The 72,089-nt window shown below is 42.8% G+C and overlaps 1 protein-coding gene across 1 annotated transcript; it reads left to right on the top strand.

The window, feature by feature from the left end:
• The first annotated feature begins 42,666 nt into the window (after positions 1–42,666).
• PPDPFL (pancreatic progenitor cell differentiation and proliferation factor like) lies at positions 42,667–60,156 on the top strand. The gene is made up of 5 exons (XM_040354178.1): positions 42,667–42,872; positions 43,180–43,293; positions 45,152–45,232; positions 53,561–53,660; positions 59,771–60,156. The coding sequence occupies exons 2-5, from the start codon at positions 43,239–43,241 to the stop codon at positions 59,772–59,774; spliced, it is 240 nt and encodes a 79-aa protein (XP_040210112.1). The 5' UTR covers positions 42,667–42,872; positions 43,180–43,238; the 3' UTR covers positions 59,775–60,156.
• Positions 60,157–72,089: the final 11,933 nt, after the last annotated feature.

Below are 72,089 nucleotides of genomic sequence, written 5' to 3'. Positions count from 1 at the left end.
ACACTGAGGGCTCAATGATGTAGGGGGGGTAAATGAGGGTAGGGGATTAAGTGAGGGCAGGGTGGGGGAAAGTAGGAGGGTAAATGAGGGTATGGTGGTAAGTGAGGGCAGGGTGGGGGGGACGTTGGAGGGTAAACAAAGGCAGGGTGGGGGAAAGTAGGAGGGTAAATGAGGGTAGGGTCAGGGAAAGTAGGAGGGTAATTTAAGGCATTCAAATGTGCATGTAGGGTGCACACATGTATGTAAACAGCAGTTTCAACACAAATGTTGAAAGAATTGGCATGAGAACAATAATGATGGAGCCATAGTTAAAGTGTTACTAAACCCACAATAGTAAAATCAGTCTGTTATCAGCAGTAAAGCATGCTTGTTATACTTACTGTGGGACCTAAGGGGTTAATTTGATCCAGTCTTCTTTGGTCCTCCCCTCCTTCAACAGTCCCCAATCCATCTTCTGATAAGACAGAGCTCTGCACATGCTCAGTTTGATGTGTATTGCTAGAGAGTTGTTTTTTTCTTGGGAGGGTGCATGTGATCAGCACAGGGCCAATCAGCACTGTCCAGACAGAGGTTCAAGGGTCCTGCAGCCTCATAGGACAGTCGCGGTAGAATGAAAACTCCTCCTACAAGCTTTACCCAGACACTAACAGAAGTAACAAGACTGCTATATACGGCTGATGATGAATCAGTATTTAGCAGTTAATATTTACCTTAAATAATTGCATTCCCATGTTCTGTGTACTGTGGGAGACCAGATATTGTGAATGCAGGGATTCTCGGTTAAACAGTACATAAAAAGCCTGCAAATGCTTTTAAAGCATCACCTATAAACAATTGTTGGTGCTGTCGTTTTTCACCTTTTTAAGGCTTGGCGGAAAAAATTGGTATTATATTGTGTTGGGAGCACTGTAAGAACTAATGCATAGTTATTTTCTTTAAAATAGTGGGCAGCCATATTTTTGATTTGGAACAGTTAGGGAGAGCCGACAGCTCAGGGAGAGATAATATACAATATTTTAACCACTTCAATACAGGGCTTTTATACCCACCTCCATACCGGGCCTATTCTGGCACGTCTCTCCTACATGTACAAATCATCATTCTTTTGCTAGAAAATTACTCAGAACCCCCTAACATTATATATGTTTTTTTTAGCAGACACCCTGGGGAATAAAGTGGCGGTCATTGCAACTTTTTATCTTGCACAGTATTTGCGCAATCACTTTTCAAACGCCTTTTTTTGGAAAAAAAATGGTTTCATGAATTAAAAGATAACAAAAAGTAAAGTTAGCCCAATTGTTTTGTAAAATATGAAAGATGATGTTACGCCGAGTAAATAGATACCTGTCATGCTTTAAAATTACTCACACTCATGGAATGGCGTCAAACTTTGTTACTTAAAAATCTCCATAGGCGATGCTTTGAAACATTTTACAGGTTACCAGTTTAGAGTTACAGAGGAGGTCTAGTGCTAGAATTGTTGCTCTCGCTCTAACGCACACGGTGATACCTCACATGTGTGGTTTGAACGACGTTTACATATGTGGGCTGAACTTACGTGTGCGTTCACTTCTGCGTGCGAGATACCGGGGACAGGGGCGTTTTAATTTTTTTTTTTACTTATTTTTTAGACTTTTTTTAATTTTTTTTTGATCGCTTTTATTTCTATTACAAGGAATGTAAACATCCCTTGTAATAGGAATAATGTGTGACAGGTCCTCTTTATGGAGAGATGTGGGGTCAATAAGACCCCACGTCTCCACTCCAGGCTAGAAAGCATAAGATCGTGAAAAAAAAAATCACAGATCTAATGCTTAGTAGCCGCAATTGTGGCTTTGTTTACTTACGGGTACCCGGGCATGACGTCATCACATCGCGCCCGGGCCTCCGAAGGTCATAGAGATGACTGGTGACCATCTGGTCACCAGTCATCTCTATGCTTCCTCTCTGGCGCACGGCGATCCTTTCTCCGGGCCCCCGATAACACGGGGGAGCCCGGAGAAGCACCAGATGGCACCTCCTGCCGCCTATAAGAACTGCCGCTATGATCGTTCTTATGGTGCGCAGGATCGCCGCCGGAACAAAATGATATCCGAATGATGCCTCTAGCTTCAGGCATCATTTAGATATCACCGCACAAAGTACAGGACGTCATATGACGTCTACCCAGGATAGGAGATCCCCTTTGTGGACGTTATTTGACGGTGTGCGGTATTGAAGTGGTTAAACATAAAACTGGGGGGGGGGGATGCTGAAACCTGTGTTGCCTATTATTATATTATCTCCCACATGTGTTGCCAGTCATCCTGCTCTTAAAGTAGTTATAAAGCTTAGTTTTTTTTTATAAAAATAACAAATATGCCTATACTTACCTTCTCTGTGCAATGGTTTTGCACAGAGCAACCCTGATCCTCTTCTATTGGGGTCCCCGCCAGCGTACCAGGCCCCCCCCTCTTCATCAGGTGCCCCCAGGGAGATCTGTGCATGCTCGCTCCTGAGCTCCGCTGCTGCGTCCATTGACACAGAGAACAGGACTCGACCCTGCTCCCATGTCACCAGATTTAATTGACAGCAGTGGGAGCCAATCACTGCTATCAGTCTGTCCAATGAGGAGAGAGACAGCAGCGGGATCCACACTGCACTTGTGCACATTACTGGAGGGATGGGCTCAGTTAAGGAAAGGGGGATCTGGGGGGGAGCTGCAGCACAGAAGGTTTTTTTACCTTAATGCATATAGTGCATTAAGGTGAAAAACCTTAAAGTGGTTGTAAAGCCTAAACATGTTTTACCTTAATGCATTCCAGCTACAGATACTGAAGCTGCTGACTTTTAAAATAAGGACACTTACCTGTCCAGCGCGCCCGCGATGTCAGCACCCGAAGCTATATTCAAACGATGAGGGGTCTTTATACACTGATAGAATAGCGTCATTACATGATGCACAGTCCTCCAACATGAATTTAAATTGTTATTCTGCTTACAAAAGAAAATTACTAGGTACAATACATCTGTATTTTTATTCTCATCTTCTAGGCTGGAAAGAAGGACAATGAAAATAACCTTCTTTGTGGAAAGCCAGAGATTTTTATCAGTTTTCTTGGAGTGTCCTTGTGTGATTGCTTGTACTGCATTAATACAAGCAAAATGTGTGAAGCATACTAGCTGTGGCTGTGTCTGTGATAAAATAAGACAGGGATAGTCACAGAGATGAAGAATTACCAACTTAGTCCTATAAATCTTCCATATGGTATTAGTCGGCATGAGCACCAGCCATGTCCTATTGTTAATGTTAACTATAAGAGATTAAATGAATATCCTCATTACATCAGAAATAGTGCTGATGCCCATTTAAAATCTGGCTCAATAACAGGACCTTGTTAAACAGTGCCATTCAGAGATTTCACAGGTTGTTATACATCTGGGGCCATGTTTTTAAAGATTGCCAAAATAATTGTGTTTTGTTTCATTGTACTTTGCCTTACATTACTTCATTTGACTTATTTTATTTTTTTATCCAGCTTATTAAAGTTTACAATAGAAAGCTGTAATACTGAGGTGGAGCGAAAAAATTGTGACAAAGTGATGAAAATAAAAGGGGAATTTGTCTTAGAAAAAATGTAATAACACCACCTTGAGAAACATCAAATGAGTTTGGTTCAGTGCCAACAACCCATTGCCAAGTTTCCAAAGTAATTCTGGAGCATAATGGGTCAGTACTTGTGAGTATTGATAGGAAGGAGTTAGCTAAGGCCTCGTACACACGCCTGAGGAACTCGTCGTAAAAGAAACATCGTTTTCCTCGACGAGTTCCTTGTCATGCTTGTCGAGAATCTTGTCAAGCTTTCTTTGCATACACACTGTCAAGACAAAATATCATCGTTCTCAAACGCGGTGACGTTCAACAAGTAAGACGGCACTATAAAGGGGAAGTTTGATTCCACTGGCACAACCCTTGGGGCTGCTTTTACTAATCTCATGTAACTGCGTGTTAAGTAAAAGTTTGGTGAGAGACGATTTGCGCTTTTCAGTCTGTTACAGCGTGACGAATGTGCTATCTCCATTACAAACGCTACTTTTACCGAAGGTGCGCTCCCGTCTCATACTTTATTCTGAGCATGCGCGGGTTTCTAAGCATACACACGAACATGTTTCTCGTCGTAAACCAGCCCGATGAGAAACACGACGAGGAAATTGAGACTCCCGACGAGAAAAAAGACTCAACGAAAAACATACACACGACCGTTTTCCTTGGCAAAAAAGCTCTGCCACCAAGTTTCTTGATGGATTCTGTCGAGGAAATCGGTCGTGTGTACGAGGCCTCAGTCGTACGGCTAAGGCTAGAGCTAGGACTAGGAGTCAAAGTAAACCTGTACTTTCCCCAGACAAATATATATTTTTATGCAGGCAGTAGGGCTGGTCTAGAGTAACCAACTGCTTCTATATCACAGATAAATACACATGTTGGCCAGCACACCATGGATCTTGGATTGCAGTCCAAAACTTTTATTGCAGAAAGATCAAATCGCAACAGGGTAGGTGATGTGGTCTTTCTGCAATAAAAGTTTTGGACTGCAATTCAAGATCCATGGTGTGCTTGCGAACATGCGTTTTTATCTGTGATATATCCAGTGTCCAGCTGGTGATCCCTGCAGCACCCCCAAATGAGCCTCTAATCCAGGAACGTGTGCGATGAGAATATGAACAAATCTGCTTTTATATTATCGCTTTGTCATGCTTTTCTTCTGCATTAGGGGAAAAGAAATGTGCTTGGGTTCAGTTCACTGACAGTTCATCAAATCCTATGTAAAGTCTGAAAAACGAAAAAAGGGCATTGGGGCAGGTTCTGGATATTACATTTTGGCCATTTGTAATGGCTAAACGGCAAGGGCTTGGGGAGCTGGGCACTGCTATGAGGGATATATGCCAATGCAAAAAAAAACATATAGTGGCAACAGTGTCCTCCAATAAGACTTCATAGGCAACATTGGAAAAACACCATTCTATTAAAAGATATGATTGCAGATGCCTATAATGTGTATGTAGTGTATGAATTTAATGAGCTGTGTCAGTAGCACTGTATTCAGGCATCAAATATTTTGGATGTGTAATTGTTTTTTATCCTTTAAAATATTGCTTGTTATAAATACAGCAGAAGCACCCCAATCCGATTCATTACAAGTTTAAAAAAAAAAAATGTCTGGTATTTTTAGCTGTGATATTTGATTTTTTTTTTCTAACCAACTGGGATAGGCCTAAATTGAACGGTTGAAAATAGAAGCAACAAGGAATCTAAAAATTAGAAATAAAGCTAAAGCCCTCATATATGTGCAACTTGGCCAGTGGAATTAAATTTTCTTGGTTTAGCGTTTGTGCTTTATTTATTTATTTATTTTTGCATGTAGCGCTCACCCCTGAAGGAGCCGCTGATTGATTTGGGATCGGCGTATTAAGTTACCAAGTTCTTCTGTCTAGGGGTGATACGTGTGAGTGTGGATGAAAGAACAAGTATCCAGCCGGTAGCGTGAGTTTCAAATGCTTTATTCCCCGGCCAACAAGGCCAACATCAACAGTACACACAGTAGAGAAAGAGGTTGATGAGTAGGAAGAACTTGTAGCATCAGGCCTTGGATATCAGAAGCATAGAGAGCAAGCCTGCTCTCGGCACAAATAATTCAAACGTCGCCACCCTCGCCAGGGTGGGTAAGTACCCTATTGGACAGGCAGTTAACTCGGACCTGGCAGCCAAAGGGTCACTCGCAATAATGAGATCACTGGGAGGAAACAATGCCTCTGCCACAGGCGTAGTACATTTTCTTAGTATAATCGGAGTATAAGGATAGCAAATCTTCCCAGTAAGTCTCACTCTGTAGGATCACCTACTGACAGCAAATATAAGGTACCTGTCATGTAGCGTGGTGATCGGATCCCCGATGGTTCGTCGAGGCCTCGCAGGCAACCTCTGCACTCAGGTTCTCACAAGCCAATTCCCCACCGTTCAGCCTCCAGCTTAGGATCTGGAACCCAGCAAGCCGCTGGGGTCCCTTTCTTCATCAAAAGAAGGCTCCGCAAGGTGCACAGCCTCAACCGGGCATGTCATGAGGATGGGGCCCGTGGATGCGCGCACCCTGAAGGCTGTCCCTTCTTGTGACTGTACTTTTTGGATTTGCATGTCCAGCTTTTATTAATAAAGACTACTTTTTCCCTGGAGTGCGGCTGTCCATTCATCTCCATTTTTTGTGTCTGCCTTGTGCATTGCCAGCACCTTGGACTCCTGAGTGGCTCCTCTAATTGTCTGCAGAGATCCACCTGGAGCGGTGATCCCTCTTTCCTGCACGCACCCTGAAGGTGGATGCCGCACCTGGAACTCGGGCCCCGCAGACTACCCGAGCAAAATGGCCGGTGCCCCAGATATACCCCCCACCAGCATGCCCAAAGAGGTAAACTTCTCTGATTGGCTGCTGGGGAAGGATGGTTCCGTCAGAACCCCTATAGCGCCAACTGTCGCCCAGGGGTGGCAGCGCACCCCTGGACACACAGACTGACCCAAGAGGCAGTTCTGAACAGCACAAACTAACAATTAGTGAATGGGAGCAACTGAAATCTCCCATTCCCCACTAACTTTAGCGTAACGCCCCACTAATTTAAAGGGGGGGGGGGGTCGCTACATGCAGTATTACAATGCAATGTCAAAAAAAAGTTTAATAAAAAAAAATCAAACAGAGTGCATAAAAGCAGATCAAAACTACAACCCCAATTCTCCAGAGCCCCCTCCCACCCTTTTATCAGCAATTATTTACAAAAAGTAAAAAAATAGACTTGAGGTATGTGTTTGGTAGATATTAGCTTGCATCAAGACAGTACATGAGCAGTAGAACAGGCAACAAATAGAAAGAGGCAATATAGGATTTACCCTGCAGCAAACAATACCAATTTTGTAGCTGAGGTCCAGCTGTGGAAACCTTTCCAATGCCAGAGCACCTAAACAGGACAAAAACTTGGAGGTGCAATGCAAAATTTACCCAAAAGTAAACATTACAAATTTTGCATCTGAGGCAGAGTGGCAATAGTTGGTAAAGATGGCAGACCAGAAGAAGTAGCAAAGGGTGGTAATTGTGGAAAGCCAGGACAGGTGGCAGAAGCAGCTGGTAATAGTGACAGGCCAGGAATCAGTGTAGCGGGAGGGCAGGGGGCAGAAGGCACTCTCAGACAACACATTTGCTGCAGGCAGGCAGGAAGCTTTGTGTATACTGTGCAAGCTCCCCTTTGGTACAGCCTGAGCACCCAATAGTCCATGGGGAGGGGGTTCACACTTCTAAAAGTGTCCGCATCAGCCATGCAATCATGTGGTTGAGACACTGTCAGTGCTGCCTGCAGCCAGGGCTCTTCTTCCTGCTGCTAAGCCTTCAGTGTCTGGTCTATAACATCAGGTATGGTGTGCTCTAGGAGGAATACAATAGGGATTGTGAAAATAATCCCTGTCTTGTCTTCCCTCACCATCCTGGTCATCTCCTCAAAAGATGTGCTTGACATGTCCTGAATGATGAACTATTGATGCACTGAAAAAAAGCACCTTTTCTCATACTATAATTACACAAATACTCATTGATGGCCTAAAAAAAGCAACAGAAAAGGAAAAGTACCTCTAAATGTAGACTTTTATAGAAAGTTTTATTAAAACACACAATTGGCCACCTACATTGTGGAATATAATAAAAGGCTCATGATGGTAAAGACCAGGACTGGCTTGCACGTTGATGCCACAGGAGATCCTTATGCCAACTGTCAGAGGGAGGATACTGGCTGGAAACTATCCACCTACTGAGAAGAGGCCTTGAATGCTCCTGGACCACAGCGTTGGCGTGACGATGTCACCGGAACAAGCAATGTGTTTCTGAGCATGCTCAATGCCGCTGTTGGGCATGCCCACTCCTTTCTCAAGCTTGAAAAAGAAGCAAGCGCGCCCGACAACCACATTGCGCATGCTGGGAAACACGTTGCTTGTTTCGGTGACGTCATCACACCAATGCTGCGGTCCAGGTGCATTCCTTTTTCAAAGCCAGGCTGCATGCTCAGATAAAGGTCTGGTAGGGATTATTGGTGGGTACCACATTCTTTTTTTCCCCTTGATGTTTGCATAGGGTTCCCCCTTAAAATTCATATCAGACCCAAACGGTCCTCAGGCCCCCCTCATGTAAAAGGGGACCCCATGCATTTTTTTTTCTGTATAGGGTTCCCCTTTACATCCATACCAGACACTCTTTAATAATAAGGGTCAAGTTTGTATGTATCTTTAAGGGGGGCCTCACATCTGTTTTTGTGTGTGGAGATCCCCCATTAACATCTGTATTAGATCGTTATCTAGATTAAGGATCTGGGATAGAAGAGAATCCCTGACCATTTGTTTACAAACAGAAGAAAAGCAGCCAAAGCTGTAATTTGCACTATAAATGGCATTTTACCCATTAGACCCTGCCCATCCAGTGACACAAGTTATTTCCCAAATGTGGGCATTGCCATGTTTGGGTAATGACATCACAGCAATTACTGGCCCCTTTGCCTACATTAAGCTTTTTGTCGCAGAACCCCCCAGATGATAGCTGAATTTGGCTGGGGATAGAACCCTGTGCGTTTGTTAAAACTTTATTGAATTTCCCTAATTATTTAAAGGGTCACTAAAGGAAAAAAACATTTTGACTAAAATTAATGTCTGCAAGGTAGACAGACAGAATAGTGTAATGATTCTGTTAAAAAACGAATAAATACCTATTAAATTCCTTCATCTATATCACCTCCGACATTCTAGTTTCTGTTCTCTCATTCACTTCCTGGTTTGCATCGTTTGTTCATGTAGTAGGAACTACATTTCCCAGTATGAATTGCGGGAAACACCCAGTAATTCACACCTCCTTGAAGTTTCTAACATGTAGAGAGCGTCCTGCCACACAGATGTAGTTCCCAGGAGGGGGCAAGCACGTTACTGACCACCGCAGTAAAGCCTCCCGTCACGGTGGTCAGTAAAATCAGACAAGCAGGAAGTGAACAGAACAGAGAAGAAATAGAGCAACTTCTGAGCAAAAACGAACAATGAGGAAGTGAAAAGAGGAATGTCTGCAGGTAAAGGATGCTTATTATGAAAAAAAAAATTTCCTTTACAATCCCTTTAAGTTTTTGGCTTTGGTACATGTCCACCATTCCAGTACCTGGCTTTCTATGCCTTGTTGTGGACAACAGAATGCTTATAAGCCCTTAAAAGGACTGGAATTAAAAGTAAATAACCTCAATACCCCCATAGACTTCAATAAGGTTCATCGTAAAGTTTGCAAACGTCGAGAAAGATTTGTAAAACTGTATGAACCAAAAACCGCCTATAATCTTCAAATATGTTTTTCACAATTGTTTTACATTGCCATAAAGGTTGTACTGCTTTGCACCAAGGAATGGATGTTACTGTCATTGGGAATAGTTCAAAAACAACAGCCTTGGACATTTCACAAAACCATCTGCTGCTGTGTTCAAGATCAACCTTAGTCCCTTTTCTTACTGTTACATTGTCCAGGTGTTATGATTAATTAACACATGTTCACAGCCAGCAGCAAATGAATGATTGTTCCCACATTACTGCATGTGACTTTCATATGAAAAACTATAGATCAAACCTTGAGTCTTCTGTATTCAAGGCAATATATAGGACACTCGGTAAATAGGCCATGACCATTTGGAATGATAAATTACAAAGTGTTGATGGGCTTTACACATTGAACTGCTGCAACTCAGAATCTAAAATGCAAAACCAAGTGTGCCTAACCTAATGTTATGTAAAGTTTAATGAATACTGTGTCATATCAGTCCTTTACCCACCAGTCATGAATAATGCATTACAGCAGCTAGCTGCAGTTGAGCTATAATGATGCCATACTATTAAGTAATTATGTCTTTAATAAACTTTAACACACTAACAAACTGTATATTGCATTTATAGTTTATGTTGATTAATCCAAAATGCACTGAAAGCCTTGTTATTGCAGCAAGTGTTGCTGATATAATATTTTTCGGATGCAACTGCTAATTACTGTTACTTGTAGGTCCTGCACAGCATCTACATGCACAGGTCAGTTAAAGTGAAGTTCCACCCAAAAGTGAAACTTCCACTTTAAGCATTCCCCGCCCCCTGACATGCCACATTTGGTATGTCATTTTTTTGGGAGGGGGAGTGTGTACCCTCTTTTTAGTGGGACTTCCTGTCCCACTTCCTCCTTACTTTTTTTGGTCGCCTAGGCAACTCCTCCTCTAGCCCTAGGCGGCGCCTCCCTGCTAGCGATCTTCTGGGACACAACTTCGGTCCCAGAAGATCGGCTGGCCAATAGGAGCGCACAGCGCCACTTGTGCATGCGCAGTGTGCTAAGGTGACCAGATTTTTAAAATGAAATCCGGGGACATATATATTTTTTTTTTACTAGTAATGGCGGCAATCAGCCCGTCACCGCCTCCACCCAGCCTGTCAAGTCTCAGGCCGCGTACACACGGCCGAGTTTCTCAGCAAAAACCAGCAAGAAGCTTGCTGGGTTTTTTTTTTGAAGAGGAAACCGGTCGTGTGTTTACTTTTCGACGAGGAAACATGTTCTCTATTTCCTTGACGGCAATGGGAAAATTTGGCTCGCCGAGATCCTCGGCGGCTTCACAAGGAACTCGACGAGCAAAACGATGTGTTTTGCCCGTCGAGTTTCTCGGCCGTGTGTACGCGGCCTTACACTCTGGGCCCCGGCTACTACTGGGTGGGGAGTGGAGGAAGATCACTCCACCAGTGAAGGCAAGGAGATAAAAAAGACAGCTGGCTGGGACTTGAGCCAAGGCAGAAGAACATGCAAGGGGAGCTAAATGGGCACCCGAAACTGAAGAAATATTCCCTCCACTCCGACCAGCACATGATCATCAGAAAGTGGCACTGATAATGGAAAAAATACACCCCCCCTAATTTAGTAGGAGCAGCGGAGTGGGGGAGGGGGTGTAATTCTGATTTTTTTTTTATTTTATTCTGCACTGACTGTCTTTGAAATTGTGTCAGCCCCTGTTCAAATCCAATCTGGGGACAAAACTGGGGACACACTTGGTCCGGGGAAAGTGTCCTCAATCTGGGGACTGTCCCCTGAAACCGGGGATGTCTGGTCACCCTACAGTGTGTGCCCTGCCGTGAAGCCATAAGCTGTCACGGTCGGGTGCCTACAGTTGCGATGACGGCGCAGAGGAGAGGAAGGGGTGAGGAGCAAGCCTCTGGGCGGCCGCATCACTGGACTGTGGGGCAGGTAAGTGTTGGTTTATTAAAAGCCACCAGCTATGCTTTTTGTTGCTGCTGACTTTTAATAAACTAAAATACGTCTGCTTTAATGTGTTAAAGGTGTGAGTTTGGCAATTCAACGACAGAGCCACTTTCACATTAACTGGACTAGTTGGGCTATACAGGACATTTCCCAATTGTCTCAGCCTTGGGTATAGTTACAGCATCACTCTAATGCCCCGTACACACAATCTGAATTTCCGTCGGAAACTCCGACGGATTTTTCTGATGGAATTCCGTTCAAGCTGTCTTGCATACACACTGGCACACCAAATTCCGACCTTCCAAAACACGGTAACGTACAACACTACGACAAGCCGAGAAAAATTAAGTTCAATGGTTCCGAGCATGCGTCGACTTGATTCTGAGTACGCATGTTTACAGAATTTCCGATATAATTTTTTTTCATGTTCTCTTTCTAAGTCCGTCGAAATTTCCGATGGAAAAACTCAGATGGGGCACACACACGGTCGGAATATCCGATTAAAAAATTCCATCTGACTTTTTCCATCGGAAATTCCAATTGTGTGTACAAGGCATAAGGCTCATTTACACTTGCTTCAGCTTCAACAAGGATTTGTTAAAGCTTTGGTAAAGCTCTCTTAACGCTAGTCAAAGCTCCTGTCACTAAATAAAATGGTTAGCTTACAGTCCTGTCTACACCTGCTTTTGCTTTGCTTTGCTTTCAAAAATTATACCCCATGTAGCTTCAGTGGTGCTTAAAAGCGTCTTCAAAGCCTTCATAGAAGTCTATGGAAAAGCTTGCTTGAAGCCCCACTGAAGCCCCACTGAAGCCCCACGAAGCCCCAACAAAGCCTCATTGAAGCTCCACCGAAGCCTCACCGAAGCACCAAGCAAAAGCAGGTGTAAATAGGACTGTAAGCTAACCATTTTATTTAGTGACAGGAGCTCTGACTGGCATTCAGAGAGCTTTAACAAAGCATGTCCGAAGCCATGTTTTGAAGCAAGTGTAAACTAGCCCTTAAACTCTGCAGATTTCAACATAGATGAACACATTTTAAAATGTTCAGTATTTAATTCTGAGGACAAGAACACATTTCATTACATGGCATATATGCATGAATAGGCAATAAAGCAATAACTACTACACAGCTATACAACAAAAACATAGCAAATCTGTATTGTAACCAACCAATAGTGTTCTATGAATCTCTATATATTATACATAGATGGTACTTGCAGTGCACAGTCTCATAATAATAAGTGAAGACCTTTTAATACATTTGTCACATGTTGCCACAGCAACTTATTATCTTAAGTTTTTCAGAACGTAGATATACTTTTGCAACAGCTGACAACGTCTTGAATTATTGATTGAATAGTTCCAGTCTTTCATATGTTGATTGTTATTTCTTACTAGAATAAATACTTCAGCATGGTTTGTACTTTTTGAGAAGAGTACAAATAGTGCTAAGGGCAGGATTTTTGGACTACAAGGGCCAGATTCACAGAAGAAGTACGCCGGAGTATCTACTGATACTTTCAAATTTGCCGCGTCATATCTTTAGTTTGAATCCTCAAACCAAGATACGACGGCTTCTGGCTTCGATCCGACAGGCGTACGGCTTCGTACGCCTTCGGATTGTAGGTGCAATACTTCGGCGCCCGCTGGGTGGAGTTCGCGTTGTTTTCCGCGTCGGGTATGCTAATTAGCTTTTTCCGGCGATCCACGAAGGTACGCGCGGCCGTCGCATTCTCTTACGTCGTCACTAGTCGGCTTTTCTCGGCGTATAGTTAAAGCTGCTATTTTGTGGCGTATAGATAGACCTGCCATGTTAAAGTATGGCCGTTGTTCCCGCGTCTAATTTTTTTTTTTTTTTTTTGCGTAAGTCGTCCGTGAATAGGAAAGGACGTAACTCACGTCTACGTTCAAAAAATGACGTCGGTGCGACGTCATTTTGCGCATAAAGCACGGTGGGAAATTTTAAAACGGAGCATGCGCAGTACGTTCGGAGCGGGAACGCGCCTAATTTAAATGATCCACACCCCCTACCCGGATCATTTGAATTAGGCGGGCTTGCGCCGGAGAGATTTACGCTTCGCCGCCGCAACTTTACAGGCAAGTGCTTTGTGAATCAAGCATTTGCCCGTAAAACTTGCGGCAGTGTAACGTAAATGCGATACATTACGCCGCCGCAAATGTACCTGAATCTGGCCCCAAGAGTTTATGTTTTATGTATAGGTGCTAAAAGTATAACTGTGACTGGGATTTTTATTTGGTACATTTGAAAAGATATTACATTTGGAAAGTTCAATAAAGCTGCGTCCTTGTCCTGTCTTCACATTAAGCAGCCTCCACATCTTTTGGCGGAGGGCAAGGTATTGGTTTATTAACCACCTCCCGCCCATGCTGTAGCAGGAATATAGCAACAGCACGTTCTTTAATTAGCAGGAGGGCGTCCATGTACATCCTTCCGAGAATGCAGGGCGTGCGCGGCATGCTCTGTGATCAGCGAGTCAATGAGATCCCAGCCCCTTACCAAGTGATCAGCTGTCAGCCAATGACAGCTGATCATTTGATGTAAACAGAAGATCGTAATCGACTTTTTATTTCTCACACTGACATCGTGAGGAGAAAAAAAACAAGCGTAGCGGCTTCTGCCAGAGGGACATCGGTCCCGATCACGGAGAGCCACTGCTGCTATGCAGTGCCCACCAGTGCCATCTGCCAGTGTCCACCAGTGCCACCTACCAGAACATATATATGCTGCCTACCTGTGCCCACAAGTACCACCTATCAATGCCCACCAGTGCTACCTATCAGTGCCCATCAGTGCTGCCAATCAGTGCCCATCTGTGCCTCATCATCAGTGCCACCTATCAGTCCAGGTTATCAGTGTCACCTACCAGTGCACATCAGTGCCACATGTCAATGCCCTTCAATACAGCCTATCAGTGCCCATTAGTGCCACCCATCAGTGCAAACCATCAGTGCCACCTCTCAGTGTCACATATCAGTGCCACCTATCATTGCCCACCAGTGGCGCCTCATCAGTGCCCACCAGTGCCACCTATCCGTACCCATCAGTGCTGCCTTAACAGTGCCCATCAGTGCAGCCTATCAGTGCCCATCAGTGCAGCCTATCAGTGCCCATCAGTGCCGCCTCATCACAGCACATCAATGAAGGAGAAAAATTACCTGTTTGCAAAATGTTATAACAAACTATGGGCCAGATTCACAGCCGAGATACGACGGAGTATCTCAGATACTCCGTCGTATCTCTCAGAGTATCTATGCGACTGATTCATAGAATCAGTTACGCATAGATATCCCTAAGATCCGACAGGTGTAATTGTTTTACACTGTCGGATCTTAGGATGCAATACCGCGGCCGCCGCTACGCTACGTCGCTGCGCTACGTCGCTGCTAGTCTAGTTTCCCGTCGCAAAGTTAGTCGTCGTTTTGGGTGCCTTAACTTTACACAGCACACGTATGTGCTGTATAAAGTATGGCCGTCGTTCCTGCGTCAAAATTTAAAAATTCACGTCGTTTGCGTAAGACGTCCGGGAATACGGAAGTACGCTACGCACGTCGCCGTTCGAAAAAATGATGTCACTTCGAGCAAAGCACAGCGGGAATTTCGAAACGGAGCATGCGCAGTAGGTCCGGCGCGGGAGGGCGCCTAATTTAAATGGCACACGCCCATTTAAATTACGCGGGCTTACGCCGGAGGCCGCCGGCGTAGGTTTTCATTGCAAGTGCTCTGTGAAAACTTGCGGCGGTGTAACGTATCTACGATACGTTACGCCACCGCACTTCTACCTGTGTTTCGGAAATTAACTGTTTGCCATTTTAGTTATTGGCAGTGCTTGCCCTGGCTTGGCGTCTAGCCCCATACTTTCCTCCACCCTCCTTTCTAACATTACCTATGCTGACAAGTCACATAACCTCATACCGCACACACGATTGGGTCACTTTTAGAATATGTAAACATCAATACATTAGCTCTGTCTAATGAAGTCCTATGTTTAATATGTAAATAGAAAATACTAAAATGTAAAAAATCCTTCCTTTATGTTAAAAATATATAGAAGCGCTTAAAAAATATGTGTGTGTATAAAACACACACATATATATGAAGAAGGCGTTTCAGGATAACAATTTCCTACCAGTTGTGCTTATTACTTGGGTGCCAGCTGCTATTTATAGGCCAATCAAATATAAAATAAACTAAAATGAAATGGGAAAAAAAATAAAATGGGAATGAAATTAAAATAAAATGAAATTAAAAAATGAAATTAAAAAATAAAAGTAAAAAAATGAAAGTAAATAATTACTACTTAAAGAAAGCTCTATTTGTGTGAAAAAAATTATACAAATTAATTACATTTGGGTGCACTGTTACAAACATTCACACACTTTCAAAGTGTGACAGCGCTGAAAGCTGAAAATTGGCCTGGGCAGAAAGGGGGTTTAAGTGCCCTGTAAGCAAGTGGTTAATTGGTCATAAATGAGCCTATGCTTCACAGCAGTCATGTAGGTGCCAATGATGTAAAGATCATTTGGGCCCTGACATATCCATGCTTTACATTGTACGCAGCAGAAAAGCCAGAACAAATGCCAAAAAAGTAGGGATTCAGAAGGCCTCTACACAGCTCCTTATTCCCCGTTCACACGATTGGATTTTCCGTCGGAAAAACTTTGGATGTTTTTTTCAACGGAATTCTGCTCAAGCTTGGCTTGCATACACACGGTCACACAAAAGTTCTCTGAACTTTCGTCCATCAAGAACGAGGTGAGGTAAAACACTACGCCAAGCTGAGAAAATTAAGTTCAATGCTTCTGAGCATGCGTCAAATTGTTTCCGAGCATGCGTCTGAATTTTTGCGCGTCAAAATTGCTACAGACGATCGGATTTTCCGTCAGGATTTTTTTCTGGCGTGGTGTGAAAGGGCCCTACAGCAAAATGACTGGCTACATCCTTGTCTGGGCAGTAACTCTCTATGTGGAGGCCTATATGTTTATATACAGATTTGGAAAAAATTGGTTTTCTTATTGCTGTGCTGTGGACCAGTTGTTTTAGAAAAGACTCACAGCAAATTCAGTGGGATTCAAAAAGGTTGAGTTGAAATTCTAAATTCTGAAGAGGGTTGGATTTATCTTTAAGCTAAGGTGACCAGATTTGTATAATGAAATCCGGGGACATATATATATATATATATTTTTTTTTCGATTGGCAAATGGTAAACAATTTTATAAGCATATTTTCCTTAAATTATATATGCAGTGTATGTGGTATGTGTTTATCAAATAATTGTAATATCTGTACGTTATTTCTCACATATCCTTCATAAATAAAGATTTAAAAGATACTGCTTAGAATTTTTGGAGATATGACTAACACATGGTATGAAGATAGGACAGAGTGCAGAGTTCAGGAGTGCTTTACATAGGGCTCAGCTGTGCCCATCTATGCATCCTCACCAGTGCCCAGCAATGCAGCCTCACCTGTGCCTAGCAATGCAGCCTCACCAGTAACCAGGAATGCAGCATCACCTGTGCCCAGCAATGCAGGATTACCTGTGCCCAGCAATGCAGGATCACCTGTGCCCATCAATGCAGCCTCACCTGTGCCCAGCAATGCAGCCTAACCTGTGCCCAGCAATGCAGCCTCACCTGTTCCAAGCAAAGTAGTCTCACCTATGCCAAGCAATGCAGCCTCACCTGTGCCCAGCAATGCAGCCCCACCTGTGCCCAGCAATGCAGCCCCACCTGTGCCCAGCATTGCAGCCTCACCATTGTCCAGCAATGCAGCCCCACCTGTGCCCAGCAATGCAGCCCCACCTGTGCCCAGCAATGCAGCCCCACCTGTGCCAAGCAATGCAGCCTCACGTGTGCAGGGTCAGAGAGGAAAAGAGAGGCAGAACACAGCTGGATCATCACACAAATCCTAGGTGGGTGCTGAGGCAGAGAGGGGGCGGTGTACCCCAGGTGCCACTCACTGGGGGATTGTGTCAGGCCAGGCATCTCACACTGTGTGAACTTTAATTTGGTTCGCCAGGCCCCCGCTGTCACAAAAGTCCCACCTCCTGGATGGCTCCTACCTATGATAGATAACACACATGTCCATTGGACACATACTGTACACGTAAATAGATTGAACTGGATGGACCTGTGTCTTATTACAGATTTATAAACAATGTAACTATGCTCGTATGGTAGGCTCATGGCTATATAAAGTTGCTGGGGAAAGCTGTAATATTGACAACCCTCTTGTATAAATAAGCCTGTGGCTCTGTGGCTCTGTATATACGTATACTGAAGCGCTGAAAGTCATTCCTTTATGATAGAAGCCACCAGACAAAGGCTTTCATTATAAATAAATGGTATGAATGTTACAATGTAGTTTTTCATTTATGTTCAAATCAATGGTCATGTGCACATAATAGGCTCTATTTACAAAGCTAAAACACCAGGATAGGGATCTTTATTTTCAAAGCCTTAACAGTTATTTTTTTTTTTTTTTACAAAATTCTTTTATTGATTTTTTTCCAAAACAGTACAATAAATACGACATAAAATCAACATACAAACTAACAACATATATGGTCTCAATGAGTACCCCTTACACTAAAAAGAAGGGAAAAGAGAAGACATCTTCTGCCAATACTACTCCTGGATTTCTCCCTACCATTTTGCCCCCAGGTCTAATTTTCCCTTTATATTCTCTATAGGAGACATCGGGGGACAGGGCTAAAATAAAAAGAGGGTTGTGAAAAGTGAAAAAACTGAAAAAATTATTCTGGGGGGAGTTAATTCCCCTTATCGTGGGGATTGCGAATACCGCACGAGATCCCGCTGGGTGCCGCTGCGGATGCCGACCTCGGCCCTGCCACGGATGAGATGCTGCGCATGTGAGGACTCCAGGGATCTGGAGGAATCCAGCTAGGCCAAGTCGAGTGGATAACGGTCAGCTCTCTCTGCACCCATAAAACGGACGAATTCCTTCTTCCCTGTGCTCGTTGTGGACTGTCAGGATTAAGAGGGGAGGTGAGTGAGAAGCTGAGAGTGTGGAGTGTGGAGGTGGTAAGGGGAATAAGATTGCTGTCCGATCATTGCACTATTGAACTGTTACCTTGCTGTTACCCTGCTAAAGGAAATATGCTGGCTACAATCATATAGAAATAGTATAGAAATGCATATATAAGAGCTCTCAAGTGTACATAAGCCCCAGGGAGTGCTGGAAAAAGCCTGGTATGTCTGTTTGAGCTGAAGTGGCTATAGGACTGTTAAATCTCTGTGGCAATGAAGGTTCTAAACTGTATGAGATAAACAGCAGCATCTGAAGAGATATAATGTTGCAGAGGAAGGTTGTTTATTTGACTTAAGTGTTTCTATGAGATACTGATCCGAGTCTCTTGAGTCTCTTGAGGTTTCAGCTCCAGCTGATAAAGGAAAGGACTGCTATAGAGTCGGTATAAGCCTGTGAGGGGGTGGACATTCCATCAATACATTTTCTAAAAACCCTATATTCAGGTGCTGGTTAAAGGGCAAGATGGTGCAGAAGGCCCCAAAAAACACGCAGGGAGGGGGCTCAGGCCGCAGCACAATGAGGTCATATCTCGTGTCTAAAGGATTGGATCGGACACTGGATAATCCCAAAGGAGACATTGAAGGTGGTATATCTGGGACACCTATAAAAAGTAAAGGACAGACTGAGTGGGAGGTCTCAGGGAAAAAGAAGGAGAAAAATAAGGATCAATCTCCGGTAGTAAAAGGCCAGAATAAAGTCCCAAAGACCCCTGAGAGTCAACAACAACCCAGTCTATTCTCTGATACCTCCCCTGAGGACACTCAAGCCCCACCAACTAAGCAGGAGATGATGGATATGACAGAAATGATATTACGTTTAGAAAGAACCATCAAGGGGGAAATGGGAGCAACAAGAAGAGATATACAGAGTGTACTACAGAGAGTGGAAGGGATAGAGGAACAACTGGAGGAGTACAAAAATGCGATAACGGAATTGAGAGACAGAGCTGATATGGATTGGACAGAAATAAGAAATGTCCGCTATAAATTAGAGGACCAAGAGAAAAGATTTGCGCATAAGAGGCCTCTCAGAAGAAGTCAAAGACATAGAACTGGGGGAGGTGCTGCGAGGGATATTCAATACAGCTCGAAAAAGGGAGGCGACAGCTCCTATGCATTTCGAACGAGTCCACAGAATACAAAAATCATACAATACACATAGGGATCTACCAAGGGACATTATAGTAAGATTCCTAGAATATAACCAAAAATAACTGGTATCTCAAAGTACAAGGAACTCTGCCGCTATGGAATACAAGGGGGTTAAATTACTCTTGTTTTCGGATCTGTCCCAAGAGACATTAGCACGGAAAAGGGCACTGAAGCCATTAACCAGTCATCTCCAGACAAAGGACATTCCGTATAGATGGGGTTTCCCAGCCTGTCTGTCGGTTAAGAGCCAGGGGGTCTCAGTGGTTATCCGCTTCCCTGAAGATGTAAAGGAATTCTGTAATAGGCTGAATATTCAACCTATGCAAATAGACAACTGGGAAAAGAGACCTCCGGCCTGGAGAAGATGGAGGGAACAGGATTGGAACAGGGCATAGACTATTAAGCCTAATTCTGTTGTGGGGTGCTCTCTCTGGGGTATTGGGGCGTGGGGAGGGAGGGGTGGGAAGATAGAGGACAAGGGTGGCTGGTTCCTAGGTTTCCAGGTATCCGTGGGTATTGTCCCCCGCTTCTTTCCTTAACAGTTATTTTAAATGAAAGGTTTTTATACTGCCCAACATCATTTAGGGCCCAGTCACAGGTCCTGTTTCATTTTTTGCAGCACCTATTGTGTGATGTGGTGGTCTGTAATGCAAGTGTCTTCTGGATCTGTTGCAGTGCCCAGTTGTTTATACCTATAACCTTCCAAGATGTAAATGTATCCAGTGCTACTCTAGCATCTCCATTAAACAAATAGGGTACATAAGAGAAGCACTTGAGTGACAATTAAAAACCAGCCCTCGGTAAGTTATAGCGTCTAAAAAAATAGGGGATAGTTTTATGGCATTTTTATTAATACATTTTTTACTAGTAATGGCAGCGATCAGTGATTTTTATCATGACTGCAACATTATGGCAGACACATCGGACACTTTTGACAATATTTTGGGACCATTGTCATTTTTACAGCAAACAGTGCTATAAAAATGCACTGATTACTGTGAAAATCACACTGCCAGTGAAGGGGTTAACCTGTAGGGGGCGCTAAAGGGGTTAAGTGTTCCCTAATGTGTGTCTCTTACTGTAGGGGGCGTGGCTGGGCATGTGACGTTCACAGATCGTCGTTCCCTATGACAGGGAACAGACGATCAGTGACAGGCTCACTAGGAAGCACAGGGAGGAGTTTGTTTACACTTACCTCTCCTCGTTCTTCAGCTCTGTGACCTCTGCGGCGATCAGGTCCGTGGGTCCCACGGGTGCAGTCATGGAGCACAGGACCAGGATTCGAGCGTGCCACCGGCAGGGCGCTCGCGACCCACAGCTGGGCTTCTTAAAGGGGACGTACCTGTACGTCCATATGCCCAGCTGTGCCATTCTGCTGACGTATTTAGTCATGCGTCGGTCCTTAAGCGGTTAAAATAAAAGATACACAGTGTGCTATTTCACCTCTAATAGAGAAACTGGCAGTGACAACATTTATATTTTTATATTTCAATAATAGGGGGGCCCAGAGACAGACAGAGAGGCGCTGACAAGGAGGAAGGAGGGGGTGAGGGGGAAGAGAGGAGAGAAGAGAGCAGGCAGCCTATCACGATGTAAGGAACTTTGACCATAGTGATCAGGGCGAAGCTACCCTGGTTATCGTGGTCTGTTTAGAAAGGACATACAAGTGATAGGTTTCGTTTTTTTTTTTTTTTTTACAGTTCAGAGGGGGGAAGATTACATGGCACAAGCACTGTGCTGTGTAATCTGCTTTAAGGGACCAGAATCAACATATTTTTTTGGGGGGTTAACAAACGCTTTAAGCAAGACCTCTTCCTTTTCTCATGAACTCTTTTTCTATAAAGCACTGACCCCCTGCCTAGTACAATGTGTCCACATGCCTGTGTTTATGCTCTATACCAGCCGTGAGTAAATGGCTGCCCACGGTCCAAGCACGGACTCAGCAACGATCTTGTACGGACCCCAAGGCCGCTAGTGTTATGCCGAATATCACCTGTCATTGTTTTTCTGGGCCTCCAGTTTTACCAGCAACCAGTGACATTGCGTGTGTGCACCCTGCCTCCTACTCCTGACCACGGCTATCGCTCCCGGCCTAGCCGCGTGTTGGGGTGTGACATCACATGCGCGCCCTTCCTCCTGCTGCTCGTGGCTCCCTGCTCCCAGCTCTCACTCCTTGTGAGGTATATCTTGCAGCTTTGACCCCCTGCAGCTTGCCAATTGTGCTGACTCCTGCCCTCAAGGTATGTGGGACATATATATTCCAAAGGTGTTTGCTGATGGGAATATATTTGTTTTTAATGTGCACACTGATGGGCATATTTTGTTAAGGGGCACACTGATGGGCATATTTTGTTGTGCTCATTAGGTTGTCCCTTAACATAAAATCTGCATATCAGCATGCTACTTATTTTATGTTAAGAGTCATGCTGATGGACACATTTTATGTTAAGGGGCACTCTGATGGGCATATTTTATGTTAAGGGTCATGCTGATGGACATATTTTATTTTAAGAGCAACACTCATGGGCACATTTTATTTTAAGGGGCACGCAGATGGGTGTACATTTTGTTGTGCCCATCAGAGTTTCCCTTGACATAAAATGTGCACATTAGCGTGACCCTTATTTTATCTTAAGGGGCACGCTGATGGGCACATTTTATGTTAAGGGCCACTCTGATGGGCACTATTTTTGTTGTGCCCATCAGCCTGCCCCATAACATAAAATATGCCCATCAGAGTGCCCCTTAACATTAAGTATGCCTATCAGAGTGCCCCTTAACTTAAAATATGCCCATCAGCATGACCCTTATTTTATGTTAAGGTTCACTCTGATGGGCACATTTTATGTTAAAGGGGCATGCTGATGGACACAGATGTTAGGCCTTGTACACACGACCGGATCTGTCCGTTGGGATTTATCCGCGGATCAGTTCCAGCAGACAAATCCGGTCGTGTGTACGGCCTAGCGGACATTTTTTGGCGGAGATTTCTCCAGCCGACGGTTTTCAAGCGGATAAAAATTTCTTAGCATGCTAAGAAATCTATCCGCTGGAAACCCGATCCGGTCGTCTGTACAGACTCACCGGATAAGTCCAACCGATCCCCATCCCTCGCATGCGTCGAAGTGATTCGACGCATGCGTGGAAGTATTTACCTTCCAGGGTCGCGCATGTTGCCGCGTATGTTTTCCGCGGGGATTTTGATCTGATGGTGTGTACAGCCCATCAAATCAAATCGGGAGCAGAAATGTCCGCTGGAAACGGTCCGGCGGACCGTTTGGACCGTTTCCAACGGATATCCTCTCGTCTGTACGAGGCCTAAGGGGGCACTCTGATGGGGACACCTTATAAAAGGGGATACTCTGATGGTGGCAACTGGTTTATGGGGGTAGTCTGATGGGACACCCAATGTAATGAATTACTCTTGTAGGGGCACCTGATGTAAGGGGGAACACTATTGGAGACATTTGCATACACAGAGTATTACCAGAATATGTGGAGGAAACAGTAGGAAAAGCAATAGAGAGTGCGGCTTGCGCCCAAAAAAAGGAAAGAAGACGCGTACTATACAATCTTTCATGGCACAGACTTGTGGTTCAGACCTCGGCCGGAATTTTTTTTTAGTTACCGGACCTTCTTGAATTTTAATTCACTACCCTTGTTCTATACACTTGCACTTAAAGGCAAAGATAAGAGAACTAAAAAATAATGGGAGGGGGGGGGCATATACTATACATATCTTCTGTGACATTATTAGCTATGATATATTTGTCTTGATACAATATCCTATTTTACATTTGTGTTTACAAAGCGCATTACAGCTCAGTTTATGTAGTGAGAAAACCCTCAACTGTAGTATAATAACGGGCTAGACTAAATTGTAGAATGTGTATAATCTCCAACTGTTTTTCAAGTCTCAAGTCTATCTTAATATAATGACATTATTTTTATTTCAGACAGCTGGAATGGTCTAAATTGCCTGACATTTATCACTGGGAAAGCGATCTACTTTTACAATGCTTTGCACAATATATTTTTTTTTTTTTCTGGAGTGTTTTGCTGTTCTCCACTCATTTGTGACAGGCAGAATGATTTATATTACAACCGATGGTTAGCTGATTAAGGTCAGCCTATGAATTAGATGCAGTGATTTTCAACTATCAGTAACAACAGAGACATGCTTTTAGCATCGTGTCCTCATCATCGTCTTCATTTTTCATTTTTAACTAATGTGTAGCATAATCTTTGTTTTTAACAGATGCAACTTCCAGTGGGAGGCTGGACAATGAGACTACATACACATTTATAATCACCCAGACCAAAGCAGCATGTAATACAATCAACAAATATATGCAACCACTCTTACGTTTTTCTTATATAAGAATTGTCTTTGTTATCCCACAGCCACTGATCAAATTCAAATGTTTACTCTACAACACTCTATTTTCAGAGCTAGCTGAAAGAAAACGTGCCCTAAATTTGCACGTTAGGGAACCATATGTGACAGGTGGTATCAAAAAGTTTTGAGACTAGTTTTATAACACACCAACAGATGGCAGCACAAGATGCACACACAGTCAGAGGGAGCACTGACCTTCATAAGTCAGTGTGCCAAAAGACATTGGGGTAGATCCACAAAGTGAGTACGCCGGCGTATCTACTGATACGCCGGCATACTTTCAAATTTCCCACGTCGTATCTTTGTTTTGAATCCTCAAAACAAGATACAATGGCATCTGGGTTAGATCTGACAGGCATACGTCTTCGTACGCCTTTGGATCTAAGATGCAATTCTTCGGCGTCCGCTGGGTGGCGTTCACTTCGTTTTCCGTGTCGAGTATGCAAATTAGCTATTTCCGACGATCCATGAACTACGAGCGGCCGTCGCATTATTTTACGTCGTCTCTAGTCGGCTTTTTTCGGTGTATAGTTAAACCTGCTATTTGGTGGCGTACGCAATGTTAAGTATGGCCGTCGTTCCCGCGTATAATTTAAAAAAAAATTTTTTGTTTGCATAAGTCGTCCGTGAATCCTTGCGACGTCATTTAGCGCAATGCACGGCGGGAAATTTAGGGACGGCGCATGCGCAGTTCGTTTGGCGTGGGGACGCGCTTCATTTAAATGAAACACGCCCCCTTCCCGCCCAATTTGAATTCCGCGCCCTTACGCCGCGAGAGATATGCCGACGTAACTTACGGCGCAAAATCTTTATGGATTCGAACCAAACTGCAGTAAAGTACGGCGGCGTAGCGTATCTCAGATACGGTGCGCCAGGGCAGATCTTTGTGGATCTGCCCCATTGTTCTGTGCACATTGGGAGCTGTGCAACTGGTGCTATTCTCACCACGTGTGTTACCGTGTGGTGAGAACAAAGAGCAAATATGAATTCTGGGTGAAACTAGGCAAATCTGCTACAGAGAAGTTTGATGTGATTTAGCAAGCTTATGGCGATGCTGCAATTAGTAGAGTTGAGAGAGCGGTTTGGGCCAAGCCCCGCCGAACACCCTGCAATGCACTGCACATTGCACAGTGCATTCTAAGCCCTGATTGGGCAAAGCTTTGTCCAATCAGGGCACAGTGAATAGCTAGTTGTTAAGAAGTGGGGCTGGGAAGCCGGCAGCGGAGTCCATAACAAATGATGAGTCATCAGCTTTTAATGAGCTTTCCCGCTGACAGCTGAATAAAAAAAAACACATTGCTGGCAATTAGAAAGGGGAAAATGTGGCCTGGGGTCCCCCCCATCCTATACCAGCCCCTTTAAGTCTGGTATGGCTTTAAAGTGGAACCCCATGCCAAAAAAAGAAAAATTATGTGGGGTCCCCCCAAAAGGAAATGCCCCCCCCCTCCTGAACCATACCAGGCCACATGCCCTCAACATGGGGGGGTGGGTGATCTGCCCCCACCCCAAAGCACTTTGGTGCCCACATTGACAGGGATAAGGGCCTCATCCCCACAACCATGGGCAGTTGGGGGTCTACGGGCAGGGGGTCCCCAGATCCTGGTCCCCCCATGTGAATAAGTATGGGGCAGACTAAAGGGATTATAGGAATTATATTTAAAGGAATTTACCATTTTTATTGTTGCACTTTAAGCATCATTAAAATGACTGCTTCTGTAAAAATGATCTTTTAAAAAAATGTTTGCTTAGATACATGTCCCCTAGGGCAGTACATGGAGCCCATACCCTTTTTATGGCCAATAACTTGCATATAAGCCTTCACCTTTAATTTTTCACGCTTGGGTCCCATTGATTTGTAGGGTTTGCCGTTTGGGTCAGAACTTTTCTCTGTTCAGGAATTCTGGTGCAAACCGAACAAGGGAGTGTTTGGCCCATCCCTATAAATTAGTCATTCAAATTTTGGAATGACACGTGCGCTTCAAGAGCACTAGAACATCACTGGAAGATAGCACGAGATCAGGAAGACGTTCAAGAAGCTCAACCCCCGAAAATGTCGAACCATTCGGCAATTTGTGTATTTGTGCCTGCAACATTGCTGCCATTATCGGTGTGTCATACGGAACAGAATTTGACATTTGCTCATTATTCTAACTTGCTGTCCATGATGAAATAGCTGAAGTGGCAATGCACGTGATCAGAATAGCACCAGTTGCACAGCTCCCGATGTACACAGAACAATGGGCCAGATTCACAAAAGGGATACGACGGCGTTTCTCCTGATACGCCGTCGTATCACTGTTTCTATCTATGCGACTGATTCATAGAATCAGTTACGCATAGATACATATCCCTAAGATCCGACAGGTGTAATAGTTTTACACTGTCGGATCTTAGGATGCAGTACCGCGGCCGCCGCTGGGGGGAGTTTGCGTCGTAAACCAGCGTCGGGTATGCAAATTAGGAGTTACGGCGATCCACAAAGCTTTTTCCCGTCGTTACGTCGCCGCGAGTGTTAGTTTGCCGTCGCAAAGATAGGGCACCTTTTACAAAGTGGAAAATTACTCCACCATGTAAAAGTATACCCGTCTTTCCCGCGTCGCTTTTGAATTTTTTTAAAAATGTTTCTTTTTCCCGGCGCAAGTCTTTTTTTCACGTTGCGATTCACAAAACGTCGGCACGTCGTAATTTCGCGCAAAGCACGTCGGAAAAATTTGCGTCGGGAGCATGCGCAGTACATCCGGCGCGGGAGCGCGCCTAATTTAAATGGTACCCGCCCCATTTGAATTGGCCCGCCTTGCGCCGGACGGATTTACGATACACCGCCGCAAATTTCCAGGTAAGTGCTTTGTGGATCGGGGACTTAGACAGAAAATTTGCGGCGGTGTAACGTAAATCGGTTACGTTACGCTGCGCCCGGGCTATGTGAATCTGGCCCAATGTTTTTTGGCACACTGACTTATGAAGGTTGGTGCTCCCTGTGACTTTTTTCCGCAGCCTTGTGCTGCTATCTGTTTTTGTGTTACAGAACTAGTCTCAAACCATTTTGATACCACCTATTTATTATTGGTACCCCATGTCCCAGTGATGTGATTTACCTAGTCTTGCCATGCAGCACTATTTTACCCAACTCTCTGCTGATAGTTGTGTCTCTGCTTCCTCTACCATGTATATCTGCAACTCCTGTGATGTCAGCCGTGTGACAGAGGGAGGCAGAACAATAACTCTTTGCTGATGATGCCACGTACTTCATTGATATGCTATAAATACTCTCTTTGTCTCTAATAGTTCTATTGCATGTACATTTCTGAAGTGTACTCTTAAAACCTGTTTTTTGTCTGTAAGACAATATTGGACAGTACTTAACACAGTTGACAGATAAGGCTGTGAAAGGGTCAAGGAAAACACAGATAAAATAAAGGACTGAAAATCACATAATATCTAGCTATATTGTCAGAACTATAAAAGGCTCACTTTGCCTTGAAGAAATCTCAGCAACAAATAACATGTCATGCCCTTATGGAAGGATGGAAGATTTCAGCTAAAGAACAAGCCAGCAGTTGACGGTGCAGGGAAATTGTATTGTGCCACAACACCATGTACAGCCTTAAGGCATCTTCCAAGCATGTTATTTAAAGCATTTGTATATTTCAATGTTGTCCTTATAGCCACATGTAAAACCCTCTTCCTACTGTCCTTTTTTTTGTTATGATTTTGTGCTAGGAGAGCAGATCTTGGGGTATTTGTGGTGGAGAAGGATTTGTGCTGGGGGAAGGATTTTGTGAGGATTTTTTGCTGGTAGAAGGGAGTTGGGAAGGTTAGAGGATTTGTTCAGGGAGGGGGGATTTGTGCTTAATGCCCTGTACACACGATCGGTTCACCCGATGAAAACGGTCTGATGGATATTTTCATCAGATATCCGATGAAGCTAAATTTCATCAGTCTTGCCTACACACCATCAGTTAAAAAAACGATCGTGTCAGAACGTGGTGACGTAAAACACAACGACGTGCTGAGAAAAATTACGCTCAATGCTTCCGAGCATGTGTCGACTTGATTCTGAGCATGCTTTGATTTTTAACCAATGGATTTCCCCACAGATGATCGTTTTTTTCTATAGTTTTTTTAACCATCAGATAATTTTAAAACAGGTTCTAGGTTTTTTCACCGATGGGAAAAAAAATGATGGGGCCCACACACGATCGGTTCGTCTGATGAAAACGGTCCATCAGACCGTTTTCATCAAACGAACCGATCGTGTGTACGCGGCTTAAGTGTTTCAATGTTGTTGATAAACTTTGCCCAGCTGTTTTTTTTTTTCGACAGCTCCAATTGCCAGTCTTCTTTACCATTTTAGCTGTTAACCCCATTGACAGGTTCTAAGTTTTTTCACGAAGGGAAAAAAACTGATGGGGCCCACACACGATCGGTTCGTCTGATGAAAACGGTCCATCAGACGAACCAATCGTGTGTACGTGGTATAAGGTTTTTTTTTTGGAGAGGGTGGATCTTGCGGGAGACATTTGTGCTGAGACAGAAGATTTGGGGGAAGATGATTCGTGCTGGTGGCATTTTTTTTTGGTAGGGAATTTGTTGCATTGAGAAGATTTGTGGTAGGAGGAGGGATTTGAGGGGAAAATTATTTGTGTTGGAAAGAGATATTAGGGGAGGGAATATTTGGAGAGGGAGGGGAGATTTAGGGGGAAACAAAGATTTAAGCTGGGAGATTGGAGTTCAGCAGACAGGTGGAGATTTGTACTCGGTGTAGGGGTATTTTTTAAATTTTTGTTTAGGGAGAATTTTGACTTGCAGCTGGAATTTGTGTTTGATGGAGGTGAGTGTGCAGATTGATACTGGATTTTTTTTTGGGAGAGAATATTGCTGAGTGGGAAAATGGGGGAAAATGTTGCTTTGCATACTCCTCACCCTTGTATTTTGCTCATTGTGCTTTGCTCTCTATGTGTTACACACAGTGGCCCGGATTCACAGAGAGTTGTCGCACATTACGGCGCCGTAACGCAAACGCTGTATGCCACGCCGACGCATCGCAGAGAGGCAAGCATGGATTTCAGGAAGCCAGTGCTCCCAACGCTGCGTCGGCGTGGCGTAGGTTTCAAAGGCGCAGGCCGGCGTAGGTGGAAGTGGGCTTGACCCATGCAAACACATGCAAATGAGGTGTGACCCCGTGCAAATGATGGTCCGAGCGCCAGACAAGTACGTTTACCGAACTGCGCATGTGACGTGGACGCATCCCCCTGCACATGCTCACAACCACGTCGGAACAACTGCCTAAGATACGCCAGAGCAATGCGTACGCCATGAACGTAACCTACGCCCAGCCAGACACACGTCCAACGTAAAATACGCTGGCTTGGCCGGCTTGTGTTCCCTGGTGCAGACCTTTGCATGTCTGCTGCTGGGTTACACCTCCTTTATGGGGCTTAACTTTACGCTGGCTGACAACTTACGCATACTTCTCATAGCCTGAGTCACGCGCACGCAGGTTTGTGAATCGCCGTATTTCCCTCATTTACATATTTGAATGACTAATCAATGGGAGCGGCACCATGCTCCCAGTCTAAATGTGTGCCCACTCTATGCCGGTGTAAGCAAGATACGTCAGCGGAGTGTAGCCTGGTTTTAGGCGTATCTCTGTTTGTGGGTCTTGCGCACAGATACGACGGCGCACATTTGCACTTACGTCGGCGTAACTTGTTATACGTCGGCGTAAGTGCTTTGTGAATCCGGGTCAGTACATGTGCAAAACTTTTCCTATAAGTCTGCACTAAGATACACGTAAAATTTTACTCTTTAAACCCTCAAGCTGCCCTGGAAACCAAGAATATCTGTCAAGTTATAACTGCTAAAGTTTTAAATCGGCCTCACTTTTTGGAATAGTAGTATGCAGGAGGGGAGCAGAAAGGTCACATCTCTTTTGCAATGACTTAAGGCTCTGCATTTTGATCATTTTCAGAGACAGCAGTAAGTCGCTATTTTAGCTTCAGTTGTCTGTTATGAAAAGAGAATATAATACTTTTTCTTTTACTTAGAAGTGAAGTGAAATCAGGAACGTTGAACAATGAAATTAACCTTCATAGTTCGGATTTGAAGGTTTTAATTTTTGAGTTTAGTGATCCTTTAAATGCACTTTTTCAGAACCAGCTATAATTTTACTATACGGAAATATCATAATCATGAATATTTTTAACCTCTAGTCTTCAGTGAAAATGTTACCAGTTATGCTAATCAGCCAGCAAATCGGTAAAAGGCAGAGACTCTACAGGGTGATACTAACTGCAGACAAAGTGCGCCAAATAGCAGCCATTATAAACTGTGAAAAAAGCAATCAGCGCCAAATACTAGCATAAATCCAAATATAAATGTAATAGTAATAATAAATTACAATATCTCCACAGCTGCTGTGACACTCTCAGTGAATCACCACATCTAATATAGACTATAATAATTGTTAAACAGTGCAGCGCTATGAAATAAACTCTAAAATATACATAAAAAGTGTACAATGCTTATTAACCTCCCTGGCGGTATGATTATATCAGATTTTTGATGCTGAAAGCGGTACCATTATTTTGCATGAAAATTTAGCGTTTCACATTGTAGGCCTGTAATTCTTATGCCGCGTACACACGATCGTTTTTAATGTCATGGAAAAAAACAAAGTTTTTCTCGACGCGAGTCTTATCAAGCCTGCCTTGCATACACACGATTGTGAAAAAAAAATCTCGAGCAAAGCGCAGTGACGTACAACACGTACGACAGCACTATAAAGGGGAAGTTTAGGGCTGATTATGCTAATTTCCCATCTCATAACCTGCTTCTGAGCATGCACGTTTTTTTTCCCCGTCGTTAAAGCGTACACACGATCATTTTTCACGTCGAGAAATACGAAATACGACAACGTGAAAATGAGGAGAAAAAATAGACCATGTTCTAAATTTTTAACCTTTGGCTGATTATGCTAATTTCCCGTCTCATAACTTGCTTCTGAGCATGCAAGTTTTTTTTCCCTGTCGTTAAAGCGTACACACGACCATTTTTCACATCGAGAATTTTTTTTAACCTTTGGGCTGATTATGCTAATTTCCCGTCTCATAACTTGCTTCTGAGCATGCACGCTTTTTTTCCCCTGTCGTTAAAGCGTACACACGACCATTTTTCACGTCGAGAAATACGAGGAGAAAAAATAGACCATGTTCTAAATTTTTAATGCCCATTTTTCTCGACAAGCATACACGTTTTTAACACCCAATTTAAAAAATTGCATTTTTCTCGTCATGAAAAACGGTTGTGTCGGCTTAAGGAATAACTCACTTAAATCTGTCCAAACAAGAGTCTAGTAGACATCCAGGGTATGATAAAGTTTGAAACACAAAACCATACATTATAATATAATAAATAACTATAAATTATTATAACAAATAATAATGTAATTATGTGTAGCAAAGTATCACTTTCTACGTGATTCAAAGACTACCATTTGCAGATATAGAAGGAACTCAGCTCCCTCCGTTGGCCAATTATTGGATAGCCACCTTCTATTGGGTTTTACATTTGTGCAGCAAGGAATGTTGGGAAACAAAGTACAGGGGGAAAAAAAGACTCCATTGCCCTGGTTAATTGAAAGACTGCAATACCCAGAGAGCAACTGTACAATCCCACAATGCTTTGTACCTTGCACAGCCTGCTGGGGGAGGTAACTTAAGGTAGAGGACGTGTTTGGCGCGCTCTCTCTGGACCGCCTCTTCAACCAAGAAGGACGCCTGTGTGAGGCGCGCCTCCGGAAGCTTAGGCCTGAGTCTTGAGGCCTATCTACGCCTGTGCGGATCGTCCATTGAGATACAGAGAGGGTCCCTGACGGAGTGATCGGACGGTGTCCCAGCGCAACGGTGACCCATGTGAGGACCAGAGACTGTCATTGCCGGAAGGACTGTGAATCGAAGTTCGCAGAAAGAGTAACCCAGAAAGACAAGGCCTAGTCTGGCTAGGTGAGACGGGCACTTGCCCAAACATACTGACTGTATTGCAGGAGGGTGGATTGTTTAGACTTGCCATTGTGGTTTGACTACCTGGTTTCTTTCATCAGCCATTTGTTTTGGATTACAAATCAACCATAGTGCACCTCTGCATGCAACTATAACACGTGTGAACTATTAAGAACTATCGTATTAACGTTTGGCCTTATCAGCCAAACTACATTAGTGGGGTATATTATTTAAAAACTGTCTGTTAGACAAAGTGAGTTGTTGATACCCATATATACTCTCTTAGATAAGTATTTGTTTATATTGAATTGCCCAGCATTGTTATCAGTGGGAGCTGGGTGAGGCCTAGCTGTGAGGTGCTTCAGTGTGAATATCTTACTGAAGGAATCCCTTGGCTGTGCACTTACACAGGTCTGTATAATTGTTATAATTCAATCTGCATTTATTGGTACTATTCTTTTGACTCTTGCAGGGCTCTGTGAGTAATCTATTACCTGCTTACTATTATTCTTTACTTCTAAGTTTACCAAGTAAAGTCCCCTTTGGTTAAGTGCAAATCTGTGTGCGGTCTATCTGTCATACTGTGGGTCCAGTGCAACACAAGGTAACAATCTATTTACATATTTATTGTACTGTGATAGAATATTGTGTTCCTTAGCAGTTGGTGGGGTTCACAATTCGTACTTATAACCAGTTGTGCCAAGGGAGGGTTCGAGCCAGTTCAGGGGTTGATATCCAGAGCGTAAGCCCAAATCAAACCAGCAGCTCCTTCGGGGGTAGTGCTACATATAATAAAAATGATTCACTAATCAAATCAAAAACACTGAAATTTGCTCAGTTGCAGAATTGTCGCTGTCATTACTTTTATTGTTTGATGACGAATTTCACCACAAATCACTATCGCTCAATTCTGCAAGTGATTCCAATTTATTATCGCTGTTTTCTAGCTGGTCTAAAACCACTTTTGATGTAAACGGACACTTTTTGGTTGCCGTGGACAATCTACAGTTTCCAGGCAGAAAGAACAGTTTTTATTATACAAAACTGCATGCAGGACACTGGGCAGACCACTAGGGACAACGGGGATGTGTAATTATTTGATACAGTACTGTAATCTGTAAGATTACAGTATACTGTATCTATACTGTGTTTTTCTCTTTTTGAATTTGGCAGATCCTCTCTCACTTGAGTATAATGCTATGTGCACACCATCACCAGCCAAAATGCTCGCTCACCTCAAGGTTGAGTTAAAAACTCATAGAAAAGAACTTGTATTCAAATATTATTTTTCTCAGCTTATTGGTGGTAAGAATCTTATGCTCCTTAAGCCTTGTACACACGGTCGGACTTCAAACAAACTTTCCCTTGGATTTTTGTCCGAAGGGAGTTGTCCGGTCACACCCATAGCATACAAACGCTCTGACTTTTCTGCAAACTTTTCTAAAACTTTCCCAACATCACATGTTTTTTCTGCTCTTTTCCGCCACCCTTTGGTTAACTTCTGCTATTGTTAATTGATTTTAACATTGGTTCTGAGCATGCGTATTTGCACTTTGTACAAAAGTCCGATTGCTTGCTGTACACATGGTCGGACTAGGCACCATCGAACTTTTGTTGCCGAAAAGTTTGTCAGTTTGCAGACCGGACTTTTTGTCCGATGAAACCCGAAAAAGTTGGTCCGATGGAGCGTACACACGATCGGACAAATTTGAAAACGTGTTGATTTTGAAGTTTGTTGGCCGAATGTCCGACCGTGTGTACGGGCCTTAAAGGTCCGTACACACAGTCGGACTTTTGGCCAACAAACTTCAAAATGAGCAAGTTTTCAAAATAGTCCGACCATGTGTACTCTAGAGTTTGATGGTGCCTAGTCCGACCGTGTGTACAGCAAGCAATCGGACTTTTGTACAAAGTGCAAATACGCATGCTCAGAACCAATGTTAAAATCAATTAACAATAGCAGAAGTTAACCAAAGGGTGGCGGTAAAGAGTGGAAAAGATCAGAAAAAACATGTGATGTTGGGAAAGTTTTAGAAAAGTTTGCAGAAAAGTCAGAGCGTGTGTAAGCTATGGGTGTGACCGGACAACTCCCTTCGGACAAAAATCCAAGGGAAAGTTTGTTTGATGTCAGACCGTGTGTATGAGGCTTAAGGAGCATAAGATTCTTACCACCAATAAGCAGAGAAAAAGAATATTTGAATGCAAGTTCTTTTCTATGAGTTTTTAACATCCAGGATATTTTTGCTTATTTAAGTATCAAAAAGAGTATCAGAAAGAGTAACAGTCATATACAGAAAATTGTAAAAACATAGAATATTGGATCATCATACATATAACATCAGATGCACATAATACAAGGAAATGTCCATAATATAAGAATCCATAATGTAAACACAAAATACTAATTGCAATCGTAATTCCTACGTGTTAAAGAGTACATTGGACTTCTTCTTTAGGGATAGTCCGATATGCAGTTATAGTGATAGTGGCAGTCTAAAAAATATCTAAAGATATGCATTATACACCCATTAGATACTGAACCAACATAATGGCGACAGATGAAACAGCATACAATAGCCGCTCACATACTCACATGTCCAGTGATGGCAGAAGGCCCAAATAGATAAAGCAGAGATGACCAAGATAGCCAAGGGATGCAGTGTAGAAAGAAAAATTCATAAAAAGCTTTGGTCAGTGGAGGGGCGGACGCCGAGACCAGAACAGCGCAAACCGGGACCAGAACAGCGTTTGTAGAGGTGGTAAGGCGACAATTAGGGTAAAAGAAATGGAAAAATGACTAAAACCCCAGGCGTGTGCATACACACCAGCACACACATATTGAACGTGTGTGTGTGTGTGCATACACAGGCAGCTACACAATTGCAGCTAGTGTCACACTAGTGTTTGTGCACAATGAAAACGATATCCCCAAAGTATTTAATACCCAAAATAAGTCAGCAATAGTAATTGTTTTATTTCTATTGTGGCAGTTCTATAAATAATAGTTCCACGGTATAATATCTAATTGTCCTTAAATCTGCAACACCCAAAATCTGGTCTTTCTATAGAACACAAGACAGCGCCCAGACACTTTGCTAGAATCTGGAATTTCCACACCGGAATGTTATTATATCAGTTTCAAATCTTGAGCTTCTAATGCCAGTGTTTAGCTTTAAAACTCACAAACTATTTACATGACACCTAGCACACAGTGGCCCGGATTCAGCAAGATTTGCGCATTTATTACGGAGGCGCAGGGCAACGATTTTGCCCTGTGCCCCCGCAATTTTTTTGCGCTGCCCTCGATTCACGGAGCAGAAGCTCCGTAAATTGCGCAGGCGCGCCGGCAAAGTGCCCCGGCGCAAGCTCGCGCAATTTAAATGATCCCGTAGGGGGCGGGAATCATTTAAATTAGGCGCGTTCCCGCACCGATCGTAGAGCGCATGCTCCGTCTGGAAACTTTCCCGACGTGCATTGCGGCAAATGACGTCGCAAGGACGTCATTTGCTGCAAAGTGAACGTGAATGGCGTCCAGCGCCATTCACGAATCACTTACGCAAAGTACGTAAAATTAAAATTTCGCGACGCGGGAACGACGGGTATACGTAACATTGGCTGCACTGCTAATAGCAGGGGCAGCCTTACGCAAAAATCGCCGTACGCAAATGATGTAAATTGCGTACGCAGGGCTCGCGCAACGTTGTGAATCGGTGTTAGTATGCAATGTGCATACTATACGCTGAGCACAACGGGAACGCCACCTAGCGGCCATCGCAAGAATGCAGCCTAAGATATGCGGACATAAGAGCCTTATGCCGCGCAGATCTTAGGCTGCAGTCGGCGTAACGAGGTTCCTGAATCAGGAGCACTCGTTACGCCGGGGCAAGTAAGCAATTGCGCTGTGTAACCTATGGTTACACAGGCGCAATTGCTTCTTGAATCCACCCCAGTGTATATAGTCTTAGCAAAGAGGTGTTACTGAGCAGATGGGAACTTAGAAAAACGTGCGTACCTTGCTGACATTGAAGAGTGTTGTAAATAGTTAGTGCAGGTGATGCCGACGGTCAATAGGGGAGGGTTGAATAAAAAATCAATCTGCTGCACTGAGCTCTGAATGAGTCTTCTTTTATAGGCTCGGTCTGCCCAAAGCGAATATTTAATTTTATGGTGAGTTGAAACCTTCTAACACTTCGGTTAACAGTCACATAGGAGACAATGGACTTTTTTGGTTGTCATCTAATCCACTTAACGTACACAAAGTTTTATTGCTCAGCATTTCTAGTTTATAAAGTTCGTTGCTCAGCGCTTCAACAGTACCAAGGTTTTATTGCACAGATACATTTTCTTCCCTAAGCTGATGTATAATCACTTGACTTTCTAACCCTTTATAAATTAGTGAAATGCATCTGTAAGAAAAAGTGCTTGTCCATTCAGATTGCTGTTATGAATGTGGAATAAGAGAACTATAGAGCAGAAAGTGAATATTTCAGCAAACTGAACACTTTGCTTTCCTATAGTGTTGGCTGCGTACAAAATTGATCTTTGTCAGGGGTTTTATCATATTGTTCATAGGCATGAAAATGGCAATCCTGAAGTTGATATAAACACCAAACCAAAGCTTGTTTTATCATAAAGACTTGCCATATAATAATTATTTTTCAACTTTTTTCATCTTTTTTTTTTGTGTGTCAGTGCTGCTGATCTTCTCTCTAGTCTATTTTATGCCTTGTACACACGGTCTGACTTTTGACCGTGCAAAAGTCCGCCGTGAGTCCGTCGGAAGTCTGACGGAAAGAAAGAGAACAGGTTCTCTATCTAAGGTCTGTGGGACTTCCGACAAAAAAAGTCAGATGGAGGCTACACACGGCCGGACTTTCCGAGAAAAAAAGCCTGTCTGACTTTTTTTCTCGGAAAGTCCGGCCGTGTTTTCGAGGCATAAGCCACGTCCTGTCTATGAAAACGTATTCCAACATTAGCTGCACTTTCATGCTTTGGATCAGTGATTTGATGGTGGACCATGCCTGCGTAATGTGTGCAATAGTCTCCCTCAGTGATGCATGTGACATGAGTGACAACATTTCAGAAAAGGGCCTGAACAATGATCTGCACAACAGCGCAAAGGATATAGATATAAGGGAGTCCAACACTGCCTGCATTCTTGTTGGTAGTCATGTATAATTGACAAAAATGTTCCTATCTCTGCAAGAAGAGAGAGAGGTCTATGCATGTTCTAAACACACCTTCTGAAGGAAAAAATAACAACATTCATTACCTATAAAATTAAATTAAATTTCTGTTTCTCCTTCATTGCTTTATTTCAAGAATGAGAAAAAACATCAGTATGTATGGGTATGAATGAGCATGTTATTCCATCCATGTGAGTTTGCTTGTGCTTGGTAGTTGGATGCTCAGGATGTCACATGGGGGATTAAGAAGCAAAAGGTATGTATAATTTTTTTTTAAAAAGAGAAGTATGTTTTTTTTTTTTTTTTCTATTCATATTTACCGATGTGAATGCAGCATCAGACCGATGCTGCATCTGTCCCCCACCGTCTTTGCACTGAGTCACCAAATATTGCAGATGGCTCGGTTTTCACAGATCCCAGAGAGGAGAGCTGCTGACTGTCAATCAGTGTCTCTCCTCTCTGCTTCTCCATGCTCATTGGAGTGCTGAGCTGTGGAGGGGCGGGGAGCGGCCATCTCAGCAAAACGCTGAGACTGCCATCAATCAAAGCAGCTGGCAGATCCAGGCTTGGGAAGTCGAAATGACGTGCTGCCTCGACTGATGGCAGTGACGTCAGCGGAGAGCGGACTTCAGACTCGATGAAAACGGATCACAGGAGTGCAAAACAAACTGCACTTCTGTGACCCAGGGGAGAAGCCCAGCCTAAAAAGCTCAGGCTGGACTTCCCCTTTAACCACTTCCATACCGGGCACATATACCCCCCTCCTGCCCAGGTGAAATTTCAGCTTCCGGCACGGCGTCGCTTTAACTGACAATTGCGCGGCTCCTAAACAAAATTGACTCCCTTTTTTTCCCCACAAATAGAGCTTTCTTTTGGTGGTATTTGATCACCTCTGCGGTTTTTATTTTTTGCGCTATAAAACAAAAAAAGCAACAATTTAGAAAAAAAAATCAATATTTTTTACTTGTTGCTATAATAAATAGCCCAATTTTTTTTTCCAAATTTTTTTTTCTCAGTTTAGGTTGATACGTATTCTTCTACATATTTTTGGTAAAAAAAATAAATAAAAAAAAATCGCAATAAACGCTTACAAAATATGGGACAGAATTATTATTATTATTATTTTTTTTTTATTATTTATTTTACTAGTAATGGCGGCGATCTGCGATTTTTTTATTGGGGCTGCGACATTATGGCGGGCACATCGGACACTTTTGACACATTTTTGGCGCCATTCACATTTATACAGCGATCAGTGCTATAAATATGCACTAATTACTGTATAAATGTGACTAGCATTGAAGGGGTTAACACTAGGGGGTGAGGAAGGGGTTAAATGTGTACCCTAATTAGTGTTCTAACTGTGGGGGGAGGGGGGTGATTGGGGGAGGTAACCGATGCTGTGTCCTTATGTACAAGGGACACAGATCGGTCTCCTCTCTCCCCTGACAGGACGTGGAGCTCTGTGTTTACACACAGAGCTCCACGTCCCTGCTCTGTCATTACCGATCGCGGGAGCCTGGCGGACATCGCGACCGCCAGGCATGCGCATTGGCATCTCAGGAACGCGCGCCCCCCAGTGGCCGGAGGAATCCAGGACGTCAATTGACGTCCTGTTGGATTTCCAGAGCCACCGTGAAGCCGTCATTTTACATGACGCGGTGCTCAAGTGGTTAAGCAGAACTCCAGGATCAGCAAAAAAAATCCCCCATTAGTACACCTCTTTACACAAAACGATAAACAGTTATTACATTTGTGAAATTCCTTACCATTGAAGAGAAAAGTCTAACCGAATTTTCAGGAAGTCATCTCTGTATTTAAAAAAAAATGCCAGCATACTAAGGAGGAGGTGTTATACCAGGGATTGTGTCATATCCTTTCTTCTTTCTCTACACCAGGGGTCTCCAAACTAGGGCCTGCCAGTTGTTCAGGAACTACAATGTCTGTGAATGGCAGAGTTTTACAATGCCTCAAGCTCTACACTAAAATGAAACTACACTTCCCATCATGCTTTGGGAATTGCAGTGAATTTGGGAGGGTACACTAGGCCTGTACATGTTGAATGTGAACTTCATGTCAAGTGAATGGCACTCCTTCCCAGCAGCTATGGGATAAAGTCTGTACAGTCACCCAGTTCCTTCCCCCTTTCTGCTCTGCTTATACAGAAACCCCTTTATCTCTCCCCTATGTGTCCTGGTGATTGGCATAGTTAATACTGATCTCTGAAGTCTGGGCTGTCACAGTGCCTTCTTATTGTCACTAGTTAGATCTTTACCCCCTGCCTGCCTGTGTGATTGCCCAGCATGTATGGGGTTAAATGCAGTGGTGGCTGGTGCTCAAAATTTTTGGGGGGGCGCAAACAAACGAATAAAAAAAAAACATCAATTGCAGCCTCACTGTGCCCATCAATTGTTGCCACTGTGCATTCAAATGCAGCCACTGTGCCATCAACTGCAGCCACTGAGCCCATCAAATGCAGAAACTGTGATATTAATTGTCACCACTGTGCCATCAAACGCAGCTACTGTGCCATCAAACGCTGCCACTGTGCCATCAATTGTTGCCACTGTGCCATCAAACGCAGCCACTGTGCCATCAAATGTCACCACTGTGCCATCAATTGTCACCACTGTGCCATCAAATGCAGCTCCTGTGCCATAAATTGTCACCTCTGTGCCATCAAAAGCAGCCCCTGTGCCTCAATTTTCCCCACTGTGCCATCAAACGTAGCCACTGTGTCATCAATTGTCGCCACTGTGCCCATCAATTGTCGCCACTGTGCCCATCAATTGTCGCCACTGTGCCTATAAATTACCACCAGTTTGCCCCGCAAAATGCCGCCAGTTTGCCCCGCAAAATGCCGCCAGTTTGCCCCATAAAATGCTGCCAGATTGCCCCAAAATACCGCCAGATTGCCCCCCCTCCGCCTGCCACTTACCTTTCTCGGGTCAGCCAATCTCCACCACGATCCCTCGATGTCTTCTCCCGCCCTCAATGTCGCTTCAGCCAATCAGGTGACCGGTAACTAGACCTGATGAACCTGATTGGCTGAGACGTGTGTCAGTGTTAACCCCCTTGTCTCTCTAATTTTTCTCCAGAATTTGTAGATAACAAAAGCAGTCAGATATAAAGCTCAGATCTGTCCATGGAAAATAACACATGGGACAAAAGCGGCGCAGCTTAAGATACATTTAATGAACAACAGAGGTATCGTAACATCCCACTATCTAGGGTCTGTGAAGCAATCCTGCTGAGGCCATGTCGTAAATGGCCTGGTGTAAATAGCTACAGTATATACTATAGTTTGTAGATTCTATAACTTTCACACACACTAAATAATATACACAGATTTTGTGTTATTTTTATGAAAGAAATGTAACTGACTACATTTTAGTCTAAATATATGAAGAAAGATTATTTGTTTGAGAAATGTTATAACAGAAACTAAGAAATCCTGTGACCCGTTTTAGCAGAGATCGGGCTGAAGAGTCTCTGCTGATATCACAGAAGTCGGTCCAGGGCCCGCGTCATCACGACAATTGAAGTCGGGATCCACCAGGTTGCTGGAACGACACCCGGCTCAGCCTCTCAGCAAGCTGCCGAGAGGCTGAGCCGGCCGCTCCTCGGTTCTCAGTGCAGAGGCGCTGGGGGACAGATGCAGCATCGGACCAATGTTGCATTCACCTAGGTAAGTATTAATCTACAAAAAAGTACAAACCCATACTTTTTTTGAAAATACCACCAAAAGAAATCTCTATTTGTGTGAAAAAATTATATACATTTCATTTGTGTACAGTGATGTTTGAAGAGCAATTGGCAGTTAACCACTTCTGGACTGCCCCACGCAGATATACTGCGGCAGGGCGGCCCTCCTGTGTAAAATAACATACCTATATGGGATTTTGTGCACAGGGTTTGGGCCGCCCACATGTGTTGCCAGTGACTCGCTCCCGATGTGATTGGACAATCAGCGGGTACAGCAGACACGATGTCCGCTGGTACCCACCCATCGTTCTGAGGAGAGGCAGAACGGGGGTCTGCCTATGTAAACAAGGCAGACCGCCATTCTGCCACAGGGGATAAATGAGATCTTGTGTTTCTGCTAAGCAGAAACACAGATCTGTGTTGTCCCCTAGTCACACTTAGAAAGCGCCCCCTAGGGACACATTTAACCCTTTTATTTCCCCACATGTTAACCCCTTCCCTGCCAGTGTCATTTGTACATTTGTTTTAACCAGGGCTTTTTTTCTCAACCAATAGGTGCTGGAACTCAACCATGTCCCCCCAAAACCCCTCCACCCACACACACCCTCCAAATCACATCAAATAGTGGGTGTGGTCAGTCAAATTTCACAAACAGTAGGGGGGTCTTAAAGGGGCATTGAGTTCAGGGAGGTTACACACAGAATGCAGAGCTGTCACTTGTAAACACAGAAACCAGACTTCTGTCTTTACAAGTGATTGTGGTGAGCAGCCCCCCCCACGGGTCTGAGCCAAAGGTGGTGGAACTGAGTTCCACCAAGTTCCCCCTGAAAAAAAGCCCTGGTTTTAACACTGATCACTGTATTGGTGTCACTGGTCCTCGAAAAGTGTCACTCTAAAAATCACTGATCGCCGTCATTACTAATAAAAAAAAAAAAATCAAAAACCATGAAAATATTTCCGTTTGTAGACTCTATAACTTTTGAACAAACCAATCAATATACGCTTGTTGAGAGTTTTTTACCAAAAATATGTAGCAGAATACATATTGGCCTAAATTGATGAATAAATTATATTTAAAATATATATATATATATATATATATATATATATATATATATATATATATATATATATATATATATATATTGGGTATATTTTACAGCAGAAGGTAAAAAAACAATTCTCAAAATTGTCTGTCTTTTTTGTTTATCGCATAAAAAATAAAAAAACGCAGAGGTGATCAAATACCACCAAAAGAAAGCTCTATTTGAGGGAAAAACAGGACATCAATTTTATTTGGGTACAGCATCGCCCGATCGCTCAACTGTCAGTTAAAACGCAATGCCATATCGGGAAAAAAAATGGCCTGGTCAGGAAGGGGGTAAAACCTTCTGGGGCTGAAGTGGTTAAAGTAGCACCGTGCTGAATAGCGGAAAAAATGGCCCTGGTCACGAAGGGGTTAAAGAACAACAGACTTGTTTGTTTTGTAGCGTTTGTTATGTTTTTTATTTGTTTTGTTATTCTGTCTGGAACTTCTGGTTCTAATTTGTTTGTCTTTTGAGAACTATTACGTCACTATTTAGAACTATTAAAAAGCCACAAGATTTCTAAACTAAAAAGTTCATAAACTGTGCAAACATTTTTGTTTATGTTATTATACATGCATCATATTGTTCTTTGTCATTAGTTATCTTGATTTAATGTAGCAAATGTTTCCTTTGTGAACACTTCCTGCTCTGTTCTTTGCATTGGGTTACAGCAGATGTCATAATGAACTATCTTTTGCACACTGTGTTCTATAAACCCTCCTACAACCTGGCAATATTTATGGGAGCTCAAATGACATATCACTGCTGCAAGCACTCGTTATATAAACCTTCCCCAAGAAAGCGCTGAGAAACAGGCTTTGGAGCAAGACCTACACTTACCTGCTAGACGGGACAATTCAGAATATTGCTAGCAGATTGTTAAATGCTTAACGGCCTTTTATCTCTTATGGAACATCAATCATATTTAACACTCACCAGAGAGCACAATACAGAAGGTAAAGTACAGACTCATAAATAAATGCATACATTGTTTAACAAGTCATCTGCATTTTTTATATCATCCAAATTGCTTCTGTTTCTTGTAGTGAGAATTTGTTGAGCTAATTTGAAAGATATTTTTTGAAAATGCGGTTTAAATGCCTCAAACGGCCCCAAACCATCTGCGCTCCGTACAGCGTATACGGGCCCAGCAATGTCACTTTTCTTTTTGAGTTTCAGATTTGAAAGTGCTGTCTGTTGTGACTTTTGCTGTTTTGTAATTAAATATAATTGTTTCTGTGCTTCTTTTTTTTTGTCTCTCAGGTACAGTTTAGTTGCATTTTGTACTACTCTTGATACTCGTGTTTGCCTGAATTGGGACTATGGCATCTGTTCCATCAGCTGGCTGCCTCTTAGCGAAGAATCAGTTTTACAGAGGTAAGCAACTCAAAGATAGATGCTTTTTTAAAGTTTTTCAAAAAGAGATCTAAAACTTCTGTACGCTTCCAGGCGCCTCAATGCATAACCAGGCTTAGTGCAAAGAGGTAATCAGGCTCCATATAAAGAGCAGTGATATGTGTGTCACCCATAGCAAAGACACTGGGGTTAATATACTAAAAGTGAAGAGTGCAAAATCTGGTGCAGTTCTGCATAGGAACCAATCAGCTTCCTGGTGTGCGCAGCCTATTGCATTAGGGTGTGCACCCCAAACACACACTACCGATCACTCACAATGTTCATTCAGAAAGAGAAGGGGCCGGTAAATGATATATTTATTGGCCCCTTCCCCACTCCTAAAACATTTCAGCAGCAACAGCCAATAGTAGAGGAGGGAAGCTGGCAGTTCTGCAGATTTTTCACTCTCCAGTTTAAGTAAATCTCCCCCACACATAGGCGTGTGCACACCCTAATGCAATAGGCTGCTCACACCTATGCTCCCACAGTATTTTCCATCAACATATGGAGCAATGGAGGGTGATACGGATTGGTTGCTCTGGGCTACGGGGACGTGGAATTGATTTTTTAAAGGCAAATAGACTTTATCGGAAAAATTAAGCTTTACCTCATTTAACAAGCTCTGGAGTTCAGAGTGCAAGCATTCAAAGAATGATGGTGATATGTGTGTCACCCATTGCAAAGACATTGGGGTTGATATACTGAAAGTGGAGGGTGTAAAATGTGGTGCAACTCTGCTTAGAAACCAATCGGCTTCCAGGTTTTTTGACAAAGCTTAAGAGCCGGTTCACACGGGGGCAACCCGACTTACAGCACGACTTTGCAAGGCAACTTCAGTGCGACGTCAGCGCGACTTCAGTGCGACGTCAGCGCGACTTGGAGCAATTTACAATGCAACTTAAAGTTGCTTCCAGGACAGGCGACTTTGGCTGTGGCCAATCACAGAATAATCAGCTGTGGGAGGGAGGGGTTTGCCTGAGTAAACTATTTTCTCTTCCTGTAAAGTTGCTTCAGTTAAGACAGTGATCCGACTTTAGAGGCAACTTCCATTGAAATCAATGGGTACAAGTTGCCTACAAGTTGCCTAGAAGTCGCCTTGAAGTAGTACAGGAACCTTTTCTGAAGTCAGAGCGACTTCAGTAGTGTACATTAAGACAGCTCTCATTCACTTCAATAGAATTTCTCATGTCGCGCGATTTGGGGCGACTTAGGGGCGACACCGGCACTTACTGAACAAGCTGAAGCTGAGAAGCTGATTGGTTACTTACCATGCACAGCTGCACCAGATTTTGCACTCTCCAGTTTAAGTAAATCTCCCCCACAGTATCTTCCAATGGAGGGTGATACTGATTGGTTGCTCTGGGCTACCGGGCTGTGGGGTTGATTTCTTAAAGGCAAATAGACTGCAGTTGCCCAAGAGCCTGTAAACGAGGTTAAGTAAAGAATACCCAATAGAATGTAAGGGGGGGGGGGGGGGAATGCATTTTTGCTTGCACATGATTGGATGATGGAAGTCAGCAGTGCTTCTGCTCATTTACTAAGCTCTGGAGCAACAGTACTTTGCAAAGTGCACAGTCTATTTGCCTTTAGTAATTCAACCCCATAATTTTATGCTGCATTAAAAGCGTCCTGCTATTTGTAACCCACTTCAGACACTGGAAGTGAATTGACTTTCATTGTTCTCTTTGCTAGCCTAGTGTCAGAAAATGGTTAGAAAGCTGCACTTTGCAAAGTGCACAGTCTATTTGCCTTTAGTAAATCAACCCCAGTGTGTTTTGCTTAACTGGTTTATCTCAGCAAAATGTTTATTCATTACTATATATGTATTTTTCTTTTACAGTACGGCTGAATTCCGAATCTAGTGTGTGTTCTATCAACTCCGACTCAGGACTCCCAGTAGAACCAGAAAAACATTATGCAGGTATGCTTACTTAACTGGCTTCCTATGAGTTGTACTTTTTTATATTCTTATCGCATAACCACCAGATTTTTAGAGTTATGTACGCTGTAAATTAATTTCAAACCAATGATAAAAGTGGCCTACTCAATATCCTTATTTTTCACAAATATTATATATAATATCTATATTTATTCATTGCTTAATGGTCTGTTGTTCTATTTTTCTTTAAATCATTCTTGCTGTGATTTTCTCCCTTCTTGTAACATCCTCTGTGTGCTCCCAAACTTCTCCTTTTCCCCTCACTTCCATTTATTTGAAACAAGCAGTACACTAAACTCCATTGTGTACTTAAAAGTGGGTTATGCCTGTATACTTTAGTTAAAGTCATGTGCACTGCTCTACGAGCAGTGTAGTGTAGTGGTCAGTATAGTGTATTGGTCAGTGACGTGTAGTGTAGTGTAGTGTAGTGGTCAGTGTAGTGGTCAGTATAGTATAGTGGTCAGTACAGTAGTCAGTATAATGGTTAGTGTAGTGGTCAGTGTAGTGTAGTATAGTGGTCAGTATAGTGGTTAGTGTAGTGGTCAGTGTAGTGTAGTGGTCAGTATAGGAATCAGGTAGGTCAGTGTAGTGTAGTGGTCAGTGTAGTATAGTGATCAGTGTAGTGTAGTGGTCAGTGTAGTATAGTGGTCAGTATAGGAATCAGGTAGGTTAGTGTAGTGGTCAGTGTAGGAATCAGGCTGGTCAATACTATTGTAGGAAGGGAAGGGACAGAACTCGGAAAGTGCTAAAAGGCCATAGGTTATGGGGCGCAAATTACTTGCCTTGCCCCGGGTGCTGACAACCCGTGCTACGCCACTGCCGGTAACCCCCGGGAGAGATGTTGGCCGCCCAAGCGGTGTACGAGGATGGCTGCGGGGGCTTCGATCTGAGGTGAGTATTACATAATGAGCTAGTATGCTCTGCATACTAGTTCATTATGCCTTTGTCTTGCAGGTGGTGTTTTTTTTGTTTTTTTAGTAAAAGTGGGTTTACAACCACTTTAAGAAATCAACCCCACAGTGCGGTAGCCCAGAGCAACAAATCAGTATTACCCTCCATTGTTCTTATATATTGATGGAAGATGCTGTGGGGGAGATTTACTTAAACTGGAGAGTGCAAAATCTGGTGCAGCTGTGCATGGTAGCCAATCAGCTTCTCAGCTCTAGCTTGTTCAGTTAAGCTTTGTGGCCAGGTTCAAGCATTCCAACATTGGGAGCTCATGTCGCATGATGTGTGAAAATCAATGTTTCCCTATGGGAGCCGTCTTAACTGGTCTGACACGTCGGTCCGACTTTGGAAATGCTCCCTGCACTACATTGGTCCGACTTTGATCCTACTTCAGCCCATTGAATATCACTGAAGTTGGATCAAAGTCGGATCTCCGTCTTGCATGATCTGACTTTGACATGCTCTGATGATCTTGAGGGGGATACAAGTTAATAAAAAAAAAACGGCATTGGTTGCCCCTCAAAGAGCATGTATCAGGCCCTTCGGTCTGGTATGGATTTTAAGGGGAACCCCTATGCCAAAAAAACAGTGTGGGGGTCCCCTCAATATCCATACCAGACCCTTATCGGAGCACGCAGCCTGGCCGGTCAGGAAAGGGGGTTGGGGCTAACCAGCGCCCCCCCTCCTGAACCGTACCAGGCCGCATACCCTAAACATGGGGGGGTGGGTGCTTTGGGGCAGGGGGGCACCTTTGGATGGTTGCACTCTAAACGTGCAGTTTCTCCAGAGCTTGTTAAATGAGGTAAAGCATTTTGCCAAGAATACCCAATCATATGCAAGGAAAACCAAAAAAAAACATTTTTGCTTGCACATGATTGGATGATGGAAGTTAGCAGAGATTTTGCCCATTTACTAAGCTCTGGCGCAAGAGTGTAACTGTACTTTGCAAATCAACCCCTATGTTCAAAGCAGTGAAAAGGTAGAGGTGAGGGAGAGGTTGGGCAGTGAATGTACAGCTCAGTACTTTTCTGTTTCTAAAGTCAGGGAGAGTAAACAGATGTCAAGATTATCTTTTGATATATCACACAGCTGCACATGAAAAGAGTTAGACACGTATGTGATTGTCTTAGCTGACATGTTTCCAGCACAGTTGTGTGGCAATGTGCCCATTTATGGATCACAAGCTATTATATACTGGCAGACATTGGGAGTGTTGTGAGGGATCCAGCTTGTTGGAAAGTTTCGGCTGTTGCCTAGTACTGTACACGCGATCGTTTTTCTCATCAGGAAAACTGCCTTGTTTTCCTTTGGCCGGAAAAACAGCGGTTTAAGAAATTAGAACATGTTCTCTTTTTTCTCGCCGCGAATCGCGGCTTTTTTTTGTTCCACAGTTTTCCTATGGCAAACCCTGCGGTGGAGCATACACACGTCCGGTTTTCCTGACCAAAGCTCTCCTGGCAGTTTTCCTGTCGGGAAAACCGTCCGTGTGTACAGGGGAAAAGGGATCGAGCCGGTTCTCGGTTTTCCCCTCGGTTTTTGACCGTCAGGAAAACCGATCGTGTGTCCTAGGCATGTTACTTTTTCATCTCTGCTCATAAAGTAACACCAAACTTGGATACTCTGCCTTTCCTGATTACATGAGTAGGCCATGACAAAAATATCTCCAATCTATCTGGCTTACTCAATGAAACAAACGGGCATTGCTCAGTTGCCCACAACCATTTTCAATTAGAATTCATGTTTTAATGATTTGATTGAAACATTATTGGTCGTTTTGGGCTACCATTCTTTGCACATGACTATTGCTCTTTACACCAATGAATAAATAAGCTTCCATATATACAATTATTAGCAGCAAGCACAGGTGAGCTGTTGGGATTTTTTTTAAGACTTTTTAGTGACTATAATAGTGTTATTATTCATTCATGCACATGTACATCAATACGTCAAATCCTCTCTTTTATAAATACAAACTCTGAATTAAAAATCATTTTGTACTGAGAAAATCATGTGTAGCGCCCTGCTCCATGTTTATTTAAAACTGCCTTCCAGGTGAATGTTAAAAAATACGCGATATTTAGTTTTTTTCCCCATCCAATTTGTTTTACATATACTAAGTAGAAGTATCTCAATGTTTTCTTTATATTATTTTCTTGTAATCCCATGTATATCAGCTCCGTCACTGTCCAATGAAAGGGGAAAGTAGAACATATGTATTTTACATGTGCATGTAGCTGTATACTTGGGCCCGGATTCACAACGGAGTTACGATGGCGTATCTCCAGATACGCCGTCGTAACTCTGAGTTGCGGGGTCGTATCTATGCGACTGATTGATAGAATATACACATATTCGCCAGCACACCAAGGATCATTTAAAAAACGTCCAAAAATTTAATGCATATTAGCGATCCAAAAAAGCTGATTCATAGAATAAGTTACGCATAGATTTCCCTAAGATCCGACCGGCGTAAGTGTCTTACACCGTCGTATCTTAGGCTGCATATTTACGCTGGCCGCTAGGTGGCGCTTCCGTATATTTCAGCAAGGAATATGCAAATTAGGTAGTTACGCCAATTCAGAAACGTACGTCCGCCCGGCCCAATTTTTTACGTCGTTTACGTTAGCCTTTTTCCGGCGTAAAGTTACCCCTGGGTCCGCAATGTTAAGTATGGACGTCGTTCCCGCATCAAATTTTGAAAATTGTACCTCGTTTGCGTAAGTCGTTCGCGAATAGGGCTGTACATAAGTTACGTTCACGTCGAAAGCATTGTCGATTTGCGGCGGAATTTCGAGCATGCGCACTGGCATGCGCCGTTCGTAAAAAACGTCAAATACGTGGGGTATAAATGTAAATAAAACACGCCCACATCATCCCCATTTGAATTACGTGGGCTTACGCCGGACCACACACGTTACGCCGCCGTAACTTAGGGCGCAAGTTCTTTCTGAATACGGAACTTACGCCCTAATTTACGGCGCCGTAACGTATCGGAGATACGTTACGCCTGCAGAAAGATACGCTGATCTTTCTGAATCTGGGCCTGAAAGTTCAGCTTTAAAATGAACCTATAAAGATCTAAATATGAAGGCTGCCCTGCAAACTTCTCCTTCTAAAATGTTTATTTCTTGACTGCCAAGCTTAGGCATGGCCATACATGGTTAGAATCTCGGCCAGTTCAGCAGGAACCGGACAAGATTCTAACTGTTAATGGGCAGGCTAAATGTACCAAATTGATTGATCAATCAACTTGGGTACAGCCAGCCTGCTGGATTCTCTTGCGATTATCACTAGCGCCTGCTAGCGATAACCACTGTCTCCTCCCAGTGGTGATGCCCCCCATCAGGAGAAGACAATGGCCCATCAGGAGGGATTTCCGCATCAACACTGTACCCATGGTTGCAGAAAATAAATTTTCTCTGTGTATGGCAGTTTCCTTTAATTAGGCTTTATTCAGAAGGGAAGTAACACTCGCTCTGTTGTCAGGCCACATTTGTTATTAAGCCTACAGACAGCCTGTAGAGGTGGATGCATATGTAGCAACTGCACAGACACAGCTGGGCACATCTGCATGTCAAAATTGGACAAGCATGCAGGAGTGGGTGCATGGCTTCGAACGCACACAGCCTGCATTCCGATCTGTGCAAATTTTTACATGCGGCTCTGCCCATGCGGCTGCTGCACCTGCATCAAATTCTATAAGTTGCCTGCATGTAGCTCGGGGCAAATGCAGGTGCAAATGCAGGCGCAATAAGAAACGCAGCCTGTAGCATGCAGAACAGGTGTCAATGCTCATCGGAATGAAGCCTAAAGCCGCAAGCTGCCAAGGCTACATTTGTGTAGTGTACTATTCCTAGCTGTCATGCTCATTCATTGGCTTAAGCACTTTCTGTGTTACCAACCGCACTTTCCTTTAACTACTTCCCACCCAACGACATCATATGATGTCATTGACTTTGAGTGGGGATATCTGAATGATGCCTGCAGCTACAGAGGGAGAAGGAATTAGTCCATGCCGCAAGCTTACCATAGAAAATCCAACAGGGCCAGATGGCCCCCGGACGTCTCTCTGATCTTTCGGGGGCCGGGCGCGATGTAATGACGTCACGCCTGGCCTCTGCATGCCACCGTCTCGGCTGGGAAGTCAGGATTTTTTTTTTCAGGCTTCCCAGCGGAGAAGCGAGATCTAGGGACTTATTGACCCCAGATCTTGCTGTAAAGAGAAGCCAGGGAAAGCACTATTTACACTATTCCTATTACAAGGAATAAAAGTGATTAAAAAAAATCCCTGCGTGCTTGTGCGCAGAAGCGAACGCATACGTAGGTTGTGCCCACATATGTAAACGACGTTCAAACCACACATGTGAGATATCACCGAAACTTTAGAGTAATAGCAATAATTCTAGCACTAGACCTCCTCTGTAACTTTAAACAGGTAACCTGTAAACAAAATTTAATGCGTCGCCTATGGGGATTTTTAAATACCGAAGATTGGCATCATTCCACGAGTGTGTGCAATTTCAAAGCATGACATGTTAGATATCTATTTACTCGGCATAACATCATCTTTCACATTATCCCAATGAATTGGGCCAACTTTACTTTTTTTTTAACCACTTCATCCCCAGAAGAATTAACCCCCTTCCTGACCAGAGCATTTTTTGTGATTCAGCACTGCGTCGCTTTAGCTGACAATTGCACTGTACCCAAACAAAATTGACATATTTTTTGTCACACAAATAGAGCTTTCTTTTGATGGTATTTGATCACCTCTGAGGTTTTTACTTTTTGCGCTATAAACAAAAAAGTAGCGACAGTTTTGAAAAAAGAGCAATATTATTAACTTTTTGCTATAATAAATATCCCCATTAAATATATAATAAAACATTTTTTTTCCTCAGTTTAGGCCAATACGTATTCTTCTACATATTTTTGGTAAGAACAATCTCAATAAGCGTATATTGATTGCGTCTACAAAATAGGGGACAGATTTATGCCATTTTCATTATTATTATTTTTTACTAGGAATGGCAGCAATCTGCAATTTTTTTCAGGACTGCGACATTATGGCGGACACATTGGACGCTATAAATAGCCACTGATTACTGTATAAATGACACTGGCAGGGAAGGGGTCATAGGCATGTGCACAGGGTGTGCTGCACAGATTGCCCCTGCTGCTTGACTGCAGAGAAAGGGACTCAGGAATCTGTCCTCAGCCCCTTTCTCTGTCTCAAAAGTGAGATATCAGGGTTCGGTTTAGGCCCCTGATATCTCACCAAAGCCCCCCAATGGTGCTCCTAAAAAAATTGTAAAAGAAAATAATAAAAAATATTGTAAAAAAGAATAAAAATAAAAAATTTTGTAAAAAGTAATAATAAAATAAACTACTGACAACAGTCCTTGCCCACTGACACCATCAACTGTTCTACTGACACTGTCCATTGCCCTATATATATATATATATATATATATATATATATATATACGCATGTGTGTTTGAGCTTTGGGGTGCACACCCTAATGTAATAGACTGTGCACACTTATGGAAGGGGTTAAACACTAGGGGCAATGAAGGGGTTAAGTGTGTCCTAGGGAGTGATTCTAACTGTGGGGGGGATGGGCTACCAGTGACACGACAGAGATCACTGCTCCCGAGCACATTCCTGAGGCATGCAGCGCCGGGCACACGCCCGCTAGGCGGCACATTCAAAGGGACGTACAGGTACGCACATTTGCCTGCCCGTGCCATTCTGCCGACGTATATCAGCATGCAGCGGTCAGGAAGCGGTTAATACATAAAACTGAAAAAAGGAATGGTAGTCAAATGAAAGTGGTAAAACTGTTGCGCTATCGATACTAAACTCTAGGGGGCACTGCTGCGATCACCTGATAGTATGTCCTTAACAGAAAAGGGAGGAATGTTAATGAGTGATGGTGACGCGCTGTGAAGCTAAACAATACAACAAGGGAATACAGGCATACCCCGCTTTAAGTACACTCTCTTTACATACACTCGCGAGTAAGGACATACCTGTGAGTGTATGTAAAGTGCCTTACAAGTACTGTACAGACATTTTGCAGTCGCAGTAGAAGGAGCTGAAGCTCAGAGAGCATAGCCCGCCCTGTTCCAGTGTGCCCCTGACACCTCCACTACAGCCCCTGAGACCTCAACTACAGCTCCTGACACCCCCACTACAGTCCCTGACCCCCCCACTACACCCTAGAAGTGAAAAAATGTATTGTTTCACTTTAAGTACATTTTCGTTTTACATACATGCTCTGGTCCCATTGTGTACTTAAAAGTGGGGTATGCCTGTATTACAAAACCCACCAATTGGGTAAGTGGACCCTGAGGTGCAAAATTAGATAAGGGTGAAGGTGAATCCAAAGAAATAGCAAAATATAAGGCAACAATGTATCAAAACATATATAGCAAACTATAATAATAATCCCCTGAAGAAGTCACGTGGTGTGACAACACGCGTAGGGAACAGGAGCACCAGATCCAACACGCACTGACGGCGGAGAGACGAGCTCGCTGCTCGTGGGTTTTGGTTTTCGCCCTTCCGTTTTTAAATGTGAGTTTTTACTTTGCAACTAGCCTGTAATAAATTGTATATGCGGTACTGCACCATGGGTCTCCCTCTCCTTTCTTCCACCCATACCCTCTGAGGACTATACCGGATACCACAGGTCAAGATAGGGGGTCAATACATAAAACTGTTCTCTTTTCCCAAAAAAAGGCGTTCGAAAAATGACTGCCCAAATACCGTGCAAGATAAAAAGTTGCAATGACCACCTTTTTTTTCCCTAGGGTATCCGCTAAAAAAAAAAAAAAAAACATATATCATGTTTGAAGGTTCTGTGTAATTTTCTAGCAAACAATTATGATTTTTACATGTAGGAGCGAAGTGTTAGAATTGGCCTGGGTAGCAAGTGGTTAATAACAGCAATGTATAAATCACAGTAACAAACTATAAGCAAATACAGTATATGTCAGCATTCTGAGCACTTTAAATTGATAGATGGAAAATGGTTAGTTCTTTGGGTTGCTGTATACTCATTTCTTTTTGATGACTGTCATTTTTAAGGAATTACCTTATGAATTATATATTGAAAGGTACAGCGATGAAAAAGACAAACCTATATTCATTAATTTCATTTCTGAAAACCATACAGTTAATTCATTTAGTTGAAGCTAAATTGTAAAGCAGCTTGTAAGCCAAGGGAATTGAATCATGTAACAGAGCCTGACCCATTCACTGGCATGTCTCCCAAAACACAGCCAGACCTAGCCGGAATAAATGTATTCAAATAGAAGCATTGCTTACCCTCATTTAGCTTGCTACTCTTTTTACAGGCTTGCCAGAAATGGTTGAAAAATGCTGGTGGCTGAAAAACTTTTTCCACTGTGAGCAAGCTCCTGTGTCTTCACTAAGAATAAAGATATCTAATGAGAGGTGAGACTGAACAGATCATTATTAGAGTTTAGTTGTAAAGTGTGTATTCCTGTTATGAGCATAATAAATATGCAGGACAACCACAATTATCCGTTACACTGTGCACCTGATTATCTATGTTTCTGCTGTTTGCTGTGATAATAATGAGGCTATGTGTGATTTGTATCACACATTATCAGAAAACCCATCAGCTATTTACTGATTTATATTATAAGCTTGCTAATAACATATCTTCTTTATACAACAACATATTGCAGTGAAAGCATGCAAATCCATTTTACAGTGTTTTTAATTAGAACTTTTTGTTGGTAAATTGAGCTTAGCTGAAAAGAATATTGTTAAAAAAAAAAACGTATTTAGGCTGTCATTGCTGCCATGCTCCAAAATAAGAAGAAATAAGTCCCTGGATCTTAGTGAGTGAGTGAATTACTTATATAGCGCTACAAATGCGAACTGAATCGCCTCAAGGCGCTTAGTGTCCATCAAAACAGGAGGTGTTGGTTTGCAGCTCTACCACAAAGAGGAGGTTTCTCCAAAGGGGCGATGACCTCCCAAATTAAAGTAAAACTAAAGGCAAAACTTTTTTTAGTTCTGGATAGAGTGGAGATGGATTAGAACACATATTAGGTTTTAATTGTTGTCTGTCCCCCCCCCCCCCCCGGAGATTCATCCTCTCTATTTGTCCTGTTTGTCATTAGCATCAAAAGTGAAAGTAAAAAACAAAAACAAATCTTGGGTTGTCCCCAGAAAAGTACTAGAGGGAAAATCTTCCAATGGGGACACTAGTTCAGGTGGTCTTGGGGTCCCGAAAAAGACTTCCGTTAATTTGTGGAGATTATCTCTCACTTCCTGTTTTGGGACAGGAAGTGAAGGTAAATTGTCAAAATGAGACAAAGATGGCAAAATATAAACTGACAAGAGTTATAACCCTCCCTTACTTTATCCAAAATTAAAAAGTTTTGAAAAAGTTTTGACTATAGTTCTAGTTTAAGAATGAGATTGGAATGAGATTTTATACAGAGGGGCATTGGTGTCAATTGCTCCAGCAAAGAGACTGTCCCATTTATTCCTACTGCACCGGGTTTATTATACCCCTAAAAAAATGTTTGTATTAGGCTGGAAACAGAGCGACGAATGCCCCAGGTGTAAGGCAACAGGGGATCTTATCCACATGTTCTGGAGATGCCCCAAGCTTTTTAGATATTGGACAGAAGTGATAAACCGGATCAATAAAATCTTCAAGACCTCTTTAGAGCCGGAGGCTAGAACCTGCCTGCTAGGAGGTATGGAAGATCATAGAATCTTCGCAGGAGCTTTGGAAAGTGTGATTAGATGCCTATTCCAAGCTCGGAAGCTAATAGCACAGAGATGGCAAGCACATGCTCCTCCATCTGTTGAGAACTGGGTTGAAACCATCAATGCTTCGATCTGGTGCAAGAGGGTGGCCTTTATTAAACAAGGAAACTATAATGGATTTAGAAGAGTGTGGGGGCCTTGGCTGAGGGAAATGGGATTCCCTTTGGAGAGATAACCTCTATATGGAGTTTGAAAATCCCCTCACCCTAGATGTTGCCAAAATTCCCTATAACTAGAGACTAATGACAAGGAGTAATGAAGCTTCTCCTGCTCTCTCTTGCTCTTGTCTGGCTTGATTCCTTTCTATGTCTCTTAGATTTTCTTGCTCCTTTCTTCTCTTTATTTCCTTTAATTTAAACTAACTAAAGGATAACTTAGACGAAGATACTCGCTCATATTTTTCTATAATATTAACAGGGGGGGTGGGATGGGGGTGGGAGGGGGAAGGAGAAGGGAGGGAGGGGATATGCTAATTCACTGAATTTACATAATGTATGTCTGTTTATATATATGAACATAATTGTATTAGATAACTCACATTACCTGTATGTAATCATACAAATTTTTCTTTAAAAAAAAGAAAATGGAAAACAATAAAGAGAAATTGAGATAAAAAAAAAAAAAAAGAAACCCAAATAAAAGGTCATCATAAAAGTACATAATTATTTATTCTGGTGTGGATGACAATGGGTTGCAAGCAAGATACAAAGGCAGGGAAATGCATTTTGGGGCCAAAAATCCCATTTCATCAGGGCTCAAATGAAAATGATGGTTTTCACTGCGGTAAAAAGTCTGCTGTGAAAACCGAGGGGAAAGCCAAGAACCCGGCATTAAAACTGCCATGGAGCTTTGGCCAGGAATCCTGACCGTGTGTATGCTCCATGAGCACTGCCTCGCAGTGTTTCCCATAGAGTATTAGTAAATCTTGAGGAAAAAAAGCCGCCGGGAATCCCGATTGGAAAATAGAGAGCAGGTTTTCTATTTTCCAATTATCCCAATTATCTGTTTTCCTGACGGGAAAACTGCGAGGAAGCATACACACGTCTGGTTTTCCCGGCCAAAAGCTCTCCTGGCAGTTTTCCTGGTGTGAAAACCGAGGCTTAAGACTCTTTTGGCAATCTAAAGACTATTGGGTGGGTTTTGTATGTCAGTCATGATGATCAAAGTCTACTGGGAGTGCTGATCACAACTAACATAGAACACTCCTAAATAGTCTTTAGATTGGTGTCCTTTAGGAAATATTGTTGTTTTCACCTGAGCCCTGATTGTCAGTAATACATAACTATGAATTTTTAAGACAACAGTCCGGGACTCATTCTGCGGATTTAAAATGCTGTCGTATGGACCTCTACTTCTCAAAAGGCTAGATACTGGTACTCTGACTTTAATACTTGGACCAATTATGCAGATACAAACTCCTGACTTGTTTTAACTTTTTAGTTCTGATTTGAGGCTAAGAAAATAATTAACCCAATGACTGATTTACTAAAAGAGTTATCCTGACCCTTTCACAACAAAAGTACAATATATTTACTTAGCATAACCTTTTCTCTTTAAACATTCAGTCATGTACAAGGGAAAATCTGGCTTTTAATAAATTTAATGAAATTGATTGTGTGTGATTGATTGTCAGATGAACAAAACATTGCTTTATTCAGTTTCCATAGTTAACGTTCTGGAGGAAACCAGCAATAACAGACTCCATATTTCAATTAGGAAATTTGATGTCACGGTGCATAGTTTTCTTAACTGAAAATACCAGTATGCTTCTTCATATCAAAAATAAAATTAACACAAAGGATGGGATTCTGTGGAAAAGCAATTTACATTGCTACATTAATAGCAAATTTTACTAAAACAATAAGCCACCAGAAAATAAAAAGCAATTTGATTATTATTTTTTACTAGGTTATATAGGCTTAGTGACTTATTTACTAAAGATGTAGAGATTGTTTATTTACTTTCAATCATCCAATCATTTGCAAGCAAAAGTGATGTTTTTTTTTAATCTCCATTGCACACAAATGGGTATTAAAAATTAACACAGCTTAATTTTCTTTAACCTCCCTGGCGGTATGATTCTGTCAGAAAAAAGGTGCTGAAAGCGGTACCATTATTTGCAAGGAAATTTGGCGTTTTATATTGTAGGTCTGTCATTTTTAGAAATAACTCACTTAAATCTGACCAAACAAGATTCTAATAGGCATCCCGGGTATGACATTTTTTTAAAAACAAAATTATAAATTATAATATAATAAATAATTATAAATAATTATAACAAATAATAATATAATTATAATAAAAATTATTCAATAATGTAATCAAATTAAAATCACTGAAATTTGCTCAGTTGCAGAATTGTCGCTGTCATTATTTTTTTTTTTTTATGACGAATTTCCCCACAAATCGCTATCGCACAATTCTGCAAGTGATTATAATTTATTATCGCTGTTTTTTAGCTGATCTAAAACTATTTTTGACATAAAGGGACACTTTTGGTTGCTATGGACAATCTACAGTTTGCAGGGAGAAAGAAACGTTTTTATTATATAAAATGACATGCATGACACAGGACAGACCACTAGGGACAAGGGGGGTGTGTTTTTTTTACATACAGTACTGTAATCTATAAGATTACAGTATACTGTATGTAAAGTGTTTGTTTACGTTTTTGAATTTGGCGCCGTTCTCCGTCCCCGTGCGTCGTAACGTCGCAGGGAACGGAGATCGGCGTCACACGGAAGCACTATGTGAATCGAGCGAGGTCCCGCTCGCTCACACAGCGCGGTGGCATCGCTGGATCCAGGGACAAGGTAAGTAAAAAGTGCCTGTGGATCTAGCGAGGCAAGCCCGTGACTGACACGGGGTTACCGATAGTAGCAAGAAAATCTAACCCCGTGTCAGTCTCGGGAAGACCGCCAGGGAGGTTAAGAGAACGTTCACTCTGAAAATTGAACAGCCTTGACTCCTTTAGTGAATAAACATTTTAGTTATATGCAAAAAGTATAGTCACCCCTAGGTAAATGACACATTGGGGTTGATTTACAAAAACTGGAGAGTGCAAAATCTGGTTCAGTTCTGCATAGAAACCAATCAGCTTTCACTTTTTTTGTCAAAGTTTATCTGAACAAGCTGAAGTTAGAAGCTGATTGGCTACCAAGCACAGCTGCACCAGATGTTACACTCTCCAGTTTTAGCAAATCGACCCAATTTTGTTGTCTTTTTAAGTGTAAAGTGTAAGGGCCCTTTCACACGTACGGACAAACGGTCCGTTTATTACAAGTCCGTTTACGGACTTGTAATGTATCCCTATGGGATTGCAGATGTTAGCGGATGATTCATCCGCTAACGTCCGCAACCATCCGCGTCCGCAAAGATCCACTTTTGCGGACGGAAGAAAACCCTACTTTTCTTCCGTCCGGCGGAACGGATCGGATGAATACGGACACACGGTCCGTATTCATCCGATTCCCCATAGGGGAGAGCGGAGGAGAGACAGGGTGGTCTCTGCACTGTATGCGGGGACCGCCCTGTCCGCCGACAGCTCAGCGGGGATTAACGGAGGAATCCCCGCTGAGCCAAACAGGCTATTACTTGTATAGTATTACATTGTGAACAGTTACATTAAAATCATTGCCACCCTCAAATAGAAAGTGTGTTGGGACTACAAAACACCTCTTCCCCTTCTTGTCTCAATAGCATACACTAAGGAGGTAATGTTCTGTAGTCCAAAGAGAGAGCCGAGAACAATGCTAACTAAAAAAAAAGAAAAAAATAGAAGTTTGTTGTCAGGGTTTAGCAGCAAAATTAGGTATAATGTGGGGCTGTTGAAGGACAGTTGTGGGATTTAAAGAGTAATTAATTCCAGGGGGTGGCTACCCAAAAAAAGTAAAATAAAAATAAAAAAGGAACAATAGTGGGGGCTTTCAAGAGTTACCTGCTGGTATTTTTATATTCTCAAACAAGTACACCAAACATTTATATAAAACAACGAAAGCTTTATTATACAAAGTTAAATATTATTAAAAACATGTATAGCATTGAATACATCGATGAGCTTGTACAATACAAACAAGATACTGTCAAGTGTGTGGATATGATTACGCATTTCGAGGTTACACTCCGCTTCTTCAGATTATCGCATTCACTTTAGACAGTTATGTATAATACTAAATAAAAACAATAGAAGGGTAACAAGAAGAAGAACCAATCAGATCATCCCAGGCTGTGGAGAGGTATAGCAGAGCCTGCATAGGGTCATAATACAGACAAAGAAAGAAAGTAGGCCAATGCAAAGCAATTTGGTAGTAGATAATAAAAGCAACCACAGACGGGGGGTTCTTGTCAATTTTCCATACTACATATACAGGAGCTCAATACTGAAACACTGCCAGCCACAGCCAGGAAATGCCCATACATATCGTAGAACGGTAATGACCACGCCAATGCCCTCTTAAAGTATGAGGTCCAAAAAAATAAGGGCTTAGACAGCCACATATGTCCTTAATCTCAAAGGTCACCCATTTGCATCCTCTCCAGAGAAGGGCTAAAAGGGAGAACAAATTGAAGATTGTTGTCAGGGTTTACATACAGTTTTACTTTCATTTTTAATATGAATAATTAATATGTAGGCAATCAATGTTCCTGGTTAGAGGGAGGATATCAGGTGTATACAGTCCCCTTTGCTTGCCTGTTTTAGCATAATTGACCACAGTATTGCACCCTAACTGAAGCTCTCTCTTCTTCTTTGGCAGCTGATTACCCTTCTCTGTACACGTGGACTGACAATTCCATGGAAAGGAAGTAATTTCAATACAATTTCAGCATTTAATGCTTCCCTCAATGAAATACATCAAGGAACTGTTACCACCTACCCTATCCGTCCAAAGAAATTCATCTCTGCATCCTGACAAGATAATTAATTATATTTTCTCACACCTAAATATGCCAACCCGATCCTTTTATTTAAATCACTCTGTGTAATCACGCTAAATATTTTATTATTTTTCTGCCTAATCAGACCGAACAACATATCAAATATGCATATCAAAGCAATTCAGATTTTTCATAATCAACCATTTTCCCACCGCTGTAATCAGCACTAAATAATAACAATGCTTTTATGTAAGCTTGAAAACAATCGTATCGGCTTTCAGGATTTTTTTTTATGTAACAGTTTCTTTTTTTCCGCTTTGAGACTTAACATTCTTCTTCTGCTGATTTACTTTGCTCTTTGTTGTTCACAAGGGAAAATGAGAAAAAAAAATGTTGTTCTTCAGTTTGTTTTCTGGTTTTACAACATTCACTAGATGAGCATAATGTATCCAGTCTTAAAGCAAACCTTTGCATTGACATAGCTCAGGGCGGCCGTCACTATCTTTATTAGCTAGACAAGCTGTCTGGTCCTGGTTCCTTGCCAGAATCTTAGGGCCAGATTCACAAAAGGGATACGACGGCGTATCTCCTGATACGTCGTCGTATCTCTGTGATCCGTCCGTCCTAACTATGCGGCTGATTCATAGAATCAGTTACGCATAGATAGCCCTAAGATCCGACAGGTGTAATTGACTTACACCGTCGGATCTTAGGATGCAATTCTAGGCCGGCCGCTAGGTGGCGAGGCCATTGCGGTCGGCGTATAATATGCAAATGACTAGTTACGGCGATTCACGAACGTCCGAGATACCCGTCGATCTAAATTTACGCTGTTTCCGTAGCGATACGCGTCGTAAAGTTAGGGCTGCCTCCTAGGTGGTCTAAGCAATGTTAAGTCGTAGTTCCCGCGTCGAAATTTAAAAAATCATCTCGTTTGCGTAAGTCGTCCGTGAATGGCGCTGGACACCATTTACGTTAACGTCAAACCAATGATGTCCTTGCGACGTCATTTAGCGCAATGCACGTCGGGTAATTTTCCCGACGGAGCATGTGCAGTACGTTCGGCGCGGGAACGCGCCTAATTTAAATGGTGCCCGCCCCATTTGAATTAGGCGGCTTGTGCCTAGCAGGGTTTACGTTACACCGCCGCAAGTTTACAGGTAAGAGCTTTGTGAATCAGGCACTTACGCTGTAAACTTGCGGCGGTGTAACGTAAATCAGATACGTTACGCTGCCGCGGAGCAACGTAAATGTTCCTGAATCTGGCCCTTAACCTTTCTAACTTTTGAGCTAAGGACCACCTTAGATTTATGCAATATCCAACCACAAGTAGGAATGACTTATCTGCTATTGAAAACAATCTTAGTGAACAGAGCAATGGGTTGGGCTTAGCCCAGGAATTAGGAAATAATGGATTTAGCATTAAGATGAAACCAGTATAGGAGAGGTGGTTAGAAAATACTCTTCTGCCTGACAAAAGGTAAAAAGGGGGGTTTCTAACACGGGTGCAGACAGACTCTGGTGCATTTGTGCATAGTAACCAATCAGCTTCCAGGTTTTATTGCCAAAGCCCAAATGAAAAAGCTAAAGTTATAAGCTGATTGGTTACTATGTACAGCTCCCTCAGAGTCTGTGTGCACTAGTTTAAGTAAATCTACCCTAGTGTGTTTCGTGTGGATCCTTTTAGGCAGAGCTTTGCTTCTAAAAGTTTACAATGGCTGAGGTTTGAGTTGTCCAAATATAGCTTATTTTTTTCTTCTATTTGAACAGAAATGCAGTGTTAAATGCATATTGACATAGACTATATTTAAAAAACATTGACCACCGATCCCCTTTAAAGAAGCAGACCTCTTTAGGTGCTTGTGGCTAAAGCAGTATTAAACCTAAAACCAAAAATGTAATACATTTCAACAGGGCTTTTTTTCTCAAACAATAGGTGCTGGAACTCAACCACGACCCCCCCCCCAACCCCTCCCCCCACACACCCTCCAAATCAGATCAAATAGTGGGTGTGGTCAGATTTCACAAACAGTAGGAGGGTCATTAAAGGGGCATTAAATACCAGGATTGCATTACATACAGAGTTCAGGGGAGTTAGGCCTCATACAGACGACCGGATCTATCCGCTGGGACTGATCCGCGGATCAGTTCCAGCAGATAGATCCGGTCGTCTGTACGTCCGAGCGGACATTTCCCGGCGGATAAAAATCCAGCCGACGGATTCCCAGCGGATAAAAATTTTGTAGCATGCTACAAAATCTATCCGCTGGGATCCAGTCCAGCGGACTGATCCGGTCGTCTGTACAGACTCACCGGATCAGTCTGTCCGCTCCCATCCCTCGCATGCGTCGTAATGATTCAACGCATGCGTGGAAGTGTTTACCTTCCAGCGTCGCGCACGTCGCCGCGTCATCGTCGCGGCGACGCCGCGACACGTGACCGCGGATGTTTTCCGCGCAGATTTTGATCCGATGGTGTGTACAAGCCATCGGATCAAAATCCGGAGGAGGAATGTCCGCTGGAAACGGTCCGGCGGACCGTTTCCAGCGGATAACCCCTTGTCTGTACGAGGCCTTACACACCGAGTGCAGAGCTGTCACTTGTAAAGACAGCAACCGGACTTCTGTGTTTACAAGTGATTGTAATGAGCAGGCAGCAAAGGGTTTGAGCCAGAGGTGGTGGAACTGAGTTCCACCAAGTTCCATCTAAAAAAAAAAGCCCTGTATTTCAACCTACCAATACTTAAATGGTGTGGCTACATTAGTTATCTTGTTAGGCTTTTTTCCCTCTTTTTTCACCTGGTAACCTGACTAGTAACACACCTCTTGTATTAGGTTGCATTAGGGTGCCTACACTCTGGATGAAGGAGCCGAACAGAGACACCTTTGGACAGCAGCATTGCAGTCTGGGGTGAGGAGAGTGTCAGATGGACTAAACATTTAGATATACTCAAAATTGAATTTAAACTCTAGCCAACGCTTTTTAAACATTCACAGCAACAGATTTTTTTTTTCTTTAGGGACAAAAACGTTACATAAATAAATCAAATCTGACCATTGTAAGCATCCCTGCAGTAAATGGTTTGTCTCAACCCTCTGAGGCCTCGTACACACGACCAGTTTCCTCGACAGAATCCATCAAGAAACTTGGTGGGAGATTTATTTTGCAGAGGAAACCGGTCGTTTTTCAGCGAGGAAACTGTCGAGGAACTCGACGAGCCAAAAAGAGAGCATGTTCTCTTTTTTCTCGACGGGAATGGAGAAAATAGGCTTGTCAAGTTCCTCGACAAGCCTAACAAGAACTCGACGAGGAAAACGATGTGTTTTGCCCGCCGAGTTCCTCAGTTGTGTGTACGAGGCCTAAGGGTTTGTTCAGTGCCCGTTAACCTTTAGCAACATGGACACATTGGGATCAGCAGCTGTGTACATGCCCCTAATGGCTGCATGTACGGGGATGCACTGAACAAATGTGCATCCTGGTTTGGGTATACATGCCCTTCACATGGGGCATGGATGCATATGCCCCATGTGAACTAGGCTATCTGCTACATTTGCATGACAGATTGTTCTGTTGAAAAAAGGGACTTGCTGGCTGGATTACTAGGTGAAAATAAAGAGCACCTAGAAAAGAAAACAATTGCAGCCATCACATCTAATAATTGATGAGATGCAATATAATGTAAAGAAAAAAATGCAGCCATCACCTCTAAGAAATGATGAGCTGCAATATTATACATGTTTGCTTTTTGGTTTAATGCTGCTTTACCATTAGGCTAACCCTATTCTCCAGTTAACTATCTGCCCCTCTAATTCTCTCTGCCTGTGCTGTGCCAGTTCCAGGAGAGAGATTGGGAAAACTCAGATACACAGATAGGGGCAGTGATAGGATATTCCAAAGATGCTTTTGTACTGAACTTTAAAAATGGCAAGATGGGTTCCCATTAAAATGCCAACAAGCAATACGAGTTTGGTCAGTTACGCCAATTTCTTCAAGTAAAAGTTGTCTCATTCTTGAAAAATACCTTTAAATACAACATGGTGGTTTTTGGTTAAGCTGGACAATAACATGTTTACAGTGTAAGGGAGGTTTTTAACAAACTTTTAGTACCGTTTATACTTGAGTATAAGCCGACCCGAGTATAAGCCGAGGCCCTAATTTTACCACAAAAAACTGGGAAAATGTATTGACTTTAAGCCTAGGGTGAGAATGCAGCAGCTACTGTAAGCGGAAAAGAGGGTCAACATTGGGTGCCCATTCTCACTGTGCCCATTGTAGCCTTACTGTGCCCATTGCAGCCTTACTGTGCCCATTCTCACTGTTCCCATTGCAGCCTTACTGTTCCCATTGCAGCCTTACTGTGCCCAATACAGCCTTACTGTGCCCATTATCACTGTGCCCATCGTAGCCTTAATGTGCCCATTCTTGCTGTTCCCATTGCAGCCTTACTGTGCCCATTGTAGCCTTACTGTGCCCATTGTAGCCTTTCTGTGCCCATTGTAGCCTCAGTGTCCCTGTATTCTTGACAGGCTGCGGGCTACCAATTTTTCAAAAGTCTCGGCTTTCTCCTGGTCCCGTTCCGTTCCGTGATAGGCATTTGAAACTGTGTTCCGCTACCGCCTATCATGGAGGTCCTCTCATCCTCGGACTCAGTTTCCCAGCAGATGCTGTGTTCAGTGTTCCACCAATCACGGACCTTCATTCATCCTCGGACAAGAGGACTTCTGTAATAGGCGGAACACTGAACACAGTGTCTGCTGGGAAAGTCTGAGGATGAGAGGACCTCCATTATGGGAGGTAGCGGAACACAATGTCAAGAGCCTATCAGGGAATGGAACGGGACCAGGAGGAAGCTACGATTTTTGAAAAATGGACGCCCGCAGTCCTTCAGGTACACCGACTCGAGTATAAGCCGAGGGGGCTATTTTCAGCCCTAAAAAAAGGCTGGAAAACTTGGCTTATACTCGAGTATATACGGTATGTTAGACTTCATATTTTCTTAAGTGGCTTGGTTATACTTTTTTACTTTTACATACCATACCACTAAATATTTACAATTTACAATTAACCAAAACCTACATTTTTCATAGTCTAATATGTTTAGATTGAGATTTAGGTTTGGCTAATAGTTGCCCTTTGCTTCTAATAAAATACTTTTCTTGTTTGCCTAAATGTAATGTATAATCTGTTATAGCCCTATTACATCCATATTTTTCATGGATACCTTGTTCAATGTCCTTGTTTTATATGTTTTTATGCTTTGTACAAAAATCTAATAAAAGAAAAACATTTTTTTACATATGATTACCAGCATCATCATTATGTTGTAATGTTCTTCGTTTGATAAGTACAGATGGGACAATTACATGTAATGAAACAAATACAAAAGTAAGACCACAGCATGAACAATTTAGAATGCCATGTCATATTTATTTTGTTTATATGGGAAAATAATACTATAAAGAATATGTATAGCTTTACCAATGATTGAAGAAAAAAAAAAAGAAAATGAATTATTATGTTCCTCTTCATGTCTGGGAGATCCATGTCAGCAGTTTACAGTTCTGAAAACACCATTTGTAATCCAGGATTCATGGAGACAACAGAGGCTGTAAAAGAACAATTAAAAGCAAGAAAATGTCCTGACAATGGCGGCAAAAAAGCAGACAGTTTTTACTATTCAAACCTCAGTCACTCCACGTTTCTTGTTTACTGCACTCTATCCAGTCACTGTACATTAGCTGTTTATTGGATACTTTTAATTTAATGTAAACTAACCTTTAACTTGAATACTCTGCAAGCCCCATTAAATGCACATAAGCCTTTGCTATGCAACCTCCTCTGACTGCTCATTAAACCCTCATTGTGTCATTTTCATGCATTGTATATTAACTCTTCGTTGCCCACTTCACATTGGTTGGGGGTACAGATAACAAATATCCATTATATTTATACACACACTTTTTTTTATAAATTGATGTATTATTTACTAAACATGAGTGAACCTCCCTTGCAGTTTTCCCGAGTGTGGCTAGGGGTTAAATTTCAGTACCATTAGCGGTAACCCAGAGCCACACTCGGGATTGCATTGCAGGATCCTGGTGCAGTATACTTACCTTGTCCCTAGAATCCTGCGATGTCCTCCCGCTGTGTCCACAGGCTGTGTCCTCCACCCAATGCCTCTGTGTGCCAGGCTCCGCTCCCTGTGAGCGTTGCAACGCACAGGGGCGGAGCCTGTCGGCAAATTCAAAAAGCACTAAATTCATAACACATACAGTATACTGTAATCTGTAAAATTACATTACTGTATGAAATCATTTCACCTCCCTTTTGTCCCTAGTGATTTGTCCAGTGCCCTGCATGCAGTTTTATATTATATATACTGTTCTTTCTGCCTGGAAACTTGAGATTGTCCATGACAGCCAAAAAGTGTCCCTTTACGTCAAAAGTGATTTTAGAACAGCTAGAATACTGTGATAGTAAATTAGAACACAGAATTGAGCGATAGTGAATTGTGGGGCAAATACATTTTATTATTATTATATTCTTTTTTTTATAATTATTTATAGTCATTTATTATATTATCATTTATGATTTTGTGTTTCAACATTATCATACCCGGGATGTCTACTAGACTCTTGTGTGGACAGATTTAAGTGCGTTATGACTAAGAATTACAGGCCTACAATTTAAAATGCCAAATTTGTATGCAAAACAATTGTACCACTTTGAGAAGCAAAAATCGGACATAATCATACTGCCAGGGTGGCTACAGAAAATATATGGCCACAACAATAATAGTTATTTTTTACAATAGAATCTAAGATTACTTAAAAAACGTCCTTCCATGTTGTGATTCCTGCCTGTCTGCTGGCCCTCTCTTTCCACAATATCCCTGGATTACCTGTATGCTTTGCAGCTTCTCCTCTGCTGTTCATGGTCAAATTCCAAGGACTATATATCCCACGGTACCTTACAGCCTGAAAGCAGTGATTCCTGTACTGACACCGCCTACTGAAACTCCTCCTCTTAGCACCTCTGTAGTTTAGAAGGCAGGCACTGTAAAATGTGTGACACAGCAGTACCTACTAACAGGACATAGTGCATTCGTATCACAGAATTCAAGGAAATAAATGTGTGTGGAGCTTCGCAAAGTAAATTTACAAACGACTCTTAATGCTTCTTCTGCCAACAGTTTGTAGGCTGAGTTCAACATCAGGAGCATGCAGCATCCACTGAAGTAATGCTATAGATGTTTTATTTTTTTTTCAAGCGGTTGGCTAAATGAAAAAAAAAAATACGGATTAGCCCATCACACCAAAGAAAGGTGGATGGAGGAATTTTCCTCTCGCCAGGATTATGTATCCTGACCTCAGGACTTTACCCTGTCAGAACACACTGCTCAGAGGCTGCTGGTGATTGGTTCTTGGTAACAGAAGCTTTTTTACCCTAATGGAGAGAATGCATTAAGGTAAAAAAAAGTAAGGCTTTATAACCACTTTAAAATGGTTATAAACCCTTTCTTTTTCTCAGTAAAGTGACTAGCCTCAGGTAATACACGGAGATAAAACACATCCTCCTACATAAACTGTACCCGTTTCTCCTCAGCACTCTTGCCTAAAATGCAGAGATCAAAGGCTTTTTCTCAGCTCCAGCAGGCAAGGGTCAAGGATCTGATATCACACATTGCATATTATAGGGGAAGAGTGAAAGCAGAGTGTAATCTGAGACCAGAGTGGAAAAAAAGGACACAGCCCCCTCTACATAGTCTAATAGGAAAACTTGGTCACGTTGTAAACCACTTCCTGTGTGCTTGAGAGGGAGAAAGGGATGTCTCCTGAGATTTTGTGGTGTTGGTAAAACCTGTCAGGAGTGACTAATGCAGATAGAGGCAACAGAGAGAAGACAGAAATCACACTCAGTGCTTCGGGTTAAGGCTAGTACATACTAGGAATATGCTCTGTTAATTTTGTCTTTTAGAGGTGTACAACCACTTTAAAGTGTAAATAAACCATAAGAATGAACCTCTCCTTGCTCTCATTTGGTCTGTTAAATATACCACTGAGGACAGTAGGAGGTGTTCTACAGTCCTAACAAACTGTGTGGCCCCGTACACACGGCCGAGGAACTCGACGTGCCAAACACATAGAGTTCCTTGGCGTGTTCAGTCCTGGAGCCGCCGAGGACCTCGGCGGGCCGAGTTCTCCCATAGAACAACGAGGAAATAGAGAACATGTTCTCTATTTCCTCGCCAAGGTCCTCGTCGGCTTCCTCGGCCGAAAGTGTACACACGGCCGGGTTTCTCGGCGGAATTCAGCTCCCGACCGAGTTTCTGGCTGAATTCTGCCGAGAAACTCGGCCGTGTGTACGGGGCCTCTGCCTTAGAGGTAATACGCTCCGCCATTAGTGCAGTACAGTGAGTGTTGTCACCTTATAACAAGAATTGTATTACCAGCAGCATCACAAGGTAAAAATTTGACTAAAATGTTCTTGGTTGTAGATAAAAAATAGTACACAGGAGTATTTACAACTGCCAGGCCGGACGTGACATCATAACGTCACACCCGGGCCCCTGAGAATCATAGAGTCATAGAGAATCATAAAGACTGCCAGGGACCATTTGGTCACTGAGTTCCCTTTTAACAATAGCCATTGCACAATTAATAAAGAAATTGTGAAAGTACAAAAAAACAAGCTAAATTGTAACTGTATATTTTGGAATACTTATTCAGAAGTAAAATACATTTAACATATTAAGAAAATATTTAGTTAACATGTGCCAGTAGAAGATTTGACAGCCCGCAGAATTCCTACTGCCACATATCTTTTATCATTTCTGTAGCTTGTCTTTGTACTTTTTGTCTTTGCAAGGTAAATTTATAATACGCTTTTTATGTTAGAAAACTCAAATGAGCAAGGCATATTTGACATAGAGCTTTGAAAAATGACATTAGTCTGTGACAATCCATGCAAAAAAATCCTGCTGTTAGTTTTGCTACATATCGCCTTTGGGTATTGCTGACCCTTTATAAAAGAGCATTGTTTCAGAGCTGAATATGAATCACTTCAGAGCCTGGGACATATGATTTGAGTATTGCACAGATTACATTAAACTCTGCACTTTCGAGAGGGAATAAAACACCTTGCAGCTACTGTGACCACGTAATTATGCAAGAAGGCTAATCTCTTTTTAGAGATATGTACTAGTGTGTCAGTCCAATTACAAAGTACAGTAAGCTCTTTCCCACAATAGAAATATGTTTTATTTTGCCGACTTTGGTGTCACCAACATAAAGCCAGTAATTAATAGACGTGTGCAAACAAATATTTTGTTTCGGAATTTCGTTTTCGTCTGAAAAATGAATTTATTTAGTTACTCCCGAAATTCGTTTTTATTTATTTAGTTCGGTTAAAAAATGCATTTGTCCGAAAATCTGAATTAATTAAGGTCGAATCTGTCATTGAAGGTTCATGGTGTCTGTCGAATGTTCTAAGAAGATTCGACGGAGCAGCTAAACTGTACGATGCCGCAATCGTACATTTCCAGTCGAATGTTCCGCCTACAAGCTATAGAAGAATTCTAATGTTGTATGACTAGAAATAATTATATTTATAAATTATTATTACTAGTCAACCAACATTCAAATTCTTCTATAGCTTATGGGCCGAGCATTTGACTGGAAATGTACGATTGCGGCATCGTACAGTTTAGCTTCTTGTCGAACCTTCTTAGGACTTTCGACAGACACCATAAGGCTTTCTCAGTGAGTCAGTCAGTCAGTCAGTCAGTGTCAGAGGTGGAGTAGGGTGCTTCGGACCTTCCGTTACGAGCCTGCTCCCACCCAGACCTGGCAGTCAGCTACTAGGCAGACTTCCATTACCTGTGCTGCACAGGGAACAGCTACTAGGAACCAGGAATCCAGCTCTCTTTCTCTCCTCGTGGACTCCTTCATTCGCCGCAGGTAAGACCCTGCCTCTCAGGGCCTACCATCCTGGGGAACCACTGACGGCCGTCCTTCTCAGGGCAGCCGTCACTCAGACCCCTCACTGCGGCTCTCTATTCCCTCTTTGGCTCGGCATCCCCACTCGCACGGCCACCCACGATTGTGGTGGCCCCCAGACACCCCACCTGGGTGTATTTTCGGCGCTTTTCGGCGTTTTTACACGCCCGCGCCAGCCTGCTACTTTCCGCGGCCGCCGCGCCTCAGGAAAGTCCGCGGCTTCAGCCGCGGCCTACCGGCGCTCCGACCGTTTCTCCCTGCGCCTGCCACCAATAGTGCAGGTCTTTCTGGTTATCGCCCCTGCACCCCTAGATGTCCCCCCCACCCCCCTGCCTAGCAACCAGATCGGTGGAATCATTTTCTTACCAACCTGATTGCCCCCCCAGCCTGGGTCCTCTGTCGTTGCCTGGCGGCCATCTTGGTGCACCCCAGCAACAGTGACACCCAGCATCCCCCCCCCCCTTTTCTCCCCTCATTAAGTTCAGCAGTCTTTGATCCAGGGCTTGAGCCGATCGCCTTTAGGGATCAGGAAGGAATTTTTTTTCCCTGCCGCAGCACATTGGCCAGCTTGCCCAGGGCTTTTTTTGCCTTCCTTTGGACCAAGGATTGCTGAGAGCGAGGATTCTGCGAATCCTCTCTCACCGAACACCCGCACCCCCGCCCACGGTGACTGGCAACAATGGTTAAATTGCGATACTCTGCGGAAACCATTTGGGGTCTGAGACAATTCGCAACAATATTACCTGCCGTCACCAAAAAAGCCTTAAAATCAGATCAACTTTTGAGAGTCGATCGACGATCGATCATCAAATATTTCAACCATTCAACACAGCTCAAGCACATATCATGTGCGTTGCTTAACACTAGATCAGCAGTTAAACACCGATCAGAAATCCATGATTTCTTACTACAAAACGATCTAGACTGCCTCTTTATTACAGAAAGTTGGCTGTCAGACGATTGCAACACCATTCTTGGAGAACTGGTACCAGCAAATTATCGCATCCTAACGGAAAATAGAATAGGGCAAAGAGGAGGAGGCCTGGCGGTGATTCATAAGTCTCATATTGCAATCACTAAACCGGCCCTTCAAAATCCTCTACCTTTTATGGAAACCCTTACGCTTCAACTTCAAGCTCACTCTCAGGAGACCGTTCACATTCTCCTCTGCTATAGGCCCCCTGGGCCCAAATCGCAGTTGATCTCAGCATTAACGGAGTTCATATCCACTTACTCCCTTAACAGCAATCATCTTTTGCTGCTCGGGGATTTCAATTTGTGGGCCAACTCCTCACAGGATCCCATCGCGGAGGCCTGCATCGACCACCTGGAAGGGTTAGGACTTCAGCAACTTATAGGCGGACCCACGCATGCTTCAGGTCACACTCTCGACCTAATTTTCAGACAAAATCTGAAAATAAACATTTTGGGTAATGAACCTTTGCCATGGACAGACCACCATGCAATTAGCTTCATAATTCCCAGAATTCCACTAGTCATGAAAGTACCCAAGCCGGTGACAATACACTGGGCTAGATCTCAGAGGAAGCTCCAATCGGAACTCTTCAGATCTACCCTGGGAAACCGAATTGGGGCTATTCCTCCTCAGCTAGCAGCCTCAGATACATTGGATGCCATAAATGCAGCTCTGTTACAGTCAGCCGACTTAGCAGCACCAAAGCGCAAAGTCCGCAGCCGGGCAAAAAAGTCCAGCTGGTTCAATAACCAGCTGTCGCTATTGAAGCAAGAGCGCAGAAGGGCGGAAGCCGCCTGGATAAGAAGTCCTTCAGAAGACCGCCTCAACTTCTACAAAGCAGTAACAACACGATATCACAAGGAAATTTTCAAAGCCAAAAAACTTCACTTTTCCATGGTGATTAACAGCGCAATGAATCGCCCACGCGAACTCTTCAGGATGGTCACCCAGACCATGAATCCGGGATGTCTTGAAGTCCCCACTTCAGACACCCAAGAGTTCTGCAATGAACTATCGGATTTCTTCATCAACAAAATTGAAAAAATTCGGGTAAGTATTCGGCAAAACAATACTCCACTCAGCCCCCTCTTCAATCAAAACACAGACGAAACGCCTCTACAATCAACTAAGTTCACTTTGGAACCCATCTCCATTGATACCACTAAAAAATTCATTGGCGCGCTGCGCAACAGCACAGCACCCAATGACATCATTCCCACCAAG

Source organism: Rana temporaria, chromosome 5, assembly GCF_905171775.1.
Source record: "Rana temporaria chromosome 5, aRanTem1.1, whole genome shotgun sequence".
Classification (NCBI taxonomy): domain Eukaryota; kingdom Metazoa; phylum Chordata; class Amphibia; order Anura; family Ranidae; genus Rana; species Rana temporaria.
Note: the sequence above shows the minus strand (reverse complement) of the source record. Positions and strands in the feature narration are given on the sequence as shown.

Bases quoted from the DNA above. Each gene is read 5' to 3' on its own strand.
- PPDPFL (XM_040354178.1), top strand. From the start codon at position 43,239: ATGGCATCTGTTCCATCAGCTGGCTGCCTCTTAGCGAAGAATCAGTTT. The intron at 43,294-45,151 runs GTAAGCAACTCA...TTTCTTTTACAG, and splicing joins GAAGAATCAGTTTTACAGAG to TACGGCTGAATTCCGAATCT. The intron at 45,233-53,560 runs GTATGCTTACTT...CTCTTTTTACAG, and splicing joins ACCAGAAAAACATTATGCAG to GCTTGCCAGAAATGGTTGAA.